This window comes from Telopea speciosissima, chromosome 9 (assembly GCF_018873765.1).
Source record: "Telopea speciosissima isolate NSW1024214 ecotype Mountain lineage chromosome 9, Tspe_v1, whole genome shotgun sequence".
Taxonomy (NCBI): domain Eukaryota; kingdom Viridiplantae; phylum Streptophyta; class Magnoliopsida; order Proteales; family Proteaceae; genus Telopea; species Telopea speciosissima.
The window spans coordinates 41531686-41603774 of NC_057924.1; the positions used below are offsets into that span (position 1 = coordinate 41531686).

General features: G+C 40.5%; 2 protein-coding genes, 1 long non-coding RNA gene and 1 pseudogene across 3 annotated transcripts; 2 read left to right on the forward strand and 2 right to left on the reverse strand.

The window, feature by feature from the left end:
- Window positions 1–6595: 6595 nt before the first annotated feature.
- On the forward strand, window positions 6596–10230 carry LOC122638905. The gene is made up of 4 exons (XM_043831755.1): window positions 6596–7172; window positions 7272–7576; window positions 8205–8648; window positions 10090–10230. The coding sequence occupies exons 1-4, from the start codon at window positions 6596–6598 to the stop codon at window positions 10228–10230; spliced, it is 1467 nt and encodes a 488-aa protein (XP_043687690.1).
- A 4964-nt stretch (window positions 10231–15194) lies between these two features.
- On the reverse strand, window positions 15195–15484 carry LOC122639739. Its single transcript, XR_006329564.1, has 3 exons — window positions 15468–15484; window positions 15334–15378; window positions 15195–15247 (listed from the first exon to the last, which is right to left on the reverse strand). It is a non-coding gene; the product is annotated as an uncharacterized LOC122639739 (long non-coding RNA).
- An 8508-nt stretch (window positions 15485–23992) lies between these two features.
- On the forward strand, window positions 23993–30926 carry LOC122640806 (annotated as a pseudogene).
- Window positions 30927–40771: 9845 nt separating this feature from the next.
- LOC122638906 lies at window positions 40772–42979 on the reverse strand. The gene is made up of 3 exons (XM_043831757.1): window positions 42374–42979; window positions 41981–42259; window positions 40772–41038 (listed from the first exon to the last, which is right to left on the reverse strand). The coding sequence occupies exons 1-3, from the start codon at window positions 42977–42979 to the stop codon at window positions 40772–40774; spliced, it is 1152 nt and encodes a 383-aa protein (XP_043687692.1).
- Between the last annotated feature and the right edge of the window lie 29110 nt (window positions 42980–72089).

Below are 72089 nucleotides of genomic sequence, written 5' to 3' on the forward strand. Positions count from 1 at the left end.
ATTCATGCAATCATGATATAATTCTTACATTAATCATATGCAAACACACTAAACAGGTTACTTTAACAACCTACAATATGCCGAATTTAAAATGAAATGAGGGGTAGACATACTTGAGTTCATCCCTTGACGAGGGTTGAAATGGGAAGATTCCCCTACTTCTTGGGAGAACATTTACAAAGAAATTTTGGCAGAACTCTGGCTTATTAGAAAAGCTTTGTCAATGAAATTTCAGCAAAACCCCGACTTAGAGGAAGGAGGATTGACTATTTCTCTTTCTTCTGGAGGACTATACCTCCTAAGAAGGGTTGAGCTTAGAAGTGGAACAAGCACAGACTTCTAGGCTAAATTAAGAAAATTCCTTTCTTTCAGACTCGGGGCACCAAGGGACTGCTAGATTAGGGACAGTAACAAAGCATGTAAAGGGGAGCAAAAAGCTAAAAAAAAAGGCTTTAGAACCCAAAAATTTTGATCCTAAATGAATGAGAAGGATTCCTTATGGAACCCAGAAATTTTGATCTTAAATGAATAAAGAGGGTTCCCAATAAAGGGAAGGGTTAAAAGTGATTCACATATCACTTTATGATATGCAGATCCATAGATCACTTTAGTGATCCATTGATCATTCCACGGATTCATGGATAGATCAATTTGTGATCTCGCGAATGACCCGCAATGTGATTTCGAGCTTTGATTCACGTTCGAACATCCAATTTTTTCATGCAATATACCTTTGGAATCATATTTTTGGGCACTATATAATAGTGTAGGTGATGGTCCATATTTTCTCTACAAATATTTTAAAATTCAAGAGAAGTGTTAACACCAGTGTTGGAGGGAATTTTGGCAGTCTTTTTTGTTTATGCTGCTTCTGCACTATTGGCTAATGTCAAAGTGTTTTGCATTCAAAGTTATTTATCCGAACCTTATCAGAGTCATGGCATTGAATGCTTGGTGGTTATATGGGTGAGTCCTTCTTGAGAGAGATAAGATGTCAATCCACGTCCTGTTGTTGTCATCGCCGAGGGGTATGACAAAATTCAACATCTATAAAATGCCTCTCTTTGGCCGAGGCCTCTGCACCAGCCAAAGGGTAAAGAGAAAGGAGCATCTGATTTTTACACCTAGAGCATGTACTGCCAACACCCTACTCAGTAGTGAGAAGGTGCAATGCGAAATTATGAACAATAAAACCAAACTTGGTAAAAATTGATCAGTTAAATCATGGACCACTAGAAGACCGGAAAACATGCAAGTTGCCTACTATTAGGCTAAAAAAATGTAGATTGCCTTCCATATGGCTGAAAATATGCAAACTAGTAATGTTCATATAATCTTCCACAACATAGAAAAACATTCAAAGGGTTATTTATTTATAGTGCTTTACCAAAAAAAAAATTTATTTATGGTGGGGTTTGGAGGATACTCCCTATTGGCAGCCCCACAACTATAAGGCTTTTTGAATGACAGTTCCTATTGGTAGCCTGACTAGCTATAAACCTAGGGATTTCGCAGGGCACTTCCTATTGGCAGCCCTATGTCTATAAACCTAAGGGTTTCAGAGGACACTCCCTATTGCCAGCCCTAAAGCTATAAACCTAAGGATTTCAGAGGATACTTCCTATTGGAAGCCCTATGGCTATAAACCTAAGGGTTTCAAAGGATACTCCCTATTGACAGCCTTGATGACTATAACCTAAGGGCATTTGATGATTGAGGATCAAAGGTAATAACGGTGGTCAAACGACATTGGCATGGTACTCCTCGCCGACCGATCTCTAGTTACAAACCTGAGGGGGAAGGAACGATGCCCTTCGGATGATGATGGAAACAGTAGTGATTTGGACACCCTTTGGCCGATCACAGATGCAAGAGGGTGACATGGCACCACTTGACCGATTAACTTCACTAGAGAATGATGGATAATGAGGTGAGTTAGTGTTGTATGGCTGATTATGGATGCAGATGAGTGATTTGACACCACTCTGCCTATCGTAGAAGTACGACAATGAGCACTCTTATAGGAATGGTAGGATTGATTTGGCGTCCTTTGATCGATCACGTAAATATGACTGACAGGACACCATTCGGCTGATCACGGGAGTATGTGAGTGATTCGACATCCCTTCAACCGATTACGAATGCTGGTATTATGGAGCGACACCCTTCAGTCAATCCAAGAAAATGGAACTTTGCAGCAACACTCTTCGGTTGGTCCATGGACATGATATGTGGAAAGACATCCATCGGTCGATCCCAGAGAATGGAACATTGGAGAGATACCCTTCGGTTGATCCAAGAAAAATGGTATGGTTTTGGCCAATATAATTCATATGTGATTTTTTTTTATGAGAAAGCAATGTTTTGACCTGAAATCGACTGACTACAATCTAATACAAGTGATACGTATTATAATCGGCGGCGATATCAGTGGCAATTGATACCATCACCAATTCTATGAACTAAATCAATGCGGATGTGTCACCAGGTCATGTATGACTCATTACAACGACTAATGGTTTTTATTATGGACCAACAACTAATTTATTAATTGGCAGAGCAATAGAGTATGGCATTCTTATAATAATCTTGAATGAACTATGAATTGCTTATAGATATAATGGAGAGATGGATTCGTTATTTCATCTAGTGAGGCTGACAGTGTTAAGTCTATCACCGTTAGGTGGGACAGCCTTTGCAAGCCCAAAAAAGAAGGTGGTCTTGGGATCCGTCATCTAAGGCATATAAATTTGGCGTTTTGTTATCTAAATTGGCCTGGTCGATAAAGACAGACAATTCGGTTTTTGCAGCTTTCATGCGAGGGAGATTAGTTAAAACCAATAGTTCTCCTAAAAAAGTAATAGGATCCTCAATGATTCTTCCTGGGCTTCGCAAGGTTTGGGAGTTTGTTTGCTTGGTAGAACATTGGGTGGTTGGCAATGGAAACTCCATTAAATTCTGGTATGACAAATGGATTGGGAACCAAATTGTTGAGGATTTAATGCAGCCTTCTCAGATTCCCCGCTCCCTCTTTGCGTTAGTCTCTGATTTATGGTGGAGGGAGTTTGGGATTTCCCGGAGACCATGGTCCCAGCTCTGCAAAATATTTTTTCTTGAATCCAAAGCGTGGATATCTTGGATACTAGCAGCTGCGATTGCCGTGTATGGGCTCACACCAGTTCTGGTATTTTTTCAGTGGTATCGGCTTAGGATGCTTTAAGAATCAAGGTTGCTCCTACTGAGTGGGGTTGGGCGATTTGGCAGAGATGTTTGCAATCTCGTTCCTCTATTTTTGGGTGGCATTTGGTGCATGGAGCTCTCCCAACTGATGACAAAGTGCGTTGCAGGGCAGTAGCACTGGTGTCTAGGTGTGAGCTTTGTGGGGATGATTGAGAATCTGGAAATCATATTTTTTTTGGATTATGCTTTTTCGAGCAATATTTGGAGGGAAGTTCTTTATTACTTCAATGAAAGCTGGTGCTGGTTTCCTTCTATTGAACTTTTCTTTTCTTGGTGGCGAAGAAAATTAAAGGTCATTCCCCTGCCCAAAGTCTGGGGGCCTCTCATCATCATTATCTGTCACCAGATATGATTGGAGCGTAACTGGCGGTGTTATGACAATCTGAAAAGAACCCATTCCCAAGTGGTGAATTTGTGCTTCAGAGAGGTCTCGAATTGTTCCAGTATTGAAGGGGCGAAGGTCAACTCAGTACACGATCTGATCCTTGCTAGAAAGTTGCGAGTTGCTATCACCAAATCACCAGCAAAAAATATTATTGAGGTAAAGTGGAAACATCCTCCTACAGGTTGGTGGAAATTAAACATTGACAGTTCCTCTTTGGGAAATCCAGGATCTACAGGAGCTGGTGGGATTTTCAGGAGCCACTTTGGCACCCCAATTAGATGTTTCGCTTCCTTTCAAGGGGTTGGAACTAATTTCATGGCTGAGATGGCAGCTTTTATGGTGGGAATAAAGGAAGCTTGGGAGTTATGCGTCTCCAAGCTCTGGATTAAAAGTGACTCTACAGCTACAGTTACTGCAATCCTCTCCTGTAAGATCCCTTGGTGTTTATTGCAATGTTGGTGGTCAATTTCTCCTTTCCTTGATTCTATTCAGTGGAGAATCACACATTGCTATAGGGAAGCTAATGTGGCAGCAGATGCTTTAGCAAACTATGCGGCCAAAGGAAATTTTCAAACATTTGGCATGCTACTCCTATCTTCATTTCTCAAGCTGTCTCATGGGATGCTGATGCAGGCATACAATCAGTAGTAGAAGATGTGGAAGCCATGCTCAATCACCCAAAAACTCTCCGACGGTCTGAAAGGATAAGGGCTCAAGTTCAACGTGGCTAATTGGGCTGAATGCTTAGCTGTTGCAATAAGGATTCTTACCTAGTTATCTTTCTATATTTTCATAGAATCCTATTTAATATAGTATGATTTTAGAAGGAGGTGGAGTGGGAGTCTTGCAGGGGTGTTTCAAAAGGAGGTGGAGTCGTTTGAAGATGCAGATGATGAGGATGATCAGCATCCTCCGTGTGGGAGGGGTGTGGTTGCTTGGGTTGGGGAGGACTCAACGGTGGTGCCACCTACCATTAGGGGTGGGAAGCCTTTTGCAGATGCTGTCGGGAAGGCTATCCTCTCGGACGTAGCAACTCTTCCAAGCCCTATTCATGAAGGGGGTGTTACTAGAGTGAAGATCCCTCAAGGAGCTTACGAAGCCCAGATTCAAAGGTTCAAATTTTCTCTAATAGGTCAGCTTAATCTGCAGCAAATGTCTTTTGCTCAGTTGTGTTCTATGATCAAGGACTTGTGGAGACTGAAAGAGTCAGTGGACGATCCCGATTGGAAAAGGTTTTATTAATTTTCGATTCTCTTCGGAGTCGGACATGTCCTTGATCTGGCGGAGAAGTCCAATTAAGATTGGATCTCAGATTATTCAGTTTCAAAGATGGTGACTGGATTTCAATGTCAATGGCAGTCACCAGTCTCGTAAACTGGTTTGGGTTAGGTTCCTAGATTTGCCGTATGAATAGTGGCACCCGAACATTCATTTGTCCATGGAGAAAGCATTGGGTACCCCTGTCACCCTGGATAGGCGTACTAGAGAAGGGACGGCTGGTCAATTCGTTAGAGTGCTTGTGGATATTGGGGTTTCTGCAGATCAATTGGAGGAGGTCATGGTGGAGTGTCAACATGCTGGGTCTTCCGTGAGGTTCTGGTTCAAGCAGCTTGTTAACTATGAAGATAACTTGCTTCATTATGGTTACTGTAGAAAGGTTGGACACGCTTTTAGCAATTGTAAGGAGAGGGTGCAGGTTGAACAGTCTAAGGCTACCCGTGAGGCTTGTAATGAGCATGAAGGAGGACGGGGCGTTGATGCGACAGGGGTCATGTCCAGGCCAATCTCGCCTTTTTGAGGGATGATGGAAGGTCCAGAAGTGCCTCGTTGGCTGGTTCTTTTGTGCCGGATTCTCAGTTCTCCGGTGGTGGTGAAGATGGCGTTGCAAATTAAGAAAGTTCTTCCCATTCTAGGGACGATGAGGATTGTGCTGCTTTGGTAGAGGAGAGATAATCATTCCCTAATTGTGCGCCCTCATTTAAAAAGTAACACTATTCTTACTCCAACTCAATATCCTCTTGGGATTCTTGATGAGGTGGTAGATCCTTCTAGGAGTGCTAACCATGCATCTCCCTTGGGGAGATTTCCTTCTCAAATTGTGGCTATGGGTATGGATATGGCCCATGAAACTGGGCATGGATTGGGTCAAGGTGGTAGGACTATGGGCCATGGCCGGGTTGTCACCAATCAAGGCTCTAGTTCGGTGAGGCTTGGTGGGGTGGCGGTAGGTGGGCGTGCTAGGGGTGGTTCCATTAAAGTTCATCTTCCGGTGGGGGAGGCTCATGTCGTGGACACCATTGCACCTACGACTCTCATTCATGGTATGGTGGTGGTTCATACGGATGAGGTCGCTCAGACTGATCTGGCCCTGGCTGTTATGGAGTGGCCTGGTATGCAGGCTCAACCGAAGCAGCGTAAAGGGAAGAAGTCGAGTGAGGTGGAGGTTACGGCTCATAAATGGTCTGACCGTTTAGCATCTAAATCTGTAGTTATCCAATGAAAGCTCTTTTTTGGAATATTAGAGGTGTGAAGAAGAGCGCTGCTTGGGTGGCGCTGGCATCTATCTTGACAAAGTTTTCCCCGGATGTTTTTTATGTATAGCTGAGCCTAAGATTGAGGTGATTCGTTGCCCTACCCTATTTTTTAAAGCTGGGTTATGTTGCTTATGTTATTCATAATGAGAGGGTTGATATGGTTCCTAACTTGTGGGTGATCTGGAGACTGGGGCTAAGTAAGCCTGGGGTTATCTCTCTCTCTCGGATCAACAACTTTCTATTTCAGTTTTGCAGATTGGTGCTCTTATTTTTTTGTCTTTTGTGCATGCCAGCTGCTTTAGGGCGAGACGCATGGATTTATGGCTAGATCTTGGTGGCTTGAATGTTATTTCAGACCCTTGGATGGTGGTTGGGGACTTCAATGTGTCTCTTCTCATGGCAACTTTTCTCTGGGATTGGCCCTAGAGTTTGGGCCATGGTGGACTCTTGTGATCTTCTGAAGGTTTCTTCTCAAGGGAATAAACTTACTTGGTCAAATAATAGGAAAAGTGGGCATGTGAATGCTGTTCTCGATAAAGCTTTTTGTAATGCGAAATGGATGGAGTATTTTAATTCGTGCAGTCAGCTTGTTCTTCACAGGGTGGCGTCTGATCACTCACCAGTTTTCCTTGCTTTGGTAGGGTCTAAAAAGCCTAAGAATGCCCCCTTTTGTTTTCACAAATTTTGGATGGAGGATCAGGGCTTTCTGGAGGTGGTGAAGAATTCTTGGTCTCAGCTTGTGAGGGGATCCCCTTTCTTTATTTTGAACCAGAAGCTCAAAAGATTAAAACTAATCTTGAGGTCCTGGGCTCGGGAAGTTTTCCATAACTTTGATGTAGCTCTTAAGGATGCTAAGGCGGCTTTAGAAGATGTGCAAGAAGCGATGGAGGTCATTAGCATGAATGATTCCATGTTTGGGCTGGAGGCTAACGCCAAGACCAACTTTCTCTGTTCTCTGAGAAATAGTGAAAAGCTGTGGCAAGAGAAATCTAGGAATGAATGGTTGAAAGAGAGTGATAGAAATTCAAAGTTTTTTCACCTTTCCACCTTGATCAGGAGGGTTAAATGCTAGATTCGCTGTCTTAAGGATTCCTTGGGCGGTTTGTTGTTAGACCCCGCAGGTTTGTCTAACCATGTTGTGGATTTCTTCAAAAATTTCCACAAGGTTGTTCCTCTGGAGGAGCACTTAGACCTTTTAGATGTCATTCCTTCATCCCTTGAAGCTGCTGACGTGGTGAAATTGGATACAATCCCCTCTCTAGAAGAGATTAGGAGGGTGATTGGGGACTTGGACCCTGACAGTACGCCTGGGCCAGACGACTTTAATGGGGCTTTTTACCGGTGGAATTGGGACATCATTGAGCCTGATGTTTGCAAGGCGATCTCTAATTTCTTCAGAGAAAGTATCATTCCGAAGGTATAAATAATTGTTTCATTACTCTTATTCCGAAGGTGGAGGGTGCGATCTCTTTAGATAAGTTTCATCCAATTTGTATGGGGAACTTTTCTTGTAAGATTATTTCTAAAATCTTAGCTAATAGGTTAGGGGACTTTCTGCGTAAGCTTATTTTAGAGGAGCAGGGGGCATTCCAAAAGGGAAAGGTGATTTTTGAAAACATTATCCTGGCATCAGAATTGGCAAACTTAATGCATAAGGCTGTCAGAGGTGGAGGCATAGGTTTAAAGCTGGACATTCAGAAAGCCTATGATTCTCTTTCTTGGGATTTTCTGTTTAAAGTTTTGTGTAGTTTGGCTTCAGTGAGAGATGGGTGAGGTGGCTGCATCAATTGTTGATTTCGACAAGGATCTTAGTCCTATTGAATGGTGGCCCTATGGGTTTCTTTGGTGTTGGTAAAGGTCTACGCCAAGGAGATCCTCTTTCGCCTTTGCTTTTCATTATTGTAGAAGAGGTTCTCTGTAGAGGTCTAAGGAAGCTGATTGAAGACTAGTTGATGCTTCCCTTGAGAGGTCCGAGAGGGGTCCCTACTCTAGGGCACCTCCTCTTCGCTGATGATGTCTTTATTTTCTTTAATGGTTCTTTCAAGTGTGTTTGGGCGATGCAAGGTTTCCTGGACAAATACCAGAATTTCTTGGGTCAAAAAATAAACTTGGAGAAAAGTAAGCTCTTCTGTGGTTCCATTTCCCCTTCTCGCAGTAGGCGGATTTCAGATCTTCTTAAGGTTCCTTTATGCAGTCTTCCTACTAATTATCAGGGTGTGGAGATCTTTAGAGGTAGAGTCACGAAGGATAAGGTGATGCCTTTGGTGGATAAATTTAAGAAGCGTTTATCTGGGTGGAAAGGTAAACTTCTCTCTTTAGTGGGCAGGGTGGAGTTGGAGCGTTCAGTGATGCTGAGTGTCCCTGTTCACAATTTCTCTATTTATTGGTGGCCGTCGTCTTGTATCTCTATCATGGAAAAATGGATCAGGAATTTTATTTGGTCAGGTGATATTGAAACCAAGAAAGCGGTCACTGTGAAGTGGGACTTGGTTTGTAAGCCAAGGTCCGAGGGGGGTTTGGGAATCTGAAGGTCGAGAGATATCAATGTGGCTCTATTTTGTAAGCTAGTGCGGTCTAACAAGCATGGCACTTCTATGGCGAGTAATTTCTTTCAGGCCAGATTTGTTTGTGAGGATGGGTCGTTAAAGTGTCATCATATTTGCTCATCTATTTGGCTTGGTATTAAGAGAGTCTGGCCCCTAATTGTGCAGCAGGAAAGGTGGGTCATGGGGGAAGGTTCTTCCATAAAGTTTTGGATAGATTGTTGTTTGGGGGTGATTCAATTACTGCAGCATCTGGGTTGGGTTTGGATTTTTTTGTTGGTAAGACCGCCAAGGTAGCTGAGTTTTTGTCGGGTTTTAGGTGGGTGCTGCCGCATGTCAATTCTAGTTTCCTCTCTGATATTTGTATGATTATTAAAAATATCCAGTTGCCTTTGCCTCTTTATAGGGACCTGTGTTTTTGAGGTTTGACGCCCTCTAGGGTGTTCAATGTGCGGTCTGCCTGGGACTGTGCCAGAGTTAAACATTCGAATGTTCTGTGGCATGATGTGATCTGGAACCAGGCCCTTCTTCCCAGACAATCCCTCTTTGCTTGGCGGGTCATCCTCTAAAGAATTCCTTCAGAGGAGCTGTTGAGATCGAAGGGGATCCCGGTGGTGTCTAGGTGTGAATTGTGTAAGGTTGCTTTTGAGTCAGATGTCCATTTATTCTTGGATTTCTGTTTCTCTAGGCAGGTTTAGGACTGCTAATGTCATTGGTGTGCTTTGGCCAGACTACTCTTCCTTTGAGAAATTGGTTATTTGGTGGAAAAGAAAGGGAAAGGGGGTGCCGATGATAGGTGAGTGGCTTGTGGGGTGGTATTGTCCCCTTTGTTTTGTGGGTGGAGCGGAATAGTAGGAAGTTTGATAATCAAGCTAGATCGGCCCTTGCCTGCTTTGGGACAGTTTTGAGTTCTATTAAAGAAATTTCAGCTTCCTTTACGGACCCGGCCATGTCAATCCAAGATCTGGTGTGTGCTAGACACCTCTCAATTCCTACTCTCCCTAAGCCGGCTCGCTCTATTAGAGAGGTGCACTGGTGTCGACCTCCTAAGGGTTTGGAGAAGGTTAATGCTGATGGTAGGTCGTTGGGGAACTCTGGTAGAGTGGGTGTGGGTGGTGTTTTCCAGAATGACCTGGCGGTGCCTATCTTTGCATTTAGTATTTTTCTTGGACCTTCATCCAATTATGTGGCAGAATTTTGGGCTATTTTCACGGTTTTCTAAGGGCAAGGAATTGGGTGTTACCCAATTATGGATTGAATGTGACTCAGTTGTGGTGTGCAAGGCTGTTCAGGGGGGATCTATCCTTGGTTTATTACACAACAGTGGATTGGCCTGTTACCTTTCCTTCAGTCCATTTCTTGGAAAATCACTCATTGTTATTGGGAGGCTAATCCGATTGCAAATCATCTGGCGAGGGCTGCTGCTTCAAGTGGTGATTCTTTGCTTGTAGTGTCTGATTTTGTGTCGGTTGTTAATGCTTTCTTGTTAGAGGATGCTCTAAGGAGATCTCGATTTAGATTTGAGTAGTGGGGGATCTGCTGTTTTCCCTTTTTTCTGGGGAAGGTCCGTGAGGCCTTTGCTTTGTTCTCTATAATCGTCTGGGTATGCCTGGACGTTAAATAGTTGTTTTTTCTGTTTTCTTATCAATATATTCTTTGCTGACCTTTAGCAAAAAAAAAAAAAGTATGATTTTATTCTATTTAGTATGGTATGGGTATGTTCCTAGTTAGTAAACCTCATTAGGCTTGGGGATTGAGATTGGGTTGAGGAAATCCTATAATAAGACCTATTGTAATAAGGAAGAAGGAAGAATTGAATAAAATTGAGTTTGATCTTGCGAGTTCCCTTGTGTTAGCGTGATTTGTCTCCTCCTTGCCGTGTTCGATCCAAACCTGAGCACGAGGTTGCTCCATTCTGGTATCAAAGCTAACAGGGTGCCGAAAGCATGGCTCCCAAGCGTAGGGGAGGTCACACTGGCCGCGTAGAAGACGTCACTTTGAGGGATGAGAATACTCAACTACGACAACAGATTGCTGCAATGAATCTTGAGATGGAGCATTTGCGAATCTCTTCTCGTCATTCTAGTAGATCAGGTAGTACCGTCGGCAGTCCATCATCTTCATCGGGGGAAGACAGACATGCATTTGTTGAGAGACCATTGCGACAACCTGCTTGGGAGGAGCGAATGGTCGACATCCCAGAACATAATGGAATCGAGTCCCCTGACGAACTTGTAGACTGGTTGGCATTGGTGAATGAGGTCTTTAATGCTAGATTAGTACCGGGCGATAAGAAAGTTAGTCTTATTGTCACACAGCTGAGAGGGAAGGCTGTCGCGTGGTGGCAATGAGAGAAACAAACTCGCCGGCATGATGGTCGAAGGCCCGTTACTAGTTGGCGCAAAATGGAAGAATACATTCGCAAGTACTTTTTGCCGGGAACATATAAAAGAGAATTGTATCATCGATTCCAGCATTTGAGGCAAGGTATGAAGACCGTCGAACAGTATACTTCTGAATTTAATGAACTACTGATTCAAAACAATATTGGTGATCCAGAGGAGATGTTAGTAAACAAATATATTGCTGGTTTACAAACTTACATCCAAGAGTTGATTGAAGTCTTGGAAAATTGGGATTTGAGTGATGCCCATCAAAGGGCATTAAAGATTGAACGCTTGTGACAATGGAGGCAACAGTGCTCACCCCCCCAACCTGAACCCAGAGTGGAGTCACCCCATCGAATAGGTTCGGACAGTCCCCCACCACCACCGATAACTGCCCCACTCAGGTAACAAATCTAGGCCAACATTCTATGGCCAATACCCAGTGTTATGCTTGTGGCGAGCTTTGGCACCGAGCTGACTCTTGCCATAGTGTTATTGGCAGGCCCAGCGGTAAAGGCCACCTGGTTGAGAATGAACAAGAGATGATGTTGGAAAGACCCTACATGCTGATATTGGTGAGTTACTCATGATGCGTCGAGTCTTCCTTAGTTTGCGAGTTGAGTTGGAAGACCGATGACTACGATATAACATATTCCACTCAACATGCACTGTTTCCAAGAGGGTGTGTCAAGAAATTGGGCCTACGACGGCATTTTTAAACGCCGCTATAAGCCCAAAAAAATGCCGCCATAGGATATAACAGCGTTTATAATTTGTGCCGCTGAAATGTCGGCAAAGGTACTGCCATTTTTGTACAACGGCATTTTTTTTTTAGTGTGTCTGTGTATGTATCTTTTTCGCGGCGTTTTATAATAAATGCCGTTGGAAAATGTATTACAATGGTGTTTTTTAAGTGTCGTGATAGGTATTGAATTTCTATTCTTTTGCGGCGTTTTTCAATAAACGCCTGGAAAAGTTTATTACAACGGCATTTAAAAAGTGCCGGTATAGGTATTGAGTTTATACCACTACAAGAAATATGATTTTTCGCGACGGTAATAAACCGTCGCCAAAAATAGTTTTCTGTCGCTAAAAATATTGGCGACGGTAATTTTAACCGTCGCCAGTCCGTCGGCTAAAGTGATGTCAGGGAAAATAACGACGGTAAAAGTGCTCCCGTCTAGCAAAATTATTTTCGGCGACGCTTTACGTTTCTGTCGCTAAAAATATATTTTTGGCGACGTTTAGTGTTTTTGTCGCTAAAAATATATTTTTGGCGACACATACTTTTTCCTTGCTAAAAATTTTTGTTTTACGACGGTTTTAATCGTCACTATAAATGTAAATATTAGGCGACGGTCTTTGGTATACCGTCAGGAAAAATCTAATTTATATGACGGACATTTAAATAACCGTCAGTACAAATGAATCTTTAGCGAAGGTCATATGTTTACCGTCACCAAAAAGCCTTTTTTTTTCCCCCTATTTATTATAAGGTATTCATTGCTTGTAATTCAGAAAGGGAAATTTTCACCTGTAATCTACATCCATATATAATATTCATTCCCTAAAAGAAAAACCATTAACTACAAAATCCATATAAATATTGCATTAATGCATTGCTTTCCATTAACACAAACTTAAAAGGATTCCTTTAAAATTCACTTTCAATCAACTCTCCACCAATGTTGTTATAACCAAAACACCAACAAAAAAAACCCAAAGAGAAAAAGTTTCTAGCCAAAGGAACATCATAATCTAATACTCATTCCAATAAAATACTTCATCACCGTTGCTCTCCACATTGTAGATTAAGAACATCATAATCTAGTCCTCCATCCAATCTCCATCCTTTCGAATTTCATAATTGGAACTTTCTAGCTTCTAACTTCATTGCACCTGAAGGAAACATAGATGAACAAATTACACATAAGTTAAAATCCTTTGAAGGACTAAAAGAAACAAAAAAGGATCATCTTGACAAGTCATCAGCTTGACACTAAGAAGTGGCAAACCATATCCACCTATGAAAGGGCTTCATATTCCTAAGATCTGAGAAGGGAAAAGTAAGGGAGGAGAAAGATCAAAATTAAAACAAGGGTACTGTTAGTACCACTACAACAGAGTAGGGTTGAAGAAAGAAGAAGAATAGAAGAGCTAAGATGGCTAGAGAAGAAGAAGGCAGCCACATAGCCAGTAGATGCACCACACCAAAATTCTATCTTTCAAAAAACTGCAACTTCCATTGGTTACAACCTTGTATTTAAATAGGGAAATAAAGACTCATGTCTAGACTAAAAATGAAACAAACACTAAATCAAACTCTACCACTACCTAGCCTATCGAAAGTAAAACAAAAGATGACAAGAAATCCAAATGATAAATCTAGATCTACATAAATAAATAAACTTTGATATCCTACTAAACGAAAACTAAATTTGGACCCGATTCATCTCCATCTGGGCTCCCCATCGAGTTTGAGCCAGTCCAAGGAAGTGTTCCTGCATCAGATATCCTCTCCAAACACTTACCAACAATCTACGATATACAGATACACAAGCACTCAAGCAGCCATCCTCTCATGTAATAAACAAACCACAAACTAAAATAAAAATATCTACAAGCTACATATGTCACTATTTTGTTAATAGAAAGGTCACCATATTAAACCATCAACAATCATCAATAAGACATGAGAGTGCGGATCAAAATTCTCACAACAAAAAGAATGGAACAGTTCCTAACCCACCTCTCTGCATGTTTTGAGTAATTCACTTTCGTCCAGCCTATCTACTTTAACTAATGCCTTAACATATTCAGCAAGTGCGGAGGGATTGGAATGTAGTGAAGGTTGACTTTCAAATAGTCTTATCACTCCTTCTGGATCACTTCGGCGGTAAAGCTCTTTAAGTAGTTTGGCATCAGTTGCTCCATCTGCTTCACATGCTCTCCAAGCTAAAGTGCCAACATAGCTTGACAGACGCCTTTGATGCACATCCAAAAGTCTACTCTCTGCAGGCAAGAGGAAAAAATATGATGAACAAGTAATCAACAAAATAACCAACTATTAAAATAAAAACCAAAGCGACAACTGCAAATATGCAAGGTTTGCTTTGTACAGAAAGAGTCATGAACATCTCTGCCTGTTAAGAAGTTTAGCAACTATTTACTATTCAGTCACAGCAGGCAACCATATAAAGGTTGGTAACCCAAGCAAGAATATTAGTATCAATAAATTGTTGTGGAGCCGGTCTCTCTGTAGGTGGATTCCTATTTCCTAGGCATTATCTCTTTTCTGCTTATCTTGCACTTCTAGTTTCTATTTACCATTATGGCAGCCTAATCTAGGTTCCCAATAACATAATCAACCATCATTCCCCATATTGTCTCCATCAAACCACTATGCAACAAAATCCCTAACCTGCTTACTTCAACCTTAGACACCGATTGGAGTGTTTTTCACCTATTTATTTTCTAAAACCCAGTTCATGAAATTATTCAAGTCCCCTAAACCATTGTTGTTATTCACCTAAAGCTCTAGTTCTACCATCCAAACTTACCCATCACCCATCATTAATTCCAACCCTAGCACTAAACTGATCCTACAACCCTCAAGCTACTAGTCTTCCCCTGCTGCAAACAGCAGCAGTTTTAGAATATTTTTACCTAACCGACTACCTAGTTTGGCTGGAGGCTGCATTAGTTGCAACTATTGGAGATACTACCATTGTGGCACCCTATTATTAGATCAAATTTCTATCAAATTTGGGTATCCTGTGATTGTCCTACATATGGTCAACACAGAACAAGGTTTGGGCAACAGAATATAGTAAGACTTTAATTTTTCTTTTCCTCTATATATTTGCTGATGTTATTATATAATAAATCACATTAAATGAATTAAGACATGCCAGAACTGACATTCAACCATACCAAAGAAGTGACTCACTGCAGGCTAACAAGCTTACTAATCACACAGTACATTCACCCACTGTGATAATAAAATTGAATTTAACTATGCAATTAAAAATGGTATATCAGTAATCATACCTTCCCAAGGCCCACATGCACAATGGCAATTTTGTCAATTTTAAAATCAATACGACCATGTCTCGCCTCTTGCACTGCCCCAGTAACATCACTGGTCACTGAAACTAGCTATGTAGCAGGAAGAAAATAATTAAGGGCATTGCGATCGATCCATATGTTTACATCCATTCAATATCAACAAGTGAACAACTCACTTTAGGGTTTGGCATCAAACCACGTGGTCCAAGAATTCTTGCTATCTGTAACAGGAAGATCAAAACCTTTATTTGAAGAGAAGTACTAGTTGATTCGGTTATACATAATATAAATAGTATAAAAAATCCCATACCTTTCCAAGACGGGGCATCCCAATAAACTTATCAAAATTGAGTTTCCACCACCTGCAAGAATCCAAGTTGAGAAGTTTTATAAGTTAATGATATAGTTCAAATTAGAGAAAATATTATATAGTGAGATAACATGATAAGTAACAGTGACTTGGTGATAGCCAAAAAACAGCAAATTTTGTTTTCTCTCTACATGGTCTCAATTCTCATTCTAGATCCTACTGGTATGATATCGTTATCGTAAGGATGTAAATAATAGTGTTAAAAAATTAAGGCAAGGTATTATGACAGTCATAATATATAAATTGAAAGGGAAAGTTCTCCCTCTCAGTTCTCAGTGGTTTATTTATCAGAGATCAGAGATTTCATATATTGGAGTATGCAAATTACTATTTTTGATTCCCTCAATAAGCTCATCTGCTCCAACTATATCAGCCCTTGCAGCTCTAGCTTCATCTGCAGCTGCTCCTTCAGCAAACACAGCTACCCGGACAATCTAATAAGCAATATATTTCCTTTTAATGAACAAAAGAAAATTGAAGGTCACCTTTCCAGTACCATGTGGCAGACTTGCAGCACCACGCACCATCTATGGCCAAGTCAGATACAATCAAAGTGTAAATGCAAGTTGAATATCCAATCAATTTAAACACTGAAAATTCTAGTAGCAATAGTTGAAAGACATTAGAATTAAAATAGTTTCATACAACCTGAAACAACAAACAACTTGAATAGAATTTTTGATTTCCCATCTCACAAATATAGGGTTGAATGTGCCCCTATAAGAGCTGCAACTTATGCCTAGCTTGTATTTCTTTTGGATAAAAGAGAAGAAAAAAGCAGCATATTACATAACTACATAGAAAATTTGACAAAGCTTGTCACTCAAAGCACTCCAAGGTAATGAAAATTGGCAAGCATAACTGTCATTCAAATAGGACTTGATTTTCTGTGAACAGAGTTTTATGAAATCTATAAAATGCATTAAAATCTGGAATATGAGAAAAAGATTAAAGGAGACACATAGACACCAAAGTATCTCAGATGATCAAAGAACAAATATAGAGCAAAAGATTACCCCAGAACTCCATCTCTCAGATGATGAAATCGTAAAATGCAGAGTGAGGCTGAAATCTCCAACTCTCACAGCGTTGGTTCCTCGTCTCCTTCTTCCCCTGATGATGAATAATAAGACATTAGCTATTCAAAGTCTTCTACTCGTCTACTCTCCTCTTTTACACGGGCGATGAAAATGGGATTAAAAATAATACCTAGTACCGATGCATTCAACTTCAAGCCCGTCGGTTCCGTCGTTATCTCCTTATCCTGGTGGAGCGGTGGAGCAATGGAATAGAGATTGAAAGAGGATTAGAGCGATTGAGAAAGATTTGAGAGAGATTGAGTGAATAATAGAGCGCAGGGATTTTCAATAGAGGGGGAAAATAGGGTTCTGAACTTCTGATTATGGCTATAGAGATATTAGGGTTTGAGAGATTGAGTAGTGAGAGAGCATAAGTTTGGGGGGAGAGTAATAGGAGAGAATGGCGGTATTTTGTGAGGGAATAATGGGTGTTGTTTGGGTTTAAGAGAAAGAAAAGCGGGAAGAGGAAAATTGCCAAGTTAAAAGCTACTCCCCAACGACGGTAAGAATCCAATCGTCATCTAAATTCTATTTTCCACGACGGATAACTAAAAAACGTCGTCCAAAATTTATTTTCAACGATTTTTTTTTTTTGGTAAGGTATTTTCAACGATGGATAGGTATAAAGCGTCGCCCAAATTCAATTTCAACGACGAATAGTTATAAAACGTTGCCCCCATTATATTTTCGACTACGGTTAATCCGTGAACGTCTCCCCAATTCCATTTTCGCCGACGGGTAATTGTAAACCGTCGCCCAATATTATATTTTGCTACAAAAAATTATAAGCCGTCGCTTAATTTTATTTTTACCGACGAATAAATACAAAGCGTCGTTCTATTATATTTTTCACGACGGAAAATTGTACACCACCGCCCAAATTATATAGGGTGAAGGTAATAAACTAACTGTCATCGAAAATCATATTTGGCTACGAAACTCTATTTCTACCGTCGGCAAAAATCATATTTCTTGTAGTGTACTTTAAGTGGCTTTTTAGACAAACGCCGCTAAATGAATTTGTTTTAAAAAAATTTATTTCTATATTCCATTCATTAACCTGTTTCAAAGATAATAGATTCATCATATCACCTATTTTTATATCCAAACCAAATTCATATATAAAACAGAGATATACCTCACCAAATACCCTACCCATTTCGGATTCGAAGTACATCCACAGAGATGGGATGAAATAAGAGACTTAAGTAAATATATCCAAGTCATGTTAAAGTCTGATACGTTTAAAAAGCAATGGACTGAAACAAAGATTAAGCGATCAATAGTCCAAATCAAACTCAAATCTGACCCATTTATAAGCAATACGCAGAAACAAGGACTTGAGCAAGTAATTATCCAAATCAATTGACTGAAACAGCGTGTCCTTTAATGCACAAATTCAAAATTCATCACAAATCATCTAAAAAGAATTCTGAGTTTGAGATGCTCAGGTCTAACTGATGCCTTAACACACTTGAGGGGATTGTAATCTAATAATTGATGGTATATCTCTAGAACTGTCATAAGATGGTAAGTTACAATGAATGCTCTGGTACAGAAACATGAAGCACATTAGGTAGTATGGATGGTCAACTAAGTTTAAGAATAGGTTAGAAATGAATATATCTCTTTGGTCTCAACTATATAAACTAACTTATTCCTCTTTAGCTATATCAAAGAATGATAAATGAAACACAATGTTAAGCTAAGCATGGCATAACACAGAGAAAATGAAATTTATGAACTAACAAGAAATAGAGTTTTAATTGGATCCTTATCACCTAGCATCACACTTCTTTATACTAATAATGAAATATTACTCTTATAAAGTACTTAGCCCTTCATTCATAATCCAATGAAAACATGTTTTGTAGCCACAGTACAGTTATAATTGCCTCTTCTTACAAAAATGATTACTTTAACTTTAGCATTTCAAGATTCCTAAATCATGTGGATGTACCTGAGGAGCACTGCCAAAAAGATTGTCCGGAGTAGCTCTGCACAGCAGGATAAAGTCTACGTCATCAGCATTGACTTGAGCCATTTGAAGAGTTCTGTTTGCTGCCTCAACAGCCAAACCCGTCAATCTATCTTTCCCTACCAAGACACAAGTCAAACCAAGAAATTCAATATTTTCATATGTAGACTATCATAACCTATAAAGTATCAAGTAAACTTCCCCTTACCCAAAAAAAAAAAACAAGTAAGCTTCCCATTGATTGTTCACTATGTAAAACATGAAAAAGAAAAATAAAGAGGGAAGTCTGAATGGTGGGTATCAACAGCTAACAATGAAACTTCAGCTGCTAAGTTGAACTTAAACAAATGACATTATGAACTAATCAACCAATCAAATTGACTTTGGTTTTCAAGAAACAAATAGAACATAAGATGAATCTAGCCCTTAAAACTCAATGAAATAAAATACAAGCAAATAGAGACTAATCAATAAATGAAGCCACATAATAGGGATAAAATCAAGTAGAGACCCAAACTAATTGGACGCGTTATATGAAATCCCTCTATAACCAAAGAAGGGGAATAGTTTCATTCATGTTGGCTAATCAATGGGAACGCTTCCTTGCTTGACAAAATGACAGTATATATGAGAGAGTGTTAATTAGTTGTGGATGAAGAAGATGGGATCCTAAAAATCCAAATAGATCACAAGGATCAGTTTGTGATAGCTCTTTTACAAGTTGCAATGTAATATAAAGGATTCCTAGTGACACTTGGAAAGGGGAAAATCAGTCAACTAAAACTCAGATTAAAGAATAGACTGCAAAATTTATAAATCCAATAGGAGATCAGTATACACTATTAATTTTAGAACCAACAGAACATACAATAGCATGTACCGAATTCAGGGTTGCAGGTCTTAAAAGTGTAATCCTACTCGAAGTAGGACTCGATCAACTACTCAGCAGAAACATTATTTGAAAACAGAATCTGGAAGAGTGCAGTATCCATCGAAGGTGTGGAGGTTACCTTTGTTTAACCCGTTAAGTTTTCTTCCAAGCAGTGCTGCTGCCGCCTCGCCTACCTTGGATTAGCTACTGAACTTTCGAGAAGCAGTAGCTATGCTTCCCTGCCGTGGTGCTGCCTCAGTGCCTCAATTCTTACTTTCCTTCGTTGCCGCGGTTTTCAGTTTTCTTCCTTGCCGTGCTGCTGCCTCAGTGCATCGTCCTTGTCTACCTTGGCTTTAGCATACCTCTCCTTTCCATCCTAAAGCTTCACGTCATGCTCGTTCTAAATGAGGGATGACCCATCACTATCATTGAAGTTTGATCAATACTAGAGTCACCCTCCTCAATATCCTCAACCAGTAACACACTTTGTCTTCCATAAGCACCCACATTTTTTTTATTCTAGGGAATTGCCTTAGGATTTCACTTTGTACATGGAAAAGGAATACATGTATATAGAATATAATATTAGATATACACATTAGCTCATATAAATTTTGAGAGCATCTTCTCTCTTCATATCTCTTATTTGCTTGCTTCTAAAATTTGAAGTGCATACTCTACCTTTCAATAATTTATACTTCGTAATATAACATTAAGAACCATTAACTATCAATCTATCATAACATTGGCATCAAATACCCTTCCACTGCTTAGCTATTAGCAGAGAACTCCTTATCACAATCCGATCAGGTTGCATAACACCCACCAATAGGAGCATTCAATGTCAATAAATGTGTTGCAGGACAACACTCTAGGAACAGCAGGATGAGTGTATAACATTCTACACCAAACTTAATTGCTACACAGAAAAAGATGAGTACTCTGCAAAATATCACTCAATAATAATGAAGTTTAATGTCACATTCCAAGAAGAATGCTAGAAAATATCAAACTAAAACCTCGCCAAATATGTCTTTAATTTTATGGTCTAACTTATCACAAGGAATGTTCCGAACATAAATCGTACGATAAAAACAACCACCCATTATAGGATCAGGAAAGCACCGTTTCAATGTGGATCACTGCATTATATGGCATGCTTAATTTTCAAGACAAATAAACTCCTTAACCCCTCTAGTATCTACTCAATTCTTTCACTTCTTTACCTTTCTTACAAAGCTCTCAACATCGAAAGAACCTATCCTACAATAATAGGGATTGACCTTTGAGGGTCCATCACTTGTTGGTTGTGGTTTTCTCAACTCATCCAAAATCAGAAACATTTTTCTTCATTCGAAGGCCATAGAAGAAACATGATATGCTATTTCTCTACCTCAAAACAAAACCCTAACATACAGGGAATACTGATACGCTATTTCTCTACCTCAAAACAGAACCCTGACATACAAGGAATACAGGTGAAAGGGATCAGTATACAGAATGGTAAATATTCCAGGGTTGAAAGCACTGTGCCAATATTGGCGTTTGTGTTTAAACCTTTTGGGAGGACTAAGGATGTACAGAGTTTCCTTTAGTTGAATTTGATTAGCATGTGAAACATTGCTGATATTTGCTTGGGCCTATTGTGCTCATTGAATGCAGGGATAAGAAGAGTTGGTGGCTCAAGATGCCTAAGCATTTCAAGAAGGTTCCTGCATTTGTCTAGCTTAAAGAAGAATCTCTTAAAGTATCTAAAAATCCTTCTATTGTAGACATTTTCTAATACATATCTCCTATTTGATAGGACTTTGCTAGTAATAAGGTAGAAAGAAATATTGCAGTATTATTTTGTATATCTTTTTTACTTTGTAGAGTCCTACTGGTGTTGCATTTCAAGCAATTCCCACAAAATATTAGAGTGGCTAAAAATGAATTCAAGGACATGCATACTACACTATAATAGAGATTTTGATTTAAACAAATTCCACAACATGGAAAAGATTTCCAAGAATTGACTTATTAACTAATATTTTTATGAACTCCCCAATGTACAGGTTGAATGACCAATTCCAAAACCCAAGCGCCTGTTCATGGATTATAAAAATTTTCCCTCCTAGATTAAATCTCAAGGGTTAAACTATTAAGAATAAACTAATATTTTAGCCCTTACAGCAGGTTTTCCAAAGTAAGATGCAGCATCTCACCTTAATGGTTCATCTTCTTCCTTTCTTTTCCTTTCTTTTCTTTTCTTTTCTTTTCTTTCCAATACCAGTGGTTGTGATCCCAAACATGCACACAACCACACTCACAACTTACTAGGACATGGCAACCACACACATACACACAAGAACACATGCACACACACGCAAACATAAACACAAGTAATAGCATCGCCTCCTCTTCTCCTTATTATTTTCATTCTTTTCTCTTCTTTCTTACTTTTCTTTTCAGTTAGTAGCTGTGGCTGAGGCCACTTGAACCTCAACCAAGCACCCAAACACCACAAACACACACACACACTCACACACTCACACACTCATACATACAGCCTAATGGGCAGCCACATAAACACCCAAAGACACACACACTCTCGCAGCCACTTGGGCAGCAACACACATGCACCTGGACTTACACAACCCACACACGCACATCAGTCTCTCTCTCTTTGCTGGCCAAGCTCCTCTGCCCCACGATCTAGGAATTTAACCAGGGCTGATTATAGCCCTTTGATTCGAAGCATATTACCATGAGGTTTTATAGTCGAGGTTTTCAAAAGAATACGACAGCTGTGGCAAAGGTAGATGGACCACAAGAAAGGCCATTGTTACTTCAGGAATGACCAGAATTCGGTCTCAGTTCAATCATTTACAGAGGTTCATTATGGAAATAAAATAGAAAAAAGAAAAGAGAGCATGAACCATAATGCTCATATCAATCAGAAAATATTGGTCAAAATGAACTCAGAATTGCATGAGAAATGAAGACTTGAGATTATACATTCAACAAAAGTAACTATGAATCAACAAGTCAAATTCCTTCAACAGAATAGCCATTCGATGGTCTCGCCGGCATTTGCCATGCCAGACCAAATTCAGTTCCATTGTCCACAAAAATTCAATTAGATGAGAAGAAAATGGAGAACTAGGTAAAAACACATGAATCGTCTCCCATAGCTAATACCCTAAACATGAATTTCCAAAATTTTCTCCTAATAGAATCTCATAATCAAATAGGACAGAAGGCCCAAGAATTTAATCAACTAAAATGTAATTTGAGGAAGAATCTTACCTCAGGAATGAAGAAAATCAAGGGAAAATAGGTTGGATGTTCACTAAAAGATAATTCGGCAACCAAACACTCGTGAATCTGGAAGCTCCAAGGGCATCTTGCAGTAAATCTCTATTGAATCAACGACTTAAGCATTTTGCAAAGTCAGTTCTCAGATCTGGTTTGAATCGAGAAAAACCTCGATCATTCCAATCAAAAAACCTTGAAGAAGAAAGCCTTAAACTCCTTTTCTTTCTACTCTCTCACGTTCTCTATCCTTTTCTTTCTCTCTCACTCACGTTCTCTCTCCATTTCCCTCTTTCTCTCTTCTTTTCTCTCCCACCTGCTCAATTTACCTTCTTTCCCACTTTATATTTGTCCTAACTCTCACTCCCACCTACGGTATTTGCCGGGAGCAGTGAGAGACGAGATCACAGTGGCAGTGCGGTCGCGGTAGGCAAAGAGGAGATCGCAGCGGCAGAGAAGTCTGGAATAGTGAGAGAGTTGACAGTTGCTCCGTGGCTTGATAGAGGAAAAAGAGCACTGCTCTGGAGTTTGAAAAGATTTTTTAGAAAACTTTGAGAGAGAGATGCAGAGAGCGGGGGAAACAAAAAGGTTTTAGAGAGAGAGACGAAAAGCGCGGCGAAGTGAAAACAATTTTGGGTTTGAAAATCTATTATTTTATACGGCGTTTATTTACAAACGCCGTTGTATTGCAACATACAATGACATTTCTTTGAAAATGCCGTTAATAAAATATTAAATCATCTTTAAACGATAAGCTACGGTGGCACTTGTTGAAGAAAACGCCGTGGAAACTAATTTGTTTAACGACGATTGTGCACAAACGCCGTTATATAATCATATATGACGACGTTTGCATCTGTACGCCGTTATACCTGTATATATGACGGCATTTTTAACAAAATGTCGGTATATCTTCATATAAGATGACATTTGTAAAAAATGCTGCAATAGCTCAACCCAAAGTGCCGCTGTTCAACCAATTTCTTGTAGTGACACCTCTCAATTCCTACTCTCCCTAAGCCGGCTTGCTCTATTAGAGAGGTGCACTGGTGTCGACCTCCTAAGGGTTTGGTGAAGCTTAATGCTGATGGTAGCTCGTTGGGGAACTCTGGTAGAGCAGGTGTGGGTGGTGTTTTCCAGAATGACCTGGCGGTGCCTATATCTGCATTTAGTATTTTTCTTGGACCTTCATCCAATTATGTGGCAGAATTTTGGGCTATTTTTCATGGTTTTCTAAGGGCAAGGAATTGGGTGTTACCCGATTATGGATTGAATGTGACTCAGTTGCAGTGTGCAAGGCTGTTCAGGGGGGATCTATCCTTGGTTTGTTACGCAGCAGTGGATTGGCCTGTTACCTTTCCTTCAGACCATTTCTTGGAAAATCACTCATTGTTATCGGGAGGCTAATCCGATTGTAGATCATCTGGCGAGGGCTACTGCTTCAAATGGTGATTCTCTGCTTGTAGTGTCTAATTTTGTGTCGGTTGTTAATGCTTTCTTGTTAGAGGATGCGCTAAGGAGATCTCGATTTAGATTTGAGTAGTGGGGGATCTGCTGTTTTCCCTTTTTTCTGGGGAAGGTCCGTGAGGCCTTTGCTTTGTTCTCTATAATCGTCTGGGTATGCCTGGACGTTAAATAGTTGTTTTTTCTTTTTTCTTATCAATATATTCTTTGCTGACCTTTAGCAAAAAAAAATAGTATGATTTTATTCTATTTAGTATGGTATGGGTATGTTCCTAGTTAGTAAATCTCATTAGGCTTGGGGATTGAGATTGGGTTGAGGAAATCCTATAATAAGACCTATTGTAATAAGGAAGAAGGCAGAATTGAATAAAATTGAGTTTGATCTAGCGAGTTCCCTTGTGTTAGCGTGATTTGTCTCCTCCTTGCCGTGTTCGATCCAAACCTGAGCACGAGGTTGCTCCATTCTGGTATCAAAGCTAACAGGGTGCAGAAAGCATGGCTCCCAAGCGTAGGGGAGGTCACACTGGCCGTGTAGAAGACGTCACATTGAGGGATGAGAATACTCAACTACGACAACAGATTGCTCCAATGAATCTTGAGATGGAGCATTTGCGAATCTCTTCTCGTCATTCTAGTAGATCAGGTAGTACCGTCGGCAGTCCATCATCTTCATCGGGGGAAGACAAACATGCATTTGTTGAGAGTCCACTGCGATAACCTGCTTGGGAGGAGCGAGAGGTTGATTGGTTTCGAAAGTTGGAGGGCGACATCCTAGAACATAATGGAATCGAGTCCCCTAACGAACTTGTAGACTGGTTGGCATTGGTGAATGAGGTCTTTGATGCTAGATTAGTACCGGGCGATAAGAAAGTTAGTCTTATTGTCACACGGCTGAGAGGGAAGGTTGTCGTGTGGTGGCAATGAGAGAAACAAACTCGCCGGCATGATGGTCGAAGGCCCGTTACTAGTTGGCGCACAATGGAAGAACACATTCGCAAGTATTTTTTGCCGGGAACATATAAAACAGATTTGTATCATCAATTCCAGCATTTGAGGCAAGGTATGAAGACCGTCGAACAATATACTTCTGAATTTAATGAACTACTGATTCAAAACAATATTGGTGATCCAGAGGAGACGTTAGTACACAAATATATTGGTGGTTTACAAACTTACATCTAAGAGGTGATTGAAGTCTTGGAAATTTGGGATTTGAGTGATGCCCATCAAAGGGCATTAAAGATTGAACGCTCGTGACAACAGAGGCAACAGTGCTCACCCCCCCAACCCGAACTCAGAGTGGAGTCACCCCATCGAACAGGTTCGGACAGTCCCCCACCACCATCGATAACTGCCCCACTCAGGTAACAAATCCAGGCCAACGTTCTATGGCCAATACCCGGTGTTATGCTTGTGGCGAGCTTTGGCACCGAGCTGACTCTTGCCATAGTGTTATTAGCAGGCCTAGCGGTAAAGGCCACCTGATTGAGAATGAACAAGAGATGATGTTGGAAAGACCCTACATGCTGATATTGGTGAGTTACTCATGATGCGTCGAGTCTTCCTTAGTTTACGAGTTGAGTTGGAAGACCGATGGCTGCGATATAACATATTCCACTCAACATGCACTGTTTCCAAGAGGGTGTGTCAACTCATCATCTACTCAGGGTGTTGCGAGAATGTGGTGTCAGAGGAAGCAGCCCAAAAACTGCAACTGAAATTGAAAGACCACCCCACTCCATACAAAACAATGTCTGATTTCCTTATCAATTGCTGCCACTCATTTTGATACTGTTTGGTGCAATGTCCTACCAATAGATGTGAGCCATATCATTCTTGGGCGACCCTGGCAGTTTGATAAACGAACGTTGCATGATGGGTACGATAATACTTACACCTTCACACACAGAAGGAAAATCACATTGGCTCCTTCCAAGGAACCCCTTACTATTCCAAGCCCGTCCTCTCCTGGTTTGCTTACATTTAGAGACCTTAGTGGTGCTCTAGCAAATGTTGATGTGGTGTATTTATTGTTGAATAAGACCACTAATTCTGATATGGCAGTGAAAGAAGTTCCTCCACTCATACAGACTTTATTGCATGAATTCCAAGATATTTTTCCAGCTGACCTTCCACAAGGACTTCCACCCATGCGCGAAATTCAACATCAGATTGACTTAGTGCTGGGCGCCACGCTACCCAACCTTCCTCACTACGGAATGAGCCCTGTAGAACATGAAGAACTGCAGCGCCAAGTTATAGAATTGATGGCTAAAGGCTTTTTCAGGGAAAGTCTAAGCCCTTGCGTCGTTCCCCATTGCTTGTTCCGAAAAAGAATGGCACATGGCGGATGTGCATCGACAGTCAGGCCATCAACAAAATAACGGTGAAATACCGTTTCCCCATTCCAAGGTTGGATGTTTTGCTAGATCAGCTAGCTGGCGCAACAGTTTTCTCCAAATTGGATCTCAAGAGTGGATATCACCAACTCCGGATCCGTGCCGGCGACGAATGGAAGACCGCGTTCAAGACATGCGATGGACTGTTTGAATGGCTGGTGATGTCGTTCAGTCTGTCCAATGTCACTTCTACATTTATGTGCTTCATGACTCAGGTGCTTTGCCCCTTCTTGGGCAGGTTTGCAGTTATCTATTTTGATGACATTTTAATTTATAGTAAGAACATTGATGAGCATCTGCAGCATGTCCACGACATTCTCTTCTTGTTGCGACAGGAGTGCCTATTTGCAGCTCCAGAAAAGTGCTACTTCATGGTATCCAAGATCCTTTTCTTAGGATTTTATATTTCAGGAGAAGGAATAGCAGTTGACAACTCCAAAATTGAAGTAATCAAGAGCTGGCCAACCCCCAAGAATATCCACGAAGTGCGTAGTTTCCATGGGCTGGCGTCTTTTTACAGGCGATATTCCCCAGTTTAGTACTATTGCCGCTCCTCTTACTGCCTGTATGAAAAAGGGAATTTTTGAATGGACTACAGATGCCCAAGCAAGCTTCGACCAGCTCAAGATGAAACTTAGCATGACTCCTGTTCTTGCGTTGCTGGACTTCACCTTGTTATTTGAGGTGCATTGTGATGCCTCAGGTTTCGGCATTGGTGCTGTCCTCGGCCAGGCTGGCCGACCTATAGCATTCTTTAGTGAGAAGATCAGTGGTGCACAGCTGCGGTATAGCACTTATGATCTAGAGTTCTACACTCTATTTAGCACCTTGGAACATTGGCGATAGTACCTCATCCATCGGGAATTTATTTTGTATACAGACCATGAGACACTCAAATATATTTCCAGCCAGCAAAAGTTGAGTTCCCAACGTGCAAAGTGGGCAGAATTTTTATGAGTTCAATTTGATCCTCAAACGCAAGGCTAGTTCCCAAAATCAGGTGGCAGATGCCCTCAGTCGCAAATGCATGCTGTTGTACACCATGGGCACCACTGTGTTGGGTTTTGACTCATTCTAGGAGCTATACTTTGATGACCCATATTTCTCTCGTGTGCTCGCCACTGTTGCCACTCACCAGGTGTCCAAGTTTACCTATTGTGACGGTTTCTTATTTCAGGGGAATCACCTGTGCATCCCTGATTGTTCCCTTCGTCAGAAAATCATTTTAGAAGTGCATAATGAAGGCCATTTCGGACAGGATAAGACACTTCAGTTGGTTGCTACCAAGTATTTTTTACCACATTTAAAGCGTGATGTACATCGGTTTGTGATGCGGTGTCATATCTACCAGGTGAGTAAAGGCCACGCCACCAATGTTGGTCTCTATTTGCCATTACCCATTCCATAAGCCCCTTGGACCGACATTTCCATGGATTTTGTTCTCGGCTTGTCATGCACTCAAAAGGGCATGGATTCAGTATTTGTGGTGGTAGATCATTTTTCTAAAATGGCCTATTTCATCCCCTGTCGCACAACAATGGATGCCTCTCGCATAGGGAGTTATTTTTTTGAGAGGTTTTTAAACTTCATAGGCTACCCAAGACTATTACTTTTGATAGGGACATAAAATTCCTCAGCCATTTTTGGCGCCAATGGTGGAGGTGCTTGGAGACCTCCCTATAGTTTAGCACTGTCTTTCACCCTTAGACGGATGGCCAAACGGAGGTGGTCAATCGTTCATTGGTAAACCTATTGCGCAATCTAATAGGCGACAATCCACACTCTTGAGAAAGTCATCTCGCTAAAGGCAAATTTTCTTTCAATTGCTCTGTCAACCGATCGACGGGTTATAGTCCGTTTATGGTCGTATATGGTCGTCAGCCCATGACAGCCGTTGACCTCATTCCGATTCCCTTTCCAGTGCAGCCCCTCACATCGGTTACTGATTTGGTCTCACAACTATAGCTCGTTCATGACGACGTGCAATGCCATCTAATGACCAGTAGTGCAGCCTATAAACAGGCTGTTGATAAGCATCGGCGTGAAGTTCTGTTTGAGCCCGGTGATTTCGTATGGGTGTACTTGCCACCTAAGTGACAACCCACTGGTTCCTATCACAAGGTCAATGCTCACAAGGTGGGTCCTCTTGCAGTGCTCGAACGTATCAATTCTAATGCCTATCGCATCAAGCTTCCATCCCACATTCACACCCCTGATGTCTTTAATGTATGACATTTGACGCCCTACCTCGATGATTCGTCATGATGGTCACGCCAATTTGGGGTCTATTGTTCTAAACCGGGAGGGAATGATGCAGGCATACAATCAGTAGTAGAAGATGTGGAAGCCATGCTCAATCACCCAAAAACCCTCCGACGGTCTTAAAGGATAAGGGCTCAAGTTCAACGTGGCTAATTGGGCTGAGTGCTTAGCTGTTGCAATAAGGATTCTTACCTAGTTATTTTTCTATATTTTCTTAGAATCCTATTTAATATAGTATGATTTTATTCTATTTAGTATGGTATGGGTATGTTCCTAGTTAGTAAATCTCATTAGATTGGGTTGAGGAAATCCTATAATAAGACCTATTGTAATAAGGAAGAAGGCAGACTTTATATTATGGGAAATTTACACATACCACCCCTAAGGTTTGACGAAAGGATATTTTCACCCCCCAGTTTTGGAAAATTCTGCGTACCCCCTTGAGGTTTGCAAATGGTAACAAATAAGCCCATTCCGTCAGTTCATGACTAACACTGTTAAAAATTAGACTTGAACTGACGGAATTGCCCTTACAAGAAAAAAAAAAAAAAACACCAATCGATTTTGGGGAAGATGAGTTGCAGGTTTCAAAACCCTTTCAACCTTTAAGGAATTTAGGGTTTCAAATTGGGAAAAAATCCCAAATCAAAACCCTTTTGCGCATCAAAGTTTTGATACCCAACCCGACCGATTCTTGACTGGAATCCAAGAGAGGGAAAGGCAGAATGACCAAGGAGTTAGTCCGTTTGAAGATATCGTGAATCAGGAGGTTACTTATAAAAGGGATCCCACCACCTTTCTTTCCCTCTTGGGTTTTTTTCGGTTTCTTCACACATATCAAAACCAGAACAGAAGCGAACAACCAGAAGGAAAAAGAGGAAAAAAAAAGAAGAATTTGGCTGGAGATATGGAAATCACGCGTGCCTTTTGATCCATCCAACTACACTACTTGCTACAACAACAACAACAACTGATATCCCCTTATACCCAGTACCCCCAACTAGTCCTAACAACCTCTTTGAGTTTCTTTCTTCCCTGGAGCGAAAGGAAGAAAAGAGAGTGAGTTTTGGTGATTTAGTTCTAATTTTGTTCTCATGATGGCTGTTCAAGCGCAGCAGTATCCGGAGAATCTGGGTTTTCCTTTGTTCGGATTGCAGGAATGGATGGATTCCTGTGATGGTGGTGGTAGTGTTGGGTTTAATGATTTATATTTCAATCCTCAACAGCAAGAACAGATGCAGCAGTTACAGAATCTCAATATACAGAGAAATCAGACCTTGGGTTTCGAAAATAGTCTGGTGGTTTCTTCTTCTTTCAATGGTAATCTTGTTTCAATGGCTTTCTCAGAGTCTTTAGCTGCTCAGATTGATAAGCAAGCATTGGAGATTGATCGTTTTATTCTATTACAGGTAAAAAGGAACTGCATCTATTTTTTTATTGATTGTTCTGTATATGATTGATTACAGTATCTTATTTTGATGTTTCTTTTCTGTTTATTTGGTGGGAAAAAAACATAGAATGAGAGACTCAGATCAGCTTTACATGAACAAAGGAAGCAACAAATGGCGACCCTTGTAAAAAAGATGGAATCAAAGGCGTTGAGCTTACTGAAACGGAAGGATGAAGCCATTGCAAGAGCGGCCAAAAGAACAATAGAGCTGGAAGAATGCTTGAGAAGGGTAGACATGGAGAACCAAGCTTGGCAAAAAGTCGCTAAAGAGAACGAGGCCATGGTTGTGGCTCTGACTAATACACTGGAACAGGTGAGAGAATGCTTACTGGTTTCCTTCTGCCGGAGTAGATGACGCAGAGTCTTTTTGCGATGTCTCTCCGGAGCATAACAGGGAAGAGAAAGGAAGAGAAGAAGCCAGATACAATGAAGAACAGGAGCCAAGGAGAAAGATGGCTTGTAAGGTCTGCAATTCTCGAAGGTCGTGCGTCCTTTTCCTCCCTTGTAGGCATCTTTGTTCGTGCAAGTCTTGCGCAGCCTTCCTCGATTCTTGCCCTGTCTGCAATTCTTTAAAAAATGCCATGGAGGTCTTCTTGTTATAGGAAAACAAAAAAGAACATTAAAATCTTTTCCTTTCTTTCGTTCTTTCTTCTCAACTCGTCCTTTACTTGGGAAGATGATAAAGGACATTAAAACTCAACCATGCCTACAAGGATACCTGCAACTCATCTTCCCCAATCGATTTGGGGAGATGAGTTGCAGGTTTTTTTTTTCTTTGTATGGGCAATTTGTCATTTCATCCCATGTTTTTAACACCGTCAGTCATGAACTGACGGAATGGGCTTATTTGTTATCGTTTGCAAACCTCAGGGGGGTACGCATAATTTTCCAAAACTGGGGGGTGAAAATATCCTTTCGTCAAACCTCAGGGGTGGTATGTGTAAATTTTCCTTATATTATTGAGTTTAATCTCCATTGGAGTATTCTGAGGAGCTTGCGAGTTCCCTTATGTTAGCGTGATTTGTCTCGTCCTTGCCCTGTTCGATCCAAACCTGAGCACGAGGCTGCTCCAAATGCGATAGGCCGGTCTTATTACAGATTTACTTAATTCGCTCTTTTGAGCATTAGGGTTTTCTTCCTCTTTCGGAGAAGGTTCGTAGGTAGTTTTCCAGTCCTTTATGTAACATCTCCTTTTTATTCATATCAATACATACATTGCTGACCTTTAGCAAAAAACAAGGAAGAAACTTGGAAGAAAAAACAAAAATCAATCTTGTATGGGATTATATAACTATTGAGGAATTCAAATTCCTCAATAATAACCCAAAGGAATTAAATGGTTATCTAATTATCTCCATATCTTCACCACCTCCTCAATGTAAGCCTTGAAAACCGTTCACCTGTAAATCGGTGAACTAATCTTTCATGTAATTACGTACTTTTAAAAGGAGAAAACAAAAAATATTCAGAGATCGAAACAAGATTATTTTTTTTTTTTTTGGTAATATCCAAACAAGATTATCAGAAGTATATGGAATGAACGGATTAAATACACAACAATAACCCAATGGAATTAAATACTTATGTTCTAATTTAATTTGCCTTTCAAGAACATTACTCTGCACCATCTACTCATCTGGTGAGTAGTATGATCCACTGTTCAGGTGTGTGTGGCTGGGTATAGATATATGCCCATTGCGTTCTGTTCGTACTCAAGCTCCGTTTTTTGTTTAAAGATAAAAAATTAGGTCACAACCGACAACAACATAATCAGAGAAAGAATGTACACAAGCTTCAAGATTGAAGCAAGGAATTACATAAATGTATTCGCACTGAGTAATTACATCTCTAATGAATTTGAAAATGGAAAAAGAATGAAATTGGGTGATTAAATTTGATTAACGACTAATACGATGAGAACTTAAAATCTTTTCCTTCGATCTCCTGTCATATCTTAATAGTTTGGATTTCAGATTCGGAGACACAAGACTCATAGAATCTAGCGATGAAAGCGGAGGCCTTCCTGTCAATGTCAGGTTCAGCAACCCAACGGTCTTTGTCTTCGTCGCTGTGTTGTACTCTTCTCAGGTTCACTGCATCGTCCCACATATCGTCTCCTCCGTCACCTGACTTCCTCCCCTTGCCGGTTTTGAACCCGTTAAAGATGGAGAAGAAGGATGATTTTCTCTCCCTTCCTTGGCCATGCCTGCTACTCTTTTCAACTATCTCTCTCTTTACTCTGTCTCTTCTCTACGACTTTACCTCACTCAAGGTGTACTAGCTAGGTACTACTCTTGTTTGGCTTCGCTGTCGGCTCTGGTTTCCAATTGCAACAAAGCTCCCTCTCATTTATTTATACTACGAGGGAAGCAGAGGATCCCCACCAGCTTGATCGCATTGTAAACCATCTAGAGATTCTGTACTGTTCGAATCGAGTTGAATGGCCTAGATTCTTCGAAGTGACTTGGATACCTTATATGGTCAAATATACCTTTAGAGAGAAACTTTTGAAAAAGCACGAGTGTTTTGGTCCTCTCCTTTCTGAGTTGAATGGTCTAGATTCTCGTTTTTTTCTAAATTCTTGTTTCTGAACTTCCTAAATACTATAACCACTATGAGCATCCCCTAACGCCTAAGAGTAATTTAATCCTTTTTAATTGTATCATTTGTTAATTATTAAGAGTTTTTTTTTCCGTAAACTAATTATTAAGAGTTTATGATCAATGTTTAGTTGCTTGGACTTGGGAATGAAAGAAAAATTAGTGAATATCAAATTGCGATGTATACAAGTTATCAAAGACTAGAATAATAATAAAAAAAACCAAGAGATCAATATTTGGTCATGTAACGCCTGCACCAGTGCGAGTCCAATGAGAGGGCGTGCAGAGGCATCAACATAGATGTGAATTTTTATTTCATGGGGGCGAGTGTAGTGCAGTTCGGGGCTAAGAGCTCAACGCATGGAAGATGTTTCATCCAACGGCACAAGCTTGATTGATCCAGTTTTTTCTTCTTTCTTCTCGAGCTCGACACCGTTAAATGTTGCATCTTCCACTTGTCAAGCTCTCAACCTCGAACTGTACTACACTCCTTGGTTAGGGAATTGTAAAGGATTTATTTCCAAAACATTAATGCTTGTTTACTACTTTGAGAGAGACGTTAAATTAAAGGATATACATGACCCCTGGGCCGGGCATTGAGAGAGAGAGAGGTTAAATTAAAGGATATATATGAAACACCGTTAGGAACAAACAGAAAGGAAAAATGGAATTTGAAAAGATGAAACAAGATTCCCTCAATAACTAAAATAGAATTACTAGCATTAGGTTCCTTAATTAAGAGTTAGACTGATAGAGGTGGGGCATTGTTGCATATTTAAACCATAAATGAACTTTATGTAGTTTGATTCACCCCGAGAGCATCCAGACATGCATAACAAACAATTAGTAAAACTTTTTTAAAAAAAAAGAGTAGAATTTTAAATGAAAGAAACAACAACAAAAGGACTAAGAGTTGTTAGCAAGACAAACGGAAATAGGTCGACCAAAAAATATTAAAAAAAAAACAAACTTTGTAAGATTCTAAGAATTCTTAATTAAGTAAAGAGAAGGAGGAGGGGGAGAATATTGCAAAAAAAAAGTGGCATCCCCAATTTGCAAAGTTTTTGGGTGGTATCTTTAATCTTTTCTATCATTCACTTGGAGAAAATTTCTAGAGACAAAACAAGCTTTAGACCTCAACTGATGGTAGGTAGTGGTTGCTTGAGCTTTGAGCTATTTACTAGTTTCTCGGCAACAACAACATAGTAATATTAATAGTCATAAAACATTATGTTACATCCGTGTTGAAAGCGATCTAATTTGAACTCTTTTTAATAGGTGCTGCCCCAACAACTGTCAACACTGGTGACATGTGGGCTGTAGCAGTCAAGGTGTTAAGTGTGATTGTTGAATACCCTCTGTGTACATGCTCTTGGTGTGAAGAGAGTAGGAGGAAGATATCCGCTTGAACTTCCAGATGATTGGTGGTAAGTAACTTAATCATGTGGTGTTAATCTGCATATGCATAGTAGAGTAACATCATTTTACTGGGCATAATCCCTACTAAACACTCTTGAGTGTAGGCAAGAACATTGGAGAAAATCCAGTCTAAACAATGCAGTTATGATCATCCGGACAATCATATCGGTCAATCATTGATCATCCGGACAACATCATCCAGAGGGTTCTGAAACCCCTAGTAATGAATTGTTGTCTGTGGGGCCTAGTGCTTCGGGATAAACTCTCAATCACATATCCCATCACATTGTGACACCCACCTACATCTTCATATACCATATGAGGCCAAGGGGGTGGGCCCACATGGTCCAGGTAGAGAAATAATGAGATTTATGAAATAAAAGACACAAACCTAATAGGCCTTAGTAGCCTTCGTCAATAAATATGAAATAGACTCTAAAAACCTTATTTCACACATTTTTAGACAAGAAAGAAGGAGAAGGGAGAAGAGAATAAAGAGAAGATGAAGGGAAATAAGGAGAAAACTGTGAAAAGCTTGAAAAACTGCATCCCATTTGTTGTCTTACCCTGACCTGAGGTAACCTATATGCACTCTCCATTTTCTTCCCACATTCTAACAAATTCAGACCTAGGATTGGTGTATTAGCTGGATTTCTATATAAATGCAGTGATCATCTTAAAACCAGACCTAATGTTGGTATTGCTAGTGAGTAATGAATTTTGGTTGTAAGTCCGAAACCCGAACCCTAACCCGAATTCGATTATAAATTCGGAACCCGAAGTTGTAGCATCAAGTACGTTATGGGATTTTAGTTGGGTGTTCGAACGAGTAGATGATGAAGAAAGAACCTTTTCAGCAATGCGTCATATACCAATAAAATAATGGATACCTCCCCTGTGTAGTTGCAAGACCCATCGACAGATGTACGGATCGTGGTAAATCCCACTAACTGACAAGCATAAGCCGTGTTTGATATTTAAAACTTAAATATTTCTAGCAAGAGTGTATTAGTAAGTGGGGAAGATCCCCAGAGAAGAGCCCTAGGATTTCATGAGCGAAAAGCTATAAATAAGGCATCAGAGGCAAGAAAGGATGCAAGCAGAGTCTTGGATCTAGCTTTGAGTCCAGTGTGGGCTAAATAACAGGGTACATCGGATCCACACACGGATTCACACCCAAGCTTGGATCCAGCTTTGTATCCGATGCCGGTCAGATACGAAATTTTAAGAATTATGTGTAATACATTAGTATATGTTATTTAAATGGATTATATTATAATAATGTTACTATAATTTAAGAAGTATTATCATATTAATTTAATATAGATTATATACAATATAATAATATGATGTTTATATTTATATATATATATATATATATATGATTTATTTATTCATGTAGCACATAGGTAATATAGTATTACTCAAATAAATAGGGAAGTAGGAGATGGCTAGAGAAGTAAGAGGTGGCTTGTTGGACAAATAGTGAAGTAGGAGGTGGCTAGGGAAGATGAGGTGGCTTGGTGCATAGAGAAGTAGGAGGTGGCTAGGAAGAAAAAATGGGTTGGTGGACAAAGCCACCTTGCACATGCAAGGTGGAGGTGTCCTTAATGAGATTTGGGCCAATTCTCCTATCTAGACAAAAGACTCAAACGGTTGAATCATTCTATACTACTAAAAAAAAATAATAATAATAAGAAAAGGAAAAGAAAGAAGAAGAAGAAGAAGAAGAGCAACAACTTGGGAGCTTAATTTCATTTTGTAGGTAAGAATCTCACTCTCTCTTCCATTTTTATGTAAAGCCCCATGGCTAATTTGTCAAACCTATTCTCTCATCCAATATTAATCCTTGATAGTTCCTTTAGAAATCTATTAAAATTAAAGTTAAATCATCTCTATGACCACTCTTGACCTTCCATTTAACCTCTCACTTAAATCTAGGAATTTTAATGGCAAACTCTAGATTTGAGTCTTTTTGAATGATTTATTCATTGAACCCAACAAATCCTTTGATAAGAGTAGAGTATTATGACCCTAGATGGCTTAGTGACCTTTTTCCCCAAGCCCTTATGGCTTAAAACCCAAGTGAAATCAAGTTGAGAAGCTCAAATCTTAGAAATTCGGATTCAGCAGAGGTGGACTTAGATCAGAATCCATAATAAGAGCCCACACCAATTCTGTTTTCAAGTGGACCCAGTGGTGGACTCAGACCAGAATCCATAATAAGAGTCTACACCAATTCTGTTTTTAGGTGGACCCAGAGGTAGACTCAGGCCAGAATCCACAATAAGAGTCTACACCTATTCTGTTTTCAGGTGGACCCAGAGATGGACTCAGACCAGAATCCACCCAAGAGTCCGGTTCAGGTTTTTGGGGTATTTTACCCCGATTGGACCCAAACACTGTGCCTCCACATAAATGGGCTAAAATACCACTTCGAGTTAGGTAGCATGTTCTGTCTTCTATTCTGGGAGATTGATCCTTGTTTAGTAAAACGATATAACTCCTGTGTGATCTGAAATGTACATACAAAATTCTCCATTTTTCCTTTAAATTTTTGTAACTACCGCTAAACCTAAATGTGATTCTAAACCTATTCTAACCTAACCCTAAGGCTACCTTAGGATCCCACCAACACTCAAGCATATCTTAATACTTGTGTATGACTTAATAATTAAAGGGAATAATCATTTGGTCATCGAATCTAACGACAACCAACTCGAGAATCAGTCCAGCTTCGCAAACACAAGCATAACAAGGTGAGTGGGAATATGCCATACATGTAGGTGTAATACAATTGTTGTGCTATAATATAGTAATTGATTACATTATTTCTCACTCTTATTTCTTATTATTGTTATGAGAGTTAAATGGAAATTGTTGAGGTATGATATTATTGTTGGCATGCTTTGATATTATTGTTGACATGCTTGCATATGATTATTAGAATAGATGCCGTAGTCGGCTTGGAAATAAAAGGTATGGTGTGCCGTAGTATGAGATGCGGGAGCACCGTACACTTCATACTATGTTCATATAGAATGACATGTGGCTAGGGATCAACATCACCCGTACTACGAACCCTTGCCAACAGGGGTTAAGGTGTTGGATACCACAAATGTGTGAGGCTAATGCCCTGAAGGGGCATTGCTCAGTCAGTAGACTCATCAGGTCATTAGGACAGGTGGGGTCAGTTGTCCCATCAGTCAATAGGGCTGGTGGTAGCACAGTGGTAACTTAGAGGGCTAGTCGGGCTGACCTTGGGAAGGGATGCTGGAGCCGACTAGTTTTCTCCGACAACTCAATGGATGTATCGCAGATAGGGTTAGAAGCCCTTACCAGGGATACATGTATTGGGATTGTAGTAGTACCTATTTACCTGGACTTAGTTTTGTTGTTAGGTGGATTAAATAATAAAACTGAACCTCATGCATATAGGATCATGTTTGTGTTGCATCTGCATGCATGGTTTATTTTTCATTCATGGGGCTCGGTAGAGCTCACCCGTGTGGAATTTTCTCTTTTTAGATGATCCTACAGGTAAATACGTTTGTGGCCAAAAGGATTACTTGAAGAACAGGAACTGATGATGTGGCGTTACCTTTTTATTTTCTTTTATTTAAATACTATCCTTTTTTGTGGATGAATTTCTACTGTTTATATTTTAGAATAGTGGTGTGTTGGCTCGATGGTCATGAACTTGGGAACATCGAGCTGTTGGAACTTTCAATGTAAATAATATGTATAACACTTATAGCACTTTACTTTCCCTGCACTCTGATCAATGTAACACGTGTTATCTTGAAATTGTGTTGTGCTTGTGATGTGTATTTACTGCATTTGGATCCTGGTGGTCTCCGAATACGTCGGGTATTCGGGTCAGCAGTTGAATTCTCCCAGGGGGTGGTTTCGAGGTGTGACACCTAACCCCTTTTAACATAGGGTTTGTTAATTTCTAAGCTGCCATGCAATAATTTCTGTAAAAACATAAGCTTTTGGTCATGTATCAAAGAATTAATCATGCACCTTTTACTATGGTAGCAATTAGGTTAGATAGGAGGTGGAATTGTTTTGGCACTCCTATGGAACCAATTTGACCATAGGTAAACAGTTGTGGGATCACCACCGGATAACCATCACCAGTCGTCCGGATTGATAAAAACATGATTATCCAGTGGTCAATCTGCCACAGAACTTAGATTGCGTCATTGGCGGTCAGTGAATAGCTTATTGAAGAAGCTAAAAGAATGGACCTAGAGCTGATGATAGAGGGTGCCACTATATCATTGGCAGCATTGGTGGTACAACCATCTCTCGGGTTTAAGTCAACCCAATAAACGGGTTACTGGGTTGGGTTTTTGGGATAGCAAACGGGTCGACCTGATCCGAAGCAACGCCCTAAGCGGTTATGGCGCACGATAGCAAAACCCCAATAAATATATATATTTCTTTATCCAAACCAGACGGCGAGTGAGATCACCCGCCGCTGCCAGGGGTGGCTGGCGACGATCCACCCACCGAAATTCTTAGAATTTTGAGATCTACACATCTGTATGATTGGTTTCAAATTTTGCCGGCTAAAAAAATTGGCAGAAAGCTTATGTCCATACGAGTTTTCCCAAAAATAAAAAAACTCCAAAAACCTTGATTCGAAACGAAAAAATTTGATTCCCTCGGCATGATCTATTATTTTTGAATCCATATAGGTTCAAGAATGGATCTATGTAGGCTCTAATACCACATGTTAGAATAGTTTGATCCAAATAGGGACAAAACCATAAAAGCCAGGATCTTCATAGGGCATTCAAGAACACAATCAAACAAATAATAGAGAATCAGAGATAGAACCACTAACCTTGTTTCAAATCCATAGTGATGATAATCACAGTGAAAAATAAAGACCAAAGATCTTGATGCTTCCACTCTATTCCCAAAGATAACTGGCTTGATGAGAATACCGTAAGCACAGGGATGATGAACACTGAATATCTCCTTCTCTTTCCAGAATGCATTTCTCAATAGAGATTGAGAATAATTAGTTGTGATGGGCTAGAGGGGGGACCTAGCTCTCTTTATATAGTAATTCCTATAGCGCCTCTCTCGTCATAGTCCCAATAGGAATCTACCTGACCCACACTAAAGCCAGTCTACATAGGACTCCTAAAACCACTCAATGGCCCTCTTTATTGGACCACAATTAGGGTTAGCCTGGTTTAGTTAAATTAGGAGACTTTTTTATTTTTAACCCGAATATTCTCTGGGACCCGGGCTAGCCCCTAGAATTTTATTAAAATCAATAAGAAAATAGAATACACTGGGGGGGACATTCCCGCCTTACCCCAACCCTCGCCAAAAAGGCTATAAACACTCAGTTCTCACATACTCAAATCTTCCCCCCCAATCTATTTTCTTATTACAGGGAAGCCTAGTGCATCTTCTCGGACTATCCTCTGTAACTCACATGGGAGTTCACTATCCCCTGCAAACAATATGTCCTCCTTCCTGTTACAGGCGTAGTTCACAAGCCAGTCTGCAGCCCTATTACCTTCTCTGTACGTGAAGGTTACAACCGCCTGTATCTCTTGTATCAAGAACAACATCTCCTGAAACCAGTAGCAAGCCATCCATGAATTACATTGCTTGGTTAAAACACATCGGACCACTGTAGTTGAGTCTGAGCTGACATACACATTATGGAATCCCTTCTCCCTACAAAGGCTGAGCCCATCAACTAGCACTCTAATTTCAGATAAATTTTTGGTGCACTCACCATAAAACTTGGCACAGGCTGCGACCACACTCCCCTCTCCGTCTCTGATAATAGCACCCCCACCCCCCATTCCCGGGTTACCCCTACACGCCCCATCTATATTAAGTTTGACTGAAGTAAACGGCGGGCACCAATAGACCGGGGTTGGGGCCTTGTCCATGAGAGGTTGATGCACCAAGCCAAAGAATTGCAGCACCAACGACTCCTGAAGAGATGGTGGTTTATATCGCTGGATCAATGGTATTTCATTGATCCACCCTCTAACCACATCCACAATGGTTCCGGCAAACCGAGCCTTCTCACCATTTCTCCTGTTATTCCTTTCCCTCCATAGTTCCCAGACAACAAACATCGAAACTAAGCCCGTAATGACACCACACAGGCTTCTACTGCTTACATTGCCCTGCCAAAATATTAACCTGCTCCTCACCTCTTGCAACGCTATATTTTCTACCTGCATCAACCGTGAGTAGAACTCCCAGACTTTTGAAGCCGTCCCTCCCCCCACTAGATAATGGGAAGCAGTTTCTATCTTGGGTGAACCACAGCATAGACATTTCGACGCCAACGGAACTCCTAGCCTCATGATTGAATCATCAGTAGGTACCCTTCCACATAAAACCTGCCATGTAAAGAAACCAATCTTCGTTGGTACTGCCTAGTGCCATATCCATTTTGCAAAAGCCCTCTCCACATTAGCCTGCCTGATTGCTCTCCATGCTGATTTTGATGAGAAAACCCCAGTCCTTTCCTGCATCCACACAAGCCTGTCATCTATTTCTGATAGAAAAATCTTCTTGGACTGCAAGCAATCCTGTATCTGCTGATCATCAATTTTTTGCAGCTCCCCTTGGTCCCAAGTGCCATCCTCGTTCCAAACATCCCTTACTCGCAGGTCAATGTTGAGGTTGTGAGCTCCATCCACCTGGTCCAGCAAGGCACCAAACCCGGACCAATTATCTAGCCAAAAAAAGACATCGCCCCTACCTACAAGCCATCGCGAGTTGGAGAGAATAAAATCCTTTAGATACACAGCCCGTCGCCAAGAAATAGTACCTGTCGCTTTGCAAGTTGGCAGTGCTATATGTTGATTTCTCAAGAATTTTGCTTTGAAAAAGGCTGACCATAAGGAATCTGTAGTAAAAACTTGCCATAACCCCTTCAACCGTAGAGCATGGCCTATATCCTCCAGTCTTCTAACACCAAGACCACCCTCAACCATAGGCCGACACACCTTTTCCCAACTCACCCAGTGATGCCAGTTTCCCCTCTCCGATTCCCCCCACAAGAAATTGGCACAAAGGCTGTCAAACTTGTGAATAATGGTCCTTGGAATGTCTAAAGAAGCAATGATGTGGATAGGCATTGATGAGAGAACATGCCTTAGGAGAATCATTCTCCCCCCTGCAGATAACAATTTTCCTTTCCACCCCGCTATTTTCTTCCGCATTCTTGCCAAAAAATCTTCAAAGAAATGGACACGTAGCCGTCCTGCATACAAAGGTGCTCCTAGATAAGTTAAAGGCAGCCTTTTCCTTTGGTACCCTGTAATCGCCTCTATCATACGACATCTGTGCTCTGGCATTTTATCACCCACAACGAAGCAACTCTTTGCTTTGTTTACAACCTACCCAGACGCTCCTTCATATCTTCCAATAAAGCCTATAATTTGCTTCAAATATTTTTTAGGGCCCTTTGCAAAGATGATAGTGTCATCCGCAAACAAACTGTGTGAAATGCCTGGGCACCCCCTTGGGACTTGAAAGAACTTGGCTCATCCTTCATTAAACAACGACCTCAGCCCTATACTCATCATCTCCTCAACCATAATAAACAACGTCGGTGATAATGGGTCGCCTTGTCTCACCCCCCTTGACGACTTGAAGAAACCTGCAGGTCCTCCATTAAGCACCACCGAGAACCAGCAGTTCTCAACAGTCCTCTTAATAAGCTCAATCCACTCCGCTGCAAAGCCAAACCTTTCCAAGACTGCAAAGAGAAAACCCCACTCCAGTCTATCGTACGCCTTAGCCATGTCCAGCTTTAAAACCACATTACCTCCCCGGGTGTTTCTGTTGATGTCATAAACCACCTCTTGCACTAGGGCAATATTATCATGAGTAAATCTACCTTGGACAAAAGCGCTCTATTCCTCAGAGATAATATTTGAAAGAATAACAGCCAGCCGAGAAGAAATAATCTTCGCTATTATTTTATAAGCAAAATTACACAAATTGATAGGTCTAAAATCAGAAATTACCTCTGGGTTCTCCTTTTTTGGAATGAGCACCAGGTTCGCCGATGTGTAACCCCTTGGCAGCCAACCCCCAGAGAAGAAGTCCTCTACTGCTCTCCAGACATCCTCTCCTATAATCTCCCAACAGGAGATGAAAAAATAGCCAAAAAAGCCATCCAGGCCTGGTGCACTATCCTTCGAGAGAGCAAAAACAGCCTTTTTAACTTCCTCCTTAGATGGGATGTGCAACAAGGCCACATTGTCATCATCTGTTACCACTCTAGGAATAAAATCCAAGAGATCCTCATCATTTCTAACTCCCTGAGTCGAAAACAACTCAGCAAAGAACCTGGCTGCCTCCATAGCAACTCCCTCTATGCCGTGTACCCACTCCCCATTCGCATCTCTGACTTTTTCCACCCTTCTAATACGTCTACGAACATTGACTATAGTATGGAAGAACCTGGTATTCCTCTCACCTTCCTTGAGCCATCGAACCCTAGATTTTTGTCTCCAAAATATCTCCTCTTGTAACAGGACATCATGGAGTTTCTTTCTGGCATCCATCAACGCCCTTCTTGAATCATCACTAGGTGACTGCTCTGCTTCAATCTCAGCCCTGGCAACCATGTCTTCCGCATTTCTTGCATTTTGGTGAATATTCCCAAACACTGTTTTATTTCAGCTCTTAAGTTTGATGTGCAGTGCTTTCAGCTTTAAGTAAAGGATCTGTAGAGGGGACCCGTACACTTGATTTTCCCAACATAGCTGAACACATTCCTTAAATCCAGGGTGAGTAATCCACATTTGTTGGAATTTGAATGGAGTAGCCCAAAAGGTCATCAGAGCCGTAGAGTGCAGCATTATTGGCGCATGATCCGAGCATTCACGATTAAAGTGTTCCACCTTGTTGTGACCAAACGAATCTAGCCATGCAGCATTGAGCAAAACACGATCAAGCCTTGCAAGAATCTTCCCACCGCCCTCCTAATTATTTGACCATGTGTAAACATTCCCTTGATAACCACCACCCACCAAACCTGCATTATTTACAAAAGCGCCAAAATCCTCCAAAGAGATAGGGCACACTTGTCTTCCTCCCACCTTTTCCGCAGGGCTCAAAGCAGCATTAAAATCACCACATACAGCCCATGGGGTGGTATGAGGAGACTTCATTAGATAGATTTAATTAATCCTAATTAAAATATGATTCTAACATATACATATAACTATTGAGGAATTCGAATCCCTCAATAATAACCCAAAGAAATTTACATGCTTATCCAATTATCTCCATATCATCATCACCTGTACAATGTAAGCTTTGGAAACCGTTCACTTGTAAATCGGTAAACTAATCTTTCATGTAATTACGTATTTTTAAAAGGAGAAAACGAAAATCTGCAGAGATCCACACCATCGATCAGGTCACTATCAAAGCTTCTCAGAAGTATATGGCATATCTAATTTAATTTGCCATTTAAGAACATAAGACTCTGCACCCTCTATTCCTCTACTGAGTAGTGATCCACTGTTCAAGTGTGTGTGGCTGGGTATAGCTAGATATATGCCCATTGCGTTCTGTTCTTACTCAAGCTCGTTTTTGTTTGAAGAAAAAAAAAATAACAAGTCAGAATTCACAACAACAAAATGATAGAAAATTAAGAACAAATGGAAAACGTAGTCTCTGTACAAGGATTTGAGAAAGAATGTACACAGGCTTCAAGATTGAAGCAAGGAATTACATAAATGTATTCACACTAACTAATTACATCTCTAATGAATTTGAAAATGGAAGAAGAATGAAATTGGGTGATGAAATTTGATTAACAACTAATACGATGAGAACTTAAAATCTTCTCCCTCTCCTTTCATATCTTAATAGTTTGGATTTCAGATTCGGAGACACGAGACTCATAGAATCTAGCGATGAAAGCGGAGGCCTTCCTGTCAATGTCAGGTTCAGCAACCCAGCGGTCTTTGTCTTCGTCGCTGTGTTGTACTCTTCTCAGGTTCACTGCATCGTCCCACATATCTTCTCCTCCGTCGCCTGACTTCCTCCCCTTGCCTGTCTTGAAACCGTTAAAGATGGAGAAGAAGGATGACTTTCTCTCCCTTCCTTGCCCAAGCCTGCTGCTCTTTTCACCCATCTCTCTCTCTTTACTCTGTCTCTTCTCTACGACTTTACCTCACTCAAGGTGTACTAGCTAGCTACTACTCCTGTTGCTTCGCTGTTGGCTCTGGTTTCCAATTGCAACAAAGCTCCCTCTCATTTATACTACGAGGGAGGCAGAGGATTCCCACCAGCTTGATCGCACTGCAGACGATCTAAAGATTCTGTTCCGTCCGAATCAAGTTGAATGGTCTAGATTCTTCAAAATGACTTGGATACCTTATAATATGGTATTATATACCTTAAGAAACAAAACCTTTTGAAAAAGCATAATTGTTTTGGTCCTCTCCTTTTCTAATTGACCCTAACAGCTTCCGCCGTCGCTCTCTCCTCCAGTCCTCATGTTAACTGAACTTTTTTCTTTCTATCCCGTTTTTTCTAATTTCATGTTTCTGAACTTCCTTCTCTCCCTTTTTCGCCTCTCTTCCTCAAGAAAAAAACCTCTCCAATGCTCCTTTGGTGTAGTGCGATACAAACCGGTTTTGTAAGCGATCGATATCGTGCCGTTATCGAATCAATGGCACGGTTCAGACAAGGGATAAAATAGTCAATAAATCTATTTTTAATGAAGAATAGGGGGCAAATTTGTCCGATACGGTCAATCTATGTCGACATCGATCCAACATCATATCTGTTTCCGAATTGACCGATACCCATTCCAATACCGTGCACTAAAACTATGACCCTAGCGCCCCACCTCCCCTTACCCGAAAAAAAAAAATTATATATATATATAAACTCCTCTGTAACTAAGAAACCTAAAAAATGTAAAGATCAAATTTTTGGAAATTTAAGATGTAAAACACAAAAAGAATGAAATTACTATTACCTAATATTGTTTTTACTTTGAGAATGGTTTATTGTCTACGGAGAAATCTAGGTTGTAGTGGCCCCCTTTTAGGACAACAAATTAAAAAGGTTGTATGTTACCTTTTTTAACTCTATCATTTGCTAATTATTAAGAGTTTTTTTGGTAAAGTAATGATTAAGAGTTTATGATCAATGTTTAGTTGCTTGAACTTGGGAGTGGGTGAAGAATTACTAATTAAATATTAAATTGGGATGTATAAAAGTTATCAAAGACTAGAATAATTTACAAAAACAAAAAGCCAAGAGATTAAAATCTAGTCATGGAACATTTGCACTAGTGCGAGTCCTATGAGAGAGCATGTAGGGGCATCAACATAGATATGAATTTTTATTTCAGGGGGGGGGGGGGGGGGAGGGGGGGCGACTGCGGTGCAGTTCGGGGTTGAGAGCTCAACATGTGGAAGATGCTTCATCTAACGGTAAAAGCTCGATTGACTCAATTATTTTTTTATTGCTTCTCGAGCTCAGCACTGTTGGATGGCGCATATCTTGCACGTGTCAAGCCCTCAACCCCAAATTGCACCGCACTCTGCAATTAGGGAATTGGAGAGGATTTTTTTTTCCAAAACGTTAATGCTTATTTATTACTTTGAGAGAGAGATTAAATTAAAGGATATATATGACCCCTAGGCAAGACCTTGAGAGAGAGGTTAAATTAAAGGATATATATGAACCATAGTTTAGGGAAAAATAGAAAGGAAAAATGGAATTTGAAGATATGAAACAAGATTCCCTCAATAACTAAAATAAAATTACTTGCATTAGGTTCCTTAATTAAATAGTAAGACTGATAGAGGTGGGCCAATGGTGCATTATTAAACCATAACTGAACTTTGTTTAGTATGATTCACCCTGAGAGCACCTAGATATGCATAAATATAAGAATTAGTAGAAAATAAAAAAAGAAAGAGTAGAGTTTGAAAAGGAAAGAAAGAACACAAAAAGGACTAGGATGAGTTGGTAGCAAGACAAGAGGAACTGGGGTGACCAAAAAATATTTGAAAAACTCTTTGTAAGATTCTAAGAATTCTTAGTTAATGGTAAAGAGAAAAAGAGGGAGGGCGAAAGCATGGCAGAAAAAAAAGTGACATCCCCAATTTGCAAAGTTTTTTGGTGGTATCTTTAATATTTTCTATCATTCACTTGCAGAAAGTTCTTTTTAGACAAGACAAGCCTTAGACCTCAACCGATGGTTGGTAATGGTTGCTTGAGCTTTGAGCTATCTTACTTGTTCTTGGGCAACAACAACAACAATAATAATAAAAATAAAATATTACCATTAGATTAATTCATTCATTCACAAAAGGGGACTCCAATTGTATTATTCAAATCTAAGTACAACATGGCACTTTCTCATATTATATTTAGCTTTTAGTATTAATTTTATTCTTCTTATAATATTAATTAGTGTTTTATTATTAGCAGCGTTATTTTCTAACTAAGATGTTTTCGTTTATTGAGTGTGACTTACAAGCAATGCAATGGAGTAGTTAGTTCACTATTGGGGTTAAGAACAAAGTTGAAATGAGTTTAAAAAGCCAATTTTTTGTTATTTCACTTTTTTTTTAACTTTTTTTTTGTTAGATCACATACACCAAGATCCAGTTAAACTAGGGTTTGGATCATACCTGAATGTGTACGGAAGCGCAACGGAAGAAGAATCAATAGCCAAGGTTATGGTTACGAGCACTTGAACAAAGCTCCACGATCTCTAAGGAGAAACAAGAGAAATCCACACCACAAATCCCTGGGCAGCAAAGATAGAAACCCAAATAGAAAAAACACAGAACTTGAAGAGAGGGAGAGAATAATTTCTTATACACTGGTCTAGGGTTTTCGGTTATCTTAGATATATAAAGCCAAAACCTTGGACCACCACTTTTAGATCCCCACTGGGACTCTAACAGAGAGGGGGGAGGGGAGTTGGTCACTTAAGTGACCGGCTCCCTCTCCTCTATGTGGGTTCGGCCGGTTTGCCCCTTATGGACGGTCTGGACCGGGCCCATGGCCCAATGTCGATTTACATCTCCCACTGGCCCACATTAGGCACATAAGTTTAAGTATACCTTCAAGTTTCTCTCATTCCATGTTTATCCTTCATATAGGAAATGGGGCATGCGACCTGTCGAGATGATACAGGGTAGGAGTACTATATCAAACTTCCATCTAGCCAACATAGTACATCACTCATAAACAATCTTGAAATACCCCAAACGATCCAATTACACCAGATCTAGCACTCTCAACCCCTCATGATGAGCAATGCTAACCCTTTGTATGCAATGTACTCATGACTACGTCGATCACAAATATGACAAGTCGCCCGGGTAATGAGTCACAAAACAAAGGTGTAATGTCAGATGGTTTCCCTGAGCCCCTCATGTCAATCCAATTATCTCCAATAGCTTTCCCGATCGTTTTCCGCTGGACCGCATCATCCATGATCCTAAGGAGAACGTCAAAGTAGCTTCATTGGATATCCTCTTCATGACATGTCTCAAGTGATAAGGGTACCCTGGGATTAATATAATCCACGTGGCTTACACAGTGATGAAGTAGGGATCCATTCAGTCACTCTCATAATCGGTCGATATGAGCACATGCAGTATGATGTGCATGCTATGGCGGAACTCCCACTAGGGTGGGCATGTCACTCGCAGTAAATGGAGTTGCGACCTAAGTTGTTATGGGCCTAGGACCCTATGTGGGTAGCCTAAACCATGGTTCAAGGTTAGGGCTACGATTGATTCCATATCGTCTGGTCAGAGTCTAGGTAAAATGTTAGCTTACGGAGGTGGGAAGGTTTTATGCACCCACTCCACCCGGATGAGCGAGTCTTTCTAATAGATGCTACAATTCAAATATTCTCCCGAAAAAAAATTTTTATACCAACATGCAAGGCTAACATTTATTCATGCAATCATGATATAATTCTTATATTAATCATATGCAAACACACTAAAGGAGGTTATTTTAACAGCCTACAATATACCAAATTTAAAATGAAATGAGGAGTAGACATACCTGAGTTCATCCCTCGATGAGAGTTGAAAGGGAAGATTCCCCTACTTCTTGGGAGAACGTTTACAAAAAAATTTTGGTAGAACTCCGGCTTATTAGAAAAGCTTTGTCAATGAAATTTTAGCAAAGCCCCGACTTAGAGGAAGGAGGATTGACTATCTCTCTTTCTGGTGGAAAACTATACCTCCTAAGAAGGGTTGACCTTAGAAGTGAAACAAGCATGGACTTTTAGGCTAAATTAAGAAAATTCCTTTCTTCCGGACATGGGGCACCAAGGGACTGCTGGACTAGGGATAGTAACAAAGCGTGTAAAGGGGAGTAAAAAGCTAAAAAAAGAAAGTTCTAGAACCCAAAAATTTTGATCTTAAATGAATGAGAAGGGTTCCCTATGGAACCTAGAAATTTTGATCTTAAATGAATAGAGGGTTCCCAATTTATTAGGAACCAAGGGAAGGGTTAAAAGTGATCCACATATCACTTTATGATATTTAGATCCATGGATTACTTTAGTGATCCATAAATCACTTTAATGATCCATTGATCATCTAATTCGTGAATATATCACTTTGTGATCCCGCAATGACCCGCAACGTGATTTTGAGCATTGATTCGCATTTGAACATCCAATTTTTTCATGCAATATACCTTGGAATCATATTTTTGGGCACTATACAATAGTGTGGGTGATGGTCCATATTTTGTCTACAAAAATATTTTAAAATTCAAGAGAAGTGTTAACACCAGTGTTTGGGGGAATTTTGGCAGTCTTTTTTGTTTATGCTGCTTCTGCACTATTGGCTAATGTCAAAGTGTTTTGCATTCAAAGTCATTTATGCGAACCTTATCAGAGTCATGGCATGAAACACATGGTGGTTATATGGGTGAGTCCTTCTTGAGAGAGATAAAATGTCAATCCACATCTTGTTTTCGTTATCGCCGAGGGGTATGACAAAATTCAACATCTATAGAATGCCCCTCTTTGGCTAAGGCCTCTGCACCAGCCGAAGGTCAAAGAGAAAAGAGCATCTGATTTTTACACCTAGAGCATGTATTGCCAACACCCTGTTCAGTAGTGACAAGGTGCAATGCAAAATTACGAACAATAAAACCAAACTTGGTAAAATTTGATCAGTTAAATCATGGCCCACTAGAAGGCTGGAAAACATTCAAGTTGCCTACTATTAGGCTAAAAACATGTAGATTGCCTTCCATAAGGCTGATAATATGTAGATTGCCTTCCATATGGTTGAAAATATGCAAATTAGTAATGTTCATATAATCTTTCACAACATAGAAAAACATTCATAGGGTTATTTATTTATGGTGGGGTTTGGAGGATACTCCCTATTGGCATCCCTACAACTATAAGGCTTTTTGAATGACAGTCCCTATTGGTAGCCCGACTAGCTATAAACCCAGGGATTTTAGAGGACACTTCCTATTGGCAGCCCTACGTCTATAAACCTAAGGATTTTAGAGGACATTCCCTATTGCCAGCCCTACAGCTATAAACCTAAGGGTTTCAGAGGATACTTTCTATTGGAAGCCCTATGGCTATAAACCTAAGGGCATTTGATGATTGAGGATCAAAGGTAATAACAGTGGTCAAACGACTTTGGTACTCCTCCTTGGCCAATCTCTAGTTACAAACCTGAGGGGGTAGGAACGATGCCCTTTGGATGATGATGGAAATAATAGTGATTTGGACACCCTTTGGCCAATCAGAAATGCAAGAGGGTGACATGGCACCACTCAATCGATTAACTTCACTAGAGAATGATGGATAATGAGGTGAGTTAGTGTTGCATGGCTGATTACGGATGCAGAGGAGTGATTTGAAACTGCTCAGCCTATAGCAGATGTACAAGAATGAGCACTCTTCTAGGGATGATAGGAGTGATTTGGCGTCCTTCAGTCGATCATGAAAATATGAGTGACAGGACACCCTTCGGCCGATCATGGGAGTATGTCAGTGATTCGACATCCCTTCAACCGATTACTAATGCTGGTATTATGGAGCGACACCCTTTAGTCAATCCAAGAAAATGGAACTTTGCAGCAACACTCTTCAGTTGGTCCATGGACATGATATGTGGAAAGACATCCATTGATCGATCTCAGAGAATGGAACATTGGAGAGATACCCTTCGGTCTATCCAAGAAAAATGGTGTGGTTTTGGCCAATATAATTTAGATGTGATTTTTTTATGAAAAAACAATGTTTTGATTTGAAATCGACTGACTACAATCCAATACAGGTGATACGTATCATAATCGGTGGCGATATCAGTGGCAACTGATACCACCACCAATTCTGTGAACTAAATCAACGTGGATGTGTCACCAGGTCATGTATGACTTGTTACAACGACTAATGGTTTTTGTTATGGACCAACAACTAATTTATTGATTAGCGGAGCAATAGAGTATGGCATTCTTATAATAATCTTGAATGAACTATAAATTGCTTATAGAGATAATGGAGAGATGGATTCATAATTTCATCTGGTCCAGGGAGGCTGACAGTGTTAAATCTATCACCGTTAGGTGGGATAGCCTTTGCAAGCCCAAAAAAGAAGGGGGTCTTGGGATCCGTCGTCTAAGGGATCTAAATTTGGCGTTGTTATCTAAATTGGCCTGGTCGATAAAGACAGACAATTTGGTTTTTGCAGCTTTCATGCGAGGGAGATTAGTTAAAGCCAATGGTTCTCTTAAAAAAGCAATAGGATCTTTGACGATTCTTCCTCGGCTTCGCAAGTTTTGGGATTTTGTTTGCTCGGCAGAACGTTGGGTGGTTGGCAATGGAAACTCCATTAAATTTTGGTATGACAAATGGACTGGGAACCAAAGTGTTGAGGATTTAATGCAGCCTTTCAAATTCCACGCTCCCTCTCTGTGTTGGTCTCTGATTTTATGGTGGAGGGAGTTTGGGATTTCCCGGAGACCACAGTCCCAGCTCTGCAAAATATTTTTTCTTTAATCCAAAGCATGGATATCTTGGATACTAGCAGGTACGATTGTCGTGTATGGGCTCACACCAGTCTGGTATTTTTTTGGTGGCGTCGGCCTGGGATGCTTTAAGAATCAAGGCTGCTCCTACTGAGTGGGGTCGGGCGATTTGGCAGAGATATTTGCAATCTCGTTCCTCTATTTTTGCGTGGCGTTTGGTGGCTGGAGCTCTCCCAATTGATGACAAAGTGCATTGCAAGGCAGTAGCACTGGTGTCTAGGTGTGAGCTTTGTGGGGATGATTGTAAATCTGGAAATCATATTTTTTTGGACTGTGCTTTTTCGAGCAATATTTGGAGGGAAGTTCTTTATTACTTTAATGAGAGATGGTGCGGGTTTCCTTCTATTGAACTTTTCTTGGTGGCGAAGAAAATTAAAGGTCATTCCCCTGCCCAAAGTCTGGGGGACTCTCATCATCATTATCTGCAGCCTTAACCTGGTACCCCGATACGGGGGCAATTAACCCACCATGCTACGCTAGATCTCCAATCCCTTACAACCTATGACTCCTATGGTGGTAATGAGCAGCTTTTTGTAGGTAATGGTAAGGGGCTGCCGATCTCTAACATCGGTTCTGGCACAATCAATTCTCCCTCATCTTCTATTTCCTTTCATTTAAATGATGTCTTGCATGTTCCTTGTATATCAAAACCTCTTCTTTCAGTTCAAAAGTTTGCCAAGGATAATAATGCATATTTTGAGTTTTACCCCTCTTTCTTTCTTGTGAAGGATCGAATAACCAAGGAGGTTCTACTATCCGGCCCAAGTAAGGATGGGCTGTATGTCTTCTCCCTGCCTTCTTTTCAAATGAGTTCCAATATTGTTGCGGGAACAACATTGGATGGGTGGCATAGCCGACTGGGTCACCTCCATAAAGACCTACTTCATCGCATGATTCGCATAAATAAATTGCCTTATAATAATAAATCCCTATTCCCCCTTTGCAAGGCATGTCAATTAGAGAAATCATGTCATTTACATTTACCCCTTTACCCATCTCGTAGTTTATTTGCACTTGAACTAATTTTTAGCAATGTTTGGGGCCCTGTCCATGTCTCTTTGGTTTCTGGCCATCGGTATTTTGTCATCTTCGTTGATGACTTTTTGAAGTACATATGGTTTTACCCAATGACCCATAAATCTGAAGTTTTTCAAATTTTTCGTCGTTTCCAAACCTTAGTTGAGCGCCAATTTTCCCGTAAAATTATCTCTATCCAAACCGATTGGGGAGGTGAGTATCGTACTCTCCCTTCCTTTTTTGACCAAATGGGTATTTGCCATAGAGTTTCGGCCCCCCATACACATGAGCAATAAGGCTCTGTTGAGAGGCGACATCGCCACATTGTTGAGACCGGCCTCTCTCTCCTTGGCCATAGCTCGGTTCCCCAGCACTATTGGCACAATGCATTTGACACGACAATCTATCTAATCAACCAAATGCCATCCAGGGCTTCAATGGACTTTTCCCCATTTCAACTATTATTTTACAAAGCACTCGATTATTCTTTTCTTCGGGTATTCGGATGCTTATGCTTTCCCTTTTTAAGGCCATATAATAATCACAAAATGGACTACCGGTCTACCCCATGTGTGTTCCTTGGTTACAGTACCTCGCATACCGGCGATATCTGTCTTGACCGCTCTACACATAAAATTTATATAGCCCGGCATGTCAGGTTTCATGAATCTGAGTTTCCTTTTGCCTCACAAACCGCCTCCTCCTCAATCTCATCATTGGCACCTCTACCAACACCTCCATGGGCAATTGCTCCCAATAGGTTACGACCACCACCCTTACACTCTCCCATTGCCACTACTCCACCCACCCCCACCCTCTCCTCCACAAACCAGTCCTAACCTTCCCTCCCCACCCCAGCCGAACGCTACACCATCCCCCATGCTGTGTACCCGCTCTATCCACGACCTATACCTTCACACCACTCCCATCCCCACCGCTCTATCTACCAATACAAACCCCTCCCTTGAACCCACGTGTTACACTCAAGCCAACAAAGTTGCGGAGTGGCGTACGGCAATGACGTAAGAATTCAATGCTCTCTTAAAAAATGGCACTTGGGATCTTGTACCACCCCCTCCCCCATCTAAAAATATTGTGGGTAGTAAATGGGTGTATCGGGTCAAAAGGAAAGCAGATGGCTCTCTTGAACGCTACAAGGCTCACCTTGTGGCAAAGGGCTACCACCAACAACTTGGCCTTGATTACACTAAAACTTTCAGTCCGGTTGCTAAGCCCACCACCATTCTCTCACTTGCTATTTCAAATGGTTGGGCCATGCGCCAACTAGATATCCATAATGCCTTCTTGCGTGGCATACTTCAAGAAGAAGTTTACATGTCCCAGCCTCCCGGGTTTGTTGACCTGACCAAGCCCAACCATGTCTATAAATTATTGAAGTCTCTCTATGGGCTCAAGCAAGCTCCACGGGCTTGGTTCACATGCCTCTCTCCCAGTTCCTGCTTAAAATTGGATTCAAGGCATCACAAACAGATCCCTCTTTATTCATATATCAAGAGGCTGCCAACACTATTTTTGTTCTTATATATGTTGATGACATCGTTATCACTGGGAATTCCAAGGACCAAATATCAACACTTCTCCAGCAACTGGCGCAGGAATTTGCTATCAAGGACTTAGGCCCATTGCATTTCTTTCTAGGGGTTGAGGCTTTCCCCCATAGTCAGGGCCTACTTCTTTGTCAGTCTCAAAATATTGGTGATTTGTTGACAAGGGTCGGCATGACTGACTGTAAGCCCCTACAAACTCCAATGGCAACCACTATGGCCCTTACCGCCACCTCTGGTACTCCTATGGCCGATCCGACATTGTATCGATCCATCATCGGGGCACTTCAATATGTGACCTTGACTCGCCCAGATGTCGCCTTTGCGGTTAATAAAGCCTGCCAATACATGCCTGCCCCAACTGAAACTCATTGGGGGTTGGTCAAGCGGATTCTCCGCTATCTCAAAGGCACCCAATCACACGGCTTGTTGATTGACCGCCGTTCTGATCTCCGGTTACAAGCCTTTAGTGATGCTGATTGGGCTGGTTGTGGCAATGATAGAAAGTCCACAGATGGATTCGCCATCTTTCTCGGGACTAACCTTATCTCATGGATATCAAAAAAATAGTGTACGGTTGCATGCTCTTCCACAGAAGCAGAATACAAGGCCCTGGCAGATGCGGCTACTGAATTAATCTGGCTCCAATCGTTATTCACCGAGCTTGACATCACTCTATCTGGCCCGCCAATACTTTGGTGTGACAACATTGGCGCCACGTATCTCTCAGCCAACCTAGTCTTTCACGCCCAGACAAAACATGTTGAAATTGACTTTCTTTTCGTCCGAGATCGTGTTGCCAGTTGTGAATTGCTCGTGCAGTTCATCTCCACAAAGGACCAACTAGCAGACATCCTCACAAAAGCCCGAGCAACGGTCCGGTTCCAGTTCTTACGTGACAAGTTGAAGTTTCGATGCTCAAAACCTTCCACTTGAGGGGGCGTATTAACCAAATATTGGATTCCCTCCTAAACTTGGGAACCCAATATTTGGTTCCATCCTTCCACCTCATCTCTAGACAAGAATCTAGAAAATTATTCAATCAAGGATGTATCAATTGTACATACCAAACATAGGATGTGTTATACTTGTAAACTCTCTTCTATATATATTTTGTAATATTCTATTCTTTCAATCAAGGAAAATCCATTCAATCAAATTATGGTTTAGTACCTCTCATAGGGGGCTGAAATGACCATTCCACCCCTTGACCGAACACATTGCCTGGATGGGGTCCACCCCCCTTTCATTAGTGGCACCTAGGGAACCGTATCAGGCAGGGGAACCGTAGGTGATAAAAATTCGAAGAAACTTGAAAGAAAAAACAAAAATCAATCTTGTATGGGATTATACAACTATTGGGAATTTGAATTCCTTAACAATAATCCAAAGGAGTAAAATTCTTATTTAATTATCTCCATATCTTCACCACCTCTACAATGTAAGCCTTGAAAACCGTTCACCTGTAAATCGGTAAACTAATCTTTCATGTAATTACGTATTTTTAAAAGGAGAAAACAAAAAATATTCAGAGATCCAAACAAGATTATCAGAAGTATATGGCATGAACGGATTAACTACACAACAATAACCCAAAGGAATTAAATACTTATGTTCTAATTTAATTTGGCTTTCAAGAACATAAGTACTCTGCACCATCTACTCATCTGGTGAGTAGTATGATCCACTGTTCAGGTGTGTGTGGCTGGGTATAGCTATATACCCATTGCGTTCTGTTCGTACTCATACTCCGTTTTTTGTTTAAAGAAAAAAAATGAAGTCACAACTGACAACAACATAATCCGAGAAAGAACGTATACAGGCTTCAAGATTGAAGCAAGGAATTACATAAATGTATTCACACTAAGTAATTACATCTCTAATGAATTTGAAAATGGAAGAAGAATGAAATTGGGTGATGAAATTTGATTAACGACTAATACGATGAGAACTTAAAACTTCTCCCTCGCTCTCCTGTCATATCTTAATAGTTTGGATTTCAGATTCGGAGACACGAGACTCGTAGAATCTAGCGATGAAAGCGGAGGCCTTCCTGTCAATGTCAGGTTCAGCAACCCAACGGTCTTTGTCTTCGTCGCTGTGTTGTACTCTTCTCAGGTTCACTGCATCGTCCCACATATCGTCTCCTCCGTCACCTGACTTCCTCCCCTTGCCGGTTTTGAACCCGTTAAAGATGGAGAAGAAGGATGATTTTCTCTCCCTTCCTTGGCCATGCCTGCTACTCTTTTCAACCATCTCTCTCTTTACTCTGTCTCTTCTCTACGACTTTACCTCACTCAAGGTGTACTAGCTAGGTACTACTCTTGTTTGGCTTCGCTGTTGGCTCTGGTTTCCAATTGCACAAAGCTCCCTCTCATTTATACTACGAGCTAGGGAAGCAGAGGATCCCCACCAGCTTGATCGCACTGCAGACGATCTAAAGATTCTGTTCCGTTCGAATCAAGTTGAATGGTCTAGATTCTTCAAAATGACTTGGATACCTTATATGGCCTTATATAACTTTTGAAACAAAAACTTTTGAAAAAGCACAAGTGTTTTGGTCCTCTCCTTGTCGAGTTGAATGGTCTAGATTCTCGTTTTTTCTAAATTCATGTTCTGAACTTCCTAAATATTATAACCAATATGAGCATCCCCTAACGACTCCCAACCACACCCCCCCCCCCCCCCACCAAATATATATATTTATTAAGAGTAATTTAATCCTTTTTAATTGTATCATTTGCTAATTAGTAAGAGCTTTTTTCGTAAACTAATTATTAAGAGTTTATGATCAATGTTTAGTTGCTTGGACTTGGGAATAAGAGAAGAATTAGTGAATATCAAATTGGGATGTATTCAAGTTATCAACGACTAGAATAATAAAAAAAAAAACCAAGAGATCAAAATTTGGTCATGTGTTGCACCAGTCGAGTCCAATGAGAAGGCATGCAGAGGCATCAACATAGATGAGAATTTTTATTTCATGGGGTTGAGTGTAGTGCAGTTCGAGGCTAAGAGCTCAACGCGTGGAAGATGTTGCATCCAACGGTGCAAGCTCGATTGATCCAGTTTTTTTTTTCTTTCTTCTCGAGCTTGGCACCGTTAAATGTTGCATCTTCCACGTGTCAAGCTCTCAACCCGAACTGTACTACACTCCATGGTTAGGGAATTGTAAAGGAATTATTTCCAAAACATTAATGCTTGTTTACTACTTTGAGAGAGACGTTAAATTAAAGGATATACATGACCCCTGGGCCAGGCCTTGAGAGAGAGAGAGGTTAAATTAAAGGATATCTATGAAACACCGTTTAGGAACAAACAGAAAGGAAAATGGAATTTGAAAAGATGAAACAAGATTCCCTCAATAACTAAAATAAAATTACTAGCATTAGGTTCCTTAATTAAGAGTTAGAGTGATAGAGGTGGGGCATTGTTGCATATTTAAACCATAAATGAACTTTATGTAGTTTGATTCACCCAGAGAGCACCCAAACATGCATAACTAACAATTAGAAAAAATTAAAAAAAAAAGAGTAGAATTTTAAATGAAAGAAACAACAACAAAAGGACTAAGTGTTGTTAGCAAGACAAAAGGAAATAGGTCGACCAAAAAATATTTAAAAAAAAAACTTTGTAAGATTCTAAGAATTCTTAATTAAGTAAAGAGAAGGAGGAGGGTGAGAATATTGCAAAAAAAAGTGGCATCCCCAATTTGCAAAGTCTTTTGGGTGCTATCTTTAATCTTTTCTATCATTCACATGGAGAAAGTTTCTAGAGACAAAAAAAGCTTTAGACCTCAACCGATGGTAGGTAGTGGTTGCTTGAGCTTTGAGCTATTTACTAGTTTCTCGGCAACAACAACAAAGTAGTATTAATAGTAATAAAACATTATGTTACATCTGTGTCCAAAGCAATCTAATTTGAATTCTTTTTAATAGGTGCTGCCCCAACAACTGTCAACATTGGTGACATGTGGGCTGTAGTAGTCAAGGTGTTAAGTATGATTGTTGAATACCCTCTATGTACATGCTCTTGGTGTGAAGAGAGTAGGTAGGAGGAAGATATCCGCTTGAACTTCAAGATGATTGGTGGTAAGTAACTTAATCATGTGGTGTTAATCTGCATATGCATAGTAGAGTAACATCATTTTACTGGGCATAATCCCTACTAAACACTCTTGAGTGTAGGCAAGAACACTGGGGAAAATCTAGTCTAAACAATGCAGATATGATCGTTCGGACGATCATATTGGTCAATCATTGATCATCCGGAGGGTTTTGAAACCCCCAGTAATAAATTGTTGTCTGTGGGGCCTGGTGCTTCGGGATAAACTCTCAATCACGTATCCCATCACATTGTGACACCCACCTACATCTTCATACACCATATGAGGCCAAGGGGGTGGGCCCACATGGTCCAAGTAGAGAAATAATGAGATTTATGAAATAAAAGACACAAACCTAATAGGCCTTAGTAGCCTTCGTCAATAAATATGAAATAGACTCTAAAAACCTCATTTCACACATTTTTAGACAGGAAAGAAGGAGAAGGCAGAAGTGAATAAAGAGAAGAAGAAGGGAAAGAAGGAGAAAACTGTGAAAAGCTTGAAGAACTGCATCCCATTTATTGTTTTACCTTGACCTGAGGTAACCTATATGCACTCTCCTCCATTTTCTTCCCACATTCTAACAAATTCAGACCTAGGTTTTGTGTATTAGCTGGATTTCTATAGAAATCCAGTGATCAGCTTAAAACCAGACCTAATGTTGGTATTGCTAGTGAGTATTGTACTCACCTAACCCCTTTTAACATAGGGTTTGTTAATTTCTAAGCTGCCATGCAATAATTTCTTTAAAAACATAAGCTTTTGGTCATGTATCAAAGAATTAATCATGCACCCTTGACATATGGTAGCAATTAGAGATTGGTTACGTTAGATAGGAGGTGGAATTGTTTCTGGCATTCCTATGGAACCAATTTGACCATAGGTAAACAGTTGTGGGATCACCACCAGATAACCATCACCAATCGTCCGGATTGACAAAAACATGATTATCCGGTGGTCAGTCTGCCACAGAACTTAGATTGCATCATTGGCGGTCAGTGAAAAGCTTATTGAAGAAGCTAGAAGAATGGACCTAGAGCTGATGATAGAGGGCACCACTATATCATTGGCAGCATTGGTGGTACAACCATCTCTCGGGTTTAAGTCAACCCAATAAATGGTTACTGGGTCGGGTTTTTGGGTCAGCAAATAGGTCAACCTGATCCGATGGTGCATGTTAGCAACGCCCTGAGCGGTTATGGCGCACGATAGCAAAATCCCAATAAATATATATATATATTTTTTATCCAAACTAGACGGCGAGTGAGATCACCCGCCGCTGCCGGGGGCAGCTGGCGGCAATCCACCCACCGAAATTCTCAGAATTTTGAGATCTACACATCTGTACGATTGGTTTCAACTTTTGCCGGCTAAAAAAATCGGCAGAAAGCCTATGTCCGTATGAGTTTTTTCAAAAATTGAAAAATTCCAAAAACCTTGATTCGAAACGAAAAAATTCGATTCCCTCAGCATGATCTATTATTTTTGAATCCATATAGGTTCAAGAACGGATCTATGTAGGCTCCGATACCACATGTTAGAATAGTTTGATCCAAATAGGGACAAAACCATAAAAGCCAGGATCTTCATAGGGCATTCAAGAACACAATCAAACAAATAATGAGATAGAACCACTAACCTTGTTTCAAATCCATGGTGATGATAATCATAGTGAAAAATAAAGACCAAAGATAACTGACTTGATGAGAATACCGTAAGCACAGGGATGATGAACACTGAATATCTCCTTCTCTTTCCAGAATATACTTCTCAATAGAAATTGAGAATAATTAGTTGTGATGGGTTAAAGGGGGGCCCTAGCTCTCTTTATATAGTAATTCATATAGGACCTCTCTCATCATAGTCCCAGTAGGAATCTACCTGACCCTCACTAAAGCCAGTCTATATAGGACTCCGAAAACCACTCAATGACCCACTTTATTAGACCACAATTAGGGTTAGCCTGGTTTAGTTAAATTAGGAGACTTAATATTAGTCCATTAGATAGATTTAATTAATCCTAATTAAAATATGATTCTAACATATACATATAACTATTGAGGAATTCGAATCCCTCAATAATAACCCAAAGATATTTACATGCTTATCCAATTATCTCCATATCATCACCACCTGTACAATGTAAGCCTTGAAAACCGTTCACTTGTAAATCGGTAATCTAATGCTTCCTGTAATTACGTATTTTTAAAAAGAGAAAACGAAAATATCCAGAGATCCAGACCATCGATCAGATCACTATCAAAGCTTCTCAGAAATATATGGCATATCTAATTTAATTTGCCATTTAAGAACATAAGTACTCTGCACCCTTTATTCCTCTACTGAGTAGTGATCCCCTGTTCAAGTGTGTGTGGTTGGGTATTGTTATATGCCCATTGCGTTCTGTTCGTACTCAAGCACCTTTTTGTTTGAAGAAAAAAAAAATAAAGAAGTCAGAATTCAAAACAACAAAATGATAGAAAATTAAGAACAAATGGAAAACGTAGTCTCTGTACAAGGATTTGAGAAAAAATGTATACTGGCTTCAAGATTGAAGCAAGGAATTACATTAATGTATTCACACTAGCTAATTACATCTCTAATGAATTTGAAAATGGAAGAAGAATGAAATTGGGTGATGAAATTTGATTAACAACTAATACGATGAGAACTTAAAACTTCTCCCTCGCTCTCCTGTCATATCTTAATAGTTTGGATTTCAGATTCGGAGACACGAGACTCATAGAATCTAGCGATGAAAGCGGAGGCCTTCCTGTCAATGTCAGGTTCAGCAACCCAACGGTCTTTGTCTTCGTCGCTGTGTTGTACTCTTCTCAGGTTCACTGCATCGTCCCAAATATCTTCTCCTCCGTCGCCTGACTTCCTCCCCTTGCCTGTCTTGAAACCGTTAAAGATGGAGAAGAAGGATGACTTTCTCTCCCTTCCTTGCCCAAGCCTGCTACTCTTTTCACCCATCTCTCTCTCTTTACTCTGTCTCTTCTCTACGACTTTACCTCACTCAAGGTGTACTAGCTAGCTACTACTCCTGTTGCTTCGCTGTTGGCTCTGGTTTCCAATTGCAACAAAGCTCCCTCTCATTTATACTATGAGGGAGGCAGAGGATTCCCACCAGCTTGATCGCACTGCAGACGATCTAAAGATTCTGTTCCATCCGAATCAAGTTGAATGGTCTAGATTCTTCAAAATGACTTGGATACCTTATAATATGGTATTATATACCTTAAGAAACAAAAACTTTTGAAAAAGCATAAGTGTTTTGGTCCTCTCCTTTTCTAATTGACCCTAACAGCTTCCGCCGTCGCTCTCTCCTCCAGTCCTCATGTTAACTGAACTTTTTTCTTTCTATCCCGTTTTTTCTAATTTCATGTTTCTGAACTTCCTTCTCTCCCTTTTTCGCCTCTCTTCCTCAAGAAAAAAAACTCTCCAATGCTCCTTTGGTGTAGTGCGATACATACCGGTTTTGTAAGCGATCGATATCGTGCCGTTATCGTATCAATGACACGGTTCAGACAAGGGATAAAATAGTCAATAAATCTATTTTTAATGAAGAATAGGGGGCAAATTTGTCCGATACGGTCAATCTATGTCGACATCGATCCAATATCATATCTGTTTCCGAATTGACCGATACCCATTCCAATACCGTGCACTAAAACTATGACCCTAGCGCCCACCTCCCCTTACCCCAAAAAAAAAATTATATATATATAAACTCCTCTGTAACCAAGAAACCTAAAAAAATGTAAAGATCAAATTTTAGGAAATTTAAGATGTAAAACACAAAAAGAATGAAATTACTATTACCTAATATTGTTTTTACTTTGAGAATGGTTTATTGTCTATGGAGAAATCTAGGTTGTAGTGGCCCCCTTTTAGGACAACAAATTAAAAAGGTTGTATGTTACCTTTTTTAACTCTATCATTTGCTAATTATTAAGAGTGTTTTTGGTAAAGTAATGATTAAGAGTTTATGATCAATGTTTAGTTGCTTGAACTTGGGAGTGGGTGAAGAATTACTAATTAAATATTAAATTGGGATGTATAAAAGTTATCAAAGACTAGAATAATTTAAAAAAACAAAAAGCCAAGAGATTAAAATCTAGTCATGGAACATCTGCACTAGTGCAATTCCTATGAGAGAGCATGTAGGGGCATCAACATAGATATGAATTTTTATTTCATGGGGGGGGCAATTGCGGTGCAGTTCGGGGTTGAGAGCTCAACATGTGGAAGATGCTTCATCTAACGGTAAAAGCTCGATTGACTCAATTATTTTTTTATTGCTTCTCGAGCTCAGCACTGTTGGATGGCGCATATCTTCCACGTGTCAAGCCCTCAACCCCAAATTGCACCGCACTCTGCAATTAGGGAATTGGAGAGGATTTTTTTTTCCAAAACGTTAATGCTTATTTATTACTTTGAGAGAGAGATTAAATTAAAGGATATATATGACCCCTAGGCAAGACCTTGAGAGAGAGGTTAAATTAAAGGATATATATGAACCATAGTTTAGGGAAAAACAGAAAGGAAAAATGAAATTTGAAGAGATGAAACAAGATTCCCTCAATAACTAAAATAAAATTACTTGCATTAGGTTCTTTAATTAAATAGTAAGACTGATAGAGGTGGGCCAATGGTGCATTATTAAACCATAACTGAACTTTGTTTAGTATGATTCACCCTGAGAGCACCTAGATATGCATAAATAAGAATTAGTAGAAAATAAAAAAAGAAAGAGTAGAGTTTGAAAAGGAAAGAAAGAACACAAAAAGGACTAGGATGAGTTGGTAGCAAGACAAGAGGAAATGGGGTGACCAAAAAATATTTGAAAAACTCTTTGTAAGATTCTAAGAATTCTTAGTTAATGGTAAAGAGAAAAAGAGGGAGGGCGAAAGCATGGCAGAAAAAAAAGTGACATCCCCAATTTGCAAAGTTTTTTGGTGGTATCTTTAATATTTTCTATCATTCACTTGCAGAAAGTTCTTTTTAGACAAGACAAGCCTTAGACCTCAACCGATGGTTGGTAATGGTTGCTTAAGCTTTGAGCTATCTTACTTGTTCTTGGGCAACAACAACAACAATAATAATAAAAATAAAATATTACCATTAGATTAATTCTTTCATTCACAAAAGGGGACTCCAATTGTATTATTCAAGTCTAAGTACAACATGGCACTTTCTCATATTATATTTAGCTTTTAGTATTAATTTTATTCTTCTTATAATATTAATTAGTGTTTTATTATTATCAGCGTTATTTTCTAACTAAGATGTTTTCGTTTATTGAGTGTGACTTACAAGCAATGCAATGGAGTAGTTAGTTCACTATTGGGGTTAAGAACAAAGTTGAAATGAGTTTAAAAAGCCAATTTTTTGTTATTTCACTTTTTTTTTACCTTTTTTTTTGTTAGATCACATACACCAAGATCCAGTTAAACTAGGGTTTGGAGCATACCTGAATGTGTACGGAAGCGCAACGGAAGAAGAATCAATAGCCAAGGTTATGGTTACGAGCACTTGAACAAAGCTCCACGATCTCTAAGGAGAAACAAGTTTCTCCTTAGAGAAATCCACACCACAAATCCCTGGGCAGCAAAGATAGAAACCCAAATAGAAAAAACACAGAACTTGAAGAGAGGGAGAGAATAATTTCTTATACACTGGTCTAGGGTTTTGGGTTATCTTAGATATATAAAGCCAAAACCTTGGACCACCACTTTTAGATCCCCACTGGGACTCTAACAGAGAGGGGGGAGAGTGACCGGCTCCCTCTCCTCTATGTAGGTTCGGTCGGTTTGCCCCTTATGGATGGTCTGGACCGGGCCCATGGCCCAATGTCGATTTACATCTCCCACTGGCCCACATTGGGCACATAAGTTTAAGTATACCTTCAAGTTTCTCTCATTCCATGTTTATCCTTCATATAGGAAATGGGGCATGCGACCTGTCGAGATGATACAGGGTAGGAGTACTATATCAAACTTCCATCTAGCCAACATAGTACATCACTCATAAACAATCTTGAAATACCCCAAACGATCCAATTACACCAGATTTAGCACTCTCGACCCCTCATGACGAGCAATGCTAACCCTTTGTATGCAATGTACTCATGACTACGTCGATCACAAATATGACAAGTCGCCCGGGTAATGAGTCACAAAACAAAGGTGTAATGTCAGATGGTTTCCCTGAGCCCCTCATGTCAATCCAATTATCTCCAATAGCTTTCCCGATCATTTTCCGCTGGACCGCATCATCCATGATCCTAAGGAGAACGTCAAAGTAGCTTCATTGGATATCCTCTTCATGACATGTCTCAAGTGATAAGAGTACCCTGGGATTAATATAATCCACGTGGCTTACACAGTGATGAAGTAGGGATCCATTCAGTCACTCTCATAATCGGTCGATATGAGCACATGCAGTATGATATGCATGCTATGGCGGAACTCCCACTAGGGTGGGCATGTCACTCGCAGTAAATGGAGTTGCGACCTAAGTTATTATGGGCCTAGGACCCTATGTGGGTAGCCTAAACCACGGTTCAAGGTTAGGGCTACGATTGATTCCATATCGTCTAGTCAGAGTCTAGGTAAAATGTTAGCTTACGGAGGTGGGAAGGTTTTATGCACCCACTCCACCCGGATGAGCGAGTCTTTCTAATAGATGCTACAATTCAAATATTCTCCCAAAAAAAAAATTTTATACCAACATGCAAGGCTAACATTTATTCATGCAATCATGATATAATTCTTATATTAATCATATGCAAACACACTAAAGGAGGTTATTTTAACAGCCTACAATATACCAAATTTAAAATGAAATGAGGAGTAGACATACCTGAGTTCATCCCTCGACGAGAGTTGAAAGGGAAGATTCCCCTACTTCTTGGGAGAACGTTTACAAAAAAATTTTGGTAGAACTCCGGCTTATTAGAAAAGCTTTGTCAATGAAATTTTAGCAAAGCCCCGACTTAGAGGAAGGAGGATTGACTATCTCTCTTTCTGGTGGAAAACTATACCTCCTAAGAAGGGTTGACCTTAGAAGTGAAACAAGCACGGACTTTTAGGCTAAATTAAGAAAATTCCTTTCTTCCGGACATGGGGCACCAAGGGACTGCTGGACTAGGGATAGTAACAAAGCGTGTAAAGGGGAGTAAAAAGCTAAAAAAAGAAAGTTCTAGAACCCAAAAATTTTGATCTTAAATGAATGAGAAGGGTTCCCTATGGAACCTAGAAATTTTGATCTTAAATGAATAGAGGGTTCCCAATTTATTAGGAACCAAGGGAAGGGTTAAAAGTGATCCACATATCACTTTATGATATTTAGATCCATGGATTACTTTAGTGATCCATAAATCACTTTAATGATCCATTGATCATCTAATTCGTGGATATATCACTTTGTGATCCCGCAATGACTCGCAACGTGATTTTGAGCTTTGATTCGCATTTGAACATCCAATTTTTTCATGCAATATACCTTGGAATCATATTTTTGGGCACTATACAATAGTGTGGGTGATGGTCCATATTTTGTCTACAAAAATATTTTAAAATTCAAGAGAAGTGTTAACACCAATGTTTGGGGGGATTTTGGCAATCTTTTTTGTTTATGCTGCTTCTGCACTATTGGCTAATGTCAAAGTGTTTTGCATTCAAAGTCATTTATCCGAACCTTATCAGAGTCATGGCATGAAACACATGGTGGTTATATGGGTGAGTCCTTCTTGAGAGAGATAAAATGTCAATCCACGTCTTGTTTTCGTTATCGCCGAGAGGTAAGACAAAATTCAACATCTATAGAATGCCCCTCTTTGGCTAAGGCCTCTGCACCAGCCGAAGGGAAAAGAGAAAAGAGCATCTGATTTTTACACCTAGAGCATGTATTGCCAACACCCTGTTCAGTAGTGACAAGGTGCAATGCAAAATTACGAACAATAAAACCAAACTTGGTAAAATTTGATCAGTTAAATCATGGCCCACTAGAAGGCTGGAAAACATTCAAGTTGCCTACTATTAGGCTAAAAACATGTAGATTGCCTTCCATAAGGCTGATAATATGTAGATTGCCTTCCATATGGTTGAAAATATGCAAATTAGTAATGTTCATATAATCTTTCACAACATAGAAAAACATTCATAGGGTTATTTATTTATGGTGGGGTTTGGAGGATACTCCCTATTGGCATCCCTACAACTATAAGGCTTTTTGAATGATAGTCCCTATTGGTAGCCCGACTAGCTATAAACCTAGGGATTTTAGAGGACACTTCCTATTGGCAGCCCTACGTCTATAAACCTAAGGATTTTAGAGGACATTCCCTATTGCCAGCCCTACAGCTATAAACCTAAGGGTTTCAGAGGATACTTTCTATTGGAAGCCCTATGGCTATAAACCTAAGGGCATTTGATGATTGAGGATCAAAGGTAATAACAGTGGTCAAACGACTTTGGTACTCCTCCCCGGCCAATCTCTAGTTACAAACCTGAGGGGGTAGGAACGATGCCCTTTGGATGATGATGGAAACAATAGTGATTTGGACACCCTTTGGCCAATCAGAAATGCAAGAGGGTGACATGGCACCACTCAATCGATTAACTTCACTAGAGAATGATGGATAATGAGGTGAGTTAGTGTTGCATGGCTGATTACGGATGCAGAGGAGTGATTTGAAACCGCTCAGCCTATAGCAGATGTACGAGAATGAGCACTCTTCTAGGGATGATAGGAGTGATTTGGCGTCCTTCGGTCGATCACGAAAATATGAGTGACAGGACACCCTTCGGCCGATCATGGGAGTATGTCAGTGATTCGACATCCCTTCAACCGATTACTAATGCTGGTATTATGGAGCGACACCCTTCAGTCAATCCAACAAAATGGAACTTTGCAGCAACACTCTTCAGTTGGTCCATGGACATGATATGTGGAAAGACATCCATTGATCGATCTCAGAGAATGGAACATTGGAGAGATACCCTTCGGTCTATCCAAGAAAAATGGTGTGGTTTTGGCCAATATAATTTAGATGTGATTTTTTTATGAGAAAACAATGTTTTGATCTGAAATCGACTGACTACAATCCAATACAGGTGATACGTATCATAATCGGTGGCGATATCAGTGGCAACTGATAACACCACCAATTCTGTGAACTAAATCAACGCGGATGTGTCACCAGGTCATGTATGACTTGTTACAACAACTAATGGTTTTTGTTATGGACCAACAACTAATTTATTGATTAGCGGAGCAATAGAGTATGGCATTCTTATAATAATCTTGAATGAACTATGAATTGCTTATAGAGATAATGGAGAGATGGATTCATAATTTCATCTGGTCCAGGGAGGCTGACAGTGTTAAATCTATCACCGTTAGGTGGGATAGCCTTTGCAAGCCCAAAAAAGAAGGGGGTGTTGGGATCCGTCGTCTAAGGGATCTAAATTTGGCGTTGTTATCTAAATTGGCCTGGTCGATAAAGACAGACAATTCGGTTTTTGCAGCTTTCATGCGAGGGAGATTAGTTAAAGCCAATGGTTCTCTTAAAAAAGCAATAGGATCTTTGACGATTCTTCCTCGGCTTCGCAAGTTTTGGGATTTTGTTTGCTCGGCAGAACGATGGGTGGTTGGCAATGGAAACTCCATTAAATTTTGGTATGACAAATGGACTGGGAACCAAAGTGTTGAGGATTTAATGCAGCCTTTCAAATTCCACGCTCCCTCTCTGTGTTGGTCTCTGATTTTATGGTGGAGGGAGTTTGGGATTTCCCGGAGACCACAGTCCCAGCTCTGCAAAATATTTTTTCTTTAATCCAAAGAGTGGATATCTTGGATACTAGCAGGTACGATTATCGTGTATGGGCTCACACCAGTCTGGTATTTTTTTGGTGGCGTCGGCCTGGGATGCTTTAAGAATCAAGGCTGCTCCTACTGAGTGGGGTCGGGCGATTTGGCAGAGATATTTGCAATCTCGTTCCTCTATTTTTGCGTGGCGTTTGGTGGCTGGAGCTCTCCCAATTGATGACAAAGTGCATTGCAAGGCAGTAGCACTGGTGTCTAGGTGTGAGCTTTGTGGGGATGATTGTAAATCTGGAAATCATATTTTTTTGGACTGTGCTTTTTCGAGCAATATTTGGAGGGAAGTTCTTTATTACTTTAATGAGAGATGGTGCGGATTTCCTTCTATTGAACTTTTCTTGTTGGCGAAGAAAATTAAACGTCATTCCCCTGCCCAAAGTCTGGGGGACTCTCATCATCATTATCTGCAGCCTTAACCTGGTACCCCGATACGGGGGCAATTAACCCACCATGTTACGCTAGATCTCTAATCCCTTACAACCTATGACTCCTATGGTGGTAATGAGCAGCTTTTTGTAGGTAATGGTAAGGGGCTGCCGATCTCTAACATTGGTTCTGCCACAATCAATTCTCCCTCATCTTCTATTTCCTTTCATTTAAATGATGTCTTGCATGTTCCTTGTATATCAAAACCTCTTCTTTCAGTTCAAAAGTTTGCCAAGGATAATAATGCATATTTTGAATTTTACCCCTCTTTCTTTCTTGTGAAGGATCGAACAACCAAGGAGGTTCTACTATCCGGCCCGAGTAAGGATGGGCTGTATGTCTTCTCCCTACCTTCTTTTCAAATGAGTTACAATATTGCTGCGGGAACAACATTGGATGGGTGGCATAGCCGACTGGGTCACCTCCATAAAGACCTACTTCATCCCATGATTCGCATAAATAAATTGCCTTATAATAATAAATCCCTATTCCCCCTTTGCAAGGCATGTCAATTAGAGAAATCATGTCATTTACATTTACCCCTTTACCCGTCTCATAGTTTATTTCCGCTTGAACTAATTTTTAGCGATGTTTGGGGCCCTATCCATGTCTCTTTGGTTTCTGGCCATCGGTATTTTGTCATCTTCGTTGATGACTTTTTGAAGTACATATGGTTTTACCCAATGACCCATAAATCTGAAGTTTTTCAAATTTTTCGTCGTTTCCAAACCTTAGTTGAGCGCCAATTTTCCCGTAAAATTATCTCTATCCAAACCGATTAGGGAGGTGAGTATCGTACTCTCCCTTCCTTTTTTGACCAAATGGGTATTTGCCATAGAGTTTCGGCCCCCCATACACATGAGCAATAAGGCTCTGTTGAGAAGCGACATCGCCACATTGTTGAGACCGGCCTCTCTCTCCTTGGCCATAGCTCGGTTCCCCAGCACTATTGGCACAATGCATTTGACACGGCAATCTATCTAATCAACCAAATGCCATCCAGGGCTGCAATGGACTTTTCCCCATTTCAACTATTATTTTACAAAGCACTCGATTATTCTTTTCTTCGGGTATTCGGATGCTTATGCTTTCCCTTTTTAAGGCCATATAATAATCACAAAATGGACTACCGGTCTACCCCATGTGTGTTCCTTGGTTACAGTACCTCGCATACCGGCTATATCTGTCTTGACCGCTCTACACATAAAATTTATATAGCCCGGCATGTCAGGTTTCATGAATCTGAGTTTCCTTTTGCCTCACAAACCACCTCCTCCTCAATCTCATCATTGGCACCTCTACCAACACCTCCATGGGCAATTGCTCCCAATAGGTTATGACCACCACCCAATCCACCATCACCCAATCCACCCTTACACTCTCCCATTGCCACTACTCCACCCACCCTCACCCTCTCCTCCACAAACCAGTCCTAACCTTCCCTCCCCACCCCAGCCGAACGCTACACCATCCCCCATGCTGCGCACCCGCTCTATCCACGACCTATACCTTCACACCACTCCCATCCCCACCGCTCTATCTACCAATATAAACCCCTCCCTTGAACCCACGTGTTACACTCAAGCCAACAAAGTTCCGGAGTGGCGTACGGCGATGACGGAAGAATTCAATGCTCTCTTAAAAAATGGCACTTGGGATCTTGTACCACCCCCTCCCCCATCTAAAAATATTGTGGGTAGTAAATGGGTGTATCAGGTCAAAAGGAAAGCAGATGGCTCTCTTGAGCGGTACAAGGCTCACCTTATGGCAAAGGGCTACCACCAACAACTCGGCCTTGATTACACTAAAACTTTCAGTCCGGTTGTTAAGCCCACCACCATTCTCTCACTTGCTGTTTCAAATGGTTGGGCCATGCGCCAACTAGATATCCATAATGCCTTCTTGCGTGGCATACTTCAAGAAGAAGTTTACATGTCCCAGCCTCTCGGGTTTGTTGACCCGACCAAGCCCAACCATGTCTATAAATTATTGAAGTCTCTCTATGGGCTCAAGCAAGCTCCACGGGCTTGGTTCACATGCCTCTCCCAGTTTCTGCTTAAAATTGGATTCAAGGCATCACAAACAGATCCCTCTTTATTCATATATCAAGAGGCTACCAACACTATTTTAGTTCTTATATATGTTGATGACATCATTATCACTGGGAATTCCAAGGACCAAATATCAACACTTCTCCAGCAACTGGCGCAGGAATTTGCTATCAAGGACTTAGGCCCATTGCATTTCTTTCTAGGGGTTGAGGCTTTCCCCCATAGTCAGGGCCTACTTCTTTGTCAGTCTCGAAATATTGGTGATTTGTTGACAAGGGCCGGCATGACTGACTGTAAGCCCCTACAAACTCCAATGGCAACCACTATGGCCCTTACCGCCACCTCTGGTACTCCTATGGCTGATCCGACATTGTATCGATCCATCGTCGGGGCACTTCAATATGTGACCTTGACTCGCCCAGATGTCGCCTTTGCGGTTAATAAAGCCTGCCAATACATGCCTGCCCCAACTGAAACTCATTGGGGGTTGGTCAAGCGGATTCTCCGCTATCTCAAAGGCACCCAATCACACAGCTTGTTGATTGACCGCCGTTCTGATCTCCGGTTACAAGCCTTTAGTGATGCTGATTGGGCTGGTTGTGGCAATGATAGAAAGTCCACAGGCGGATTCGCCATCTTTCTCGGGACTAACCTTATCTCATGGATATCAAAAAAATAGTGTATGGTTGCACGCTCTTCCATAGAAGCAGAATACAAGGCCCTGGCAGATGCGGCTACTGAATTAATCTGGCTCCAATCGTTATTCACCGAACTTGACATCACTCTATCTGGCCCGCCAATACTTTGGTGTGACAACATTGGCGCCACGTATCTCTCAGCCAACCTAGTCTTTCACGCCCAAACAAAACATGTTGAAATTGACTTTCATTTCATCCGAGATCGTGTTGCCAGCTGTGAATTGCTCGTGCAGTTCATCTCCACAAAGGACCAACTAGCAGACATCCTCACAAAAGCCCGAGCAACGGTCCGGTTCCAGTTCTTACGTGACAAGTTGAAGTTTCGATGCTCAAAACCTTCCACTTGAGGAGGCGTATTGACCAAATATTGGATTCCCTCCTAAACTTGGGAACCCAATATTTGGTTCCATCCTTCCACCTCATCTCTAGACAAGAATCTAGAAAATTATTCAATCAAGGATGTACCAATTGTACATACCAAACATAGGATGTGTTATACTTGTAAACTCTCTTCTATATATATTTTGTAATATTCTATTCTTTCAATCAAGGAAAATCCATTCAATCAAATTATGGTTTAGTACCTCTCATAGGGGGCTGAAATGACCATTCCACCCCTTGACCGAACACATTGCCTGGGTGGGGTCCACCCCCCTTTCATTGGTGGCACCTAGGGAACCATATCAGGCAGGGGAACCGTACATGATAAAAATTCAAAGAAACTTGGAAGAAAAAACAAAAATCAATCTTGTATGGGATTATATAACTATTGGGAAATTGAATTCCTTAACAATAATCCAAAGGAGTAAAATTCTTATTTAATTATCTCCATATCTTCACCACCTCTACAATGTAAGCCTTGAAAACCGTTCACCTGTAAATCGGTAAACTAATCTTTCATGTAATTACGTATT

Coding starts and splice junctions, on each gene's coding strand:
- LOC122638905 (XM_043831755.1), top strand. CDS start 6,596: ATGGTGGACTCTTGTGATCTTCTGAAGGTTTCTTCTCAAGGGAATAAA. Junction 7,577..8,204: donor GAGAAAGTATCATTCCGAAG/GTATAAATAATT, acceptor GGTTCTTTCAAG/TGTGTTTGGGCGATGCAAGG. Junction 8,649..10,089: donor TCACTGTGAAGTGGGACTTG/GTTTGTAAGCCA, acceptor TGTTATTGGGAG/GCTAATCCGATTGCAAATCA.
- LOC122638906 (XM_043831757.1), bottom strand. CDS start 42,979: ATGGTTGCCAGGGCTGAGATTGAAGCAGAGCAGTCACCTAGTGATGAT. Junction 42,260..42,373: donor CAAAAAAGGAGAACCCAGAG/GTAATTTCTGAT, acceptor TCTGAGGAATAG/AGCGCTTTTGTCCAAGGTAG. Junction 41,039..41,980: donor TCTTCAAGTCGTCAAGGGGG/GTGAGACAAGGC, acceptor TTGCTGGACCAG/GTGGATGGAGCTCACAACCT.